Source organism: Pinus tabuliformis, chromosome 4_2 (genome assembly GCF_031772625.1).
Source record: "Pinus tabuliformis cultivar Carrire ecotype Pingquan chromosome 4_2, CPIR1, whole genome shotgun sequence".
NCBI lineage: Eukaryota > Viridiplantae > Streptophyta > Pinopsida > Pinales > Pinaceae > Pinus > Pinus tabuliformis.
Window position 1 is genome coordinate 691,921,943 of NC_142304.1, and position 72,089 is coordinate 691,994,031.

At 38.9% G+C, this 72,089-nt stretch overlaps 1 pseudogene; it reads left to right on the forward strand.

Moving 5' to 3' along the window:
- Positions 1 to 52,753: 52,753 nt before the first annotated feature.
- LOC149171367 (aldehyde oxidase GLOX pseudogene) lies at positions 52,754 to 53,467 on the forward strand (annotated as a pseudogene).
- The last annotated feature ends 18,622 nt before the right edge of the window (positions 53,468 to 72,089 follow it).

The window sequence follows — 72,089 nt, forward strand, 5'->3', positions numbered from 1 at the left end:
ATTAGATCATGTGCTAAGTTTTCACCTCGGTATTACGGGCCTTTAGAGATCCTTGAGAGGATTGGAATAGTGGCTTACAGACTTGCACTACTCCGATAATGAAAGTCCACGATGTTTTCCACGTTTCATTGCTTAAAAGATATGTGAAAGATGTTGATCATCTGATTGAATCGTCTATATTGCAGGTGGATCCAAAAGGATAATTCCAGTTGAAACCTTAGTGCATATTGCAGTGGAAACAAATTATGCTACGGAACTAAGAAATAGATCAAGTTAAAGTGCAATGGAATCACTTTGGGCTCGATGAAGCTACATGGGATATGGATGATCAGATGCAGGCTAGGTATCCTTCATTATTTTCCGGTGGAGGAAAATGATTTTTTTGATACATGTACATATTTATATATGGTTATTATTATAAATACCACAATGAGCTATGTTATAAAGCTCCAATACATGGTATGGTTGTCATGTTGTCATGGTGTCATATTTGTAATGATGGTTTTGCTTGTCAGTAAGTTGTTCATTGTAAATACTGCAACAAGTTGTGTTATAAAGCTGCATGGGAAATATGTTTTGGTTTCAACGGTCTTGTTGGTTATAAGTGTCATAGAACATTGAGTACGGTGTTCCCCTAAGGGGGAGGGGTCTAGAATAACCCCAAGTTAAAATTTCATGTAATAAAGTTAATAAAGGAAAATTAAGACCAACATCATGGGACACTTATTCCAAGATGAATGTTGGGAGAAACATCCTAGTGGGCATCACTTGTTGTTTATTATGGCTAAGGAAATTGGCAAAGGAATTACAAAGAATTTGGAAAGGAAAAGTGGCAATTATTGGAATTTATTTACGGAAATAAAGGAAAACAAGAGAAAAGGGAGATGAAAGGTCACAGGTTTTCATGAGGAGGAAATTTAAGGAAAATAGAGGAAAAATGAATAAATTAGAGGCCTCAATGATAAAAAGGCTTATGACAATCAGTTCACAGCTTTTTGTCAGCCTTTTTTAAGTTTGGCTTTGGATTTAGTTAGAGAGAGGAGAAGAGCACCAATAGGATAAAGCAAGCAAGAAAGCAAAGGAAGGAAAAGGAAAGCAAGGACAAGCAAAGGAAATAAATGATTAAGGAAGGAAAATTGGATCAAGCGGTTAAACGAGATTACATTGCAGGTATTGAGTTGCATGTATGATTTACTTGCTAGTTTTTGCATGCATGGTACATGCATGTGTGTATTTGGTTCTCTTGCTATCATTGGCATGGGTTTTACCAGGTGTGACAATGGTTTCAACCTTGTCTTGCCAATTCTTGGATATCCATGGTGTGATGGGATTCATTCTTAGTTGAGCTTTGGATTTCCAGAAGGTTTTGGATCCAGGTGAGGTGGTCTAAGGAAAATCCCAAAGGTTGGGGGTGGAGATGGTTTTATTCAGGAAGCCCTCAATAGGAGGGTGGAGATAAGAAAATTCCTCAAGGGATGGTGAAGGAATTTTGAGGCATTCAAGATTGGTTTGGTTTTATGATCTCATGACTAGTTTAGGTGAGGTCATTGTTAGAAAATTATATATTATAGAGTAATGGTACACATAAAATATTGAAAAAACACAAACACACAAAATAAGAGACACACATATATGTGGTTCACCCAATTTGGGCTAAGTACATGGAGAAATAGCCAGTCCTTACTTTTATATTATCTAACAAAATGAAGAGATACAACCTACAGGAGATTCATTGTAATTTCCTCTTCTCACACAGTCTCATCTCTCTTTCTCACTCATAATACGCATATACACAGCCACAATACAATTCCCTCATATAAATTGAGGGGTTTCCTTCTAGGGAAAAAAACCCCTAGATTAAACATAACTTATACCATGAGATCATCTACCTAATGAATGGCCCAATTGACTACGAAATTATAATATTTTACAAGGAAATTTTACATCTATTTTTAGCTTTGGGAGCATTGCCCACAAACCCCTGCTTGTGGCTTTCTAGGCCCCAGACATCCCAGACCCCGCCGCACTCCCCCACATGGAGGGGTGTACATTCTTCCTAGGGTATACATTCAGCTGAAAAAAGTACCTATGAATCAGGAAGATAATCAAGCTCCACACCCAAAAATCATGGTAGCATGAGGGCGGAGGTGGTTTAACCTCCAGATTCCCTTGGTTGTTTATGTCTTGGTTTATCCCATGAGATCCCACATTCATGCTTGGAATATCGCACAATGGTGATTGAATGTGTAGAAATTCCCACTGTAGATCACCTGGTAATGCAATATACTAAAGCAAAACACTTGATCTACTTTTACAAACAATTTAGCAGAAGCTTAATCGAACATGAGCAACATCAAGCATAAATAGATATAAATGAGAATGAGAAGTAATCAACCATAACACAAAAGATATATCACTGGGGAAAGCACCAACCTAAAACCCCAACTCTATATTATCATACAAGTGGAAATCTTGTTAAAGCTACAAAAAGAATCAACTCTCAAGCTATCTTGCTCTCTCTACAATCAAACAATACAACTCACAGACTCAATAGATATAGTATATGTCTTCCTCAAGCCCTTAAAGCCTCCTATTTCCTTGCACAGTTTTGATTGGGGTCCAATGATATGACATGTGTGAATTGGTCTCATCACACTCACTGTTCCCTTAGGTCCAACTGCGCAATCCTTAAGGAATAATATTCATTCTGCATGCAAGGAATATTCAACAAGGAGTATCCTAGCAACTGATAGTAGAATGTCCCTCCATCTGATCTCAACTGGGTCTCTGACTGAACTGACATGCATGAGTTATCCATGAGTGAATACTCAGTTATCTGAAATACAGTAGTTACATGCATGCAAGCATTAACTAACTAAACTCTCATTAATTTAACAAATTGTTCAATTAATCTAACTGGACTTGACTAAGTTAAACTAACTCAACTAATTACAACTCAATATTACAACTCATCCTTATCTCTTTAACTGATGGATAAATCCCTCAATCAATGGAGAAACTGTTGCATGTGCTCACATAGACTTCAAGTTTGATTTTCCTTAACTAATTAACTCAAGATGAATTAATTAATTAATTTCTAAACTACTGTTGATATCATATTCGAATTTTACTTCCTATGTTTAGTCCAGGGACTGACTAAAATAATAAGGGATCCCGAAATGCTATTTTTAGAAAAGTTGTTTTTAGCACTTTCACTTTTCACCCATTGTAGCTAAGATCTCCAATGGCTGAACTGCTATTTATAGTATTCTATTTTAGCATTTTCTATTTTCAACATTTCATGTTGCAAATCTCAACAGAATGAAAGAAATATTTGGTTCAACCCAATCTATGGTCGGGTGGTACGTGGAAGTCCCTGAATTGGTTGTCTTTTGTATCATTTAATGAGACCTATTTCTCTATGGAAATATATGAAGCATTTGTACTAGTTGATATGATGATTTGATGGCTTTTATGACATGGTTACTATGATGATTATTTGCTGGTTATAAACATGGCTCTTTTATATACTTTAGCTATGGCGTGTTCATGAATTTATATGTATTTGGTCGGTTGATGAATGCATGTGCTAAAAAAATTTATTGCAACTATTAAGAGAGGGAATTACACCTTGGTGAATTTCAGATAAGTTTCACACCCCTATGTTCAAATATGCATTCATGACCTGTAGATTTCATGTTCACCTTATGTTTGAAGAAATGACTATCATGGTTAGGCTTGGTTAGGTCAAGTTCTTAACTAAGTTTTGTATGAATGGATTTGTCTTGATGTTATATATCATTCTAGAAAGTCTCATTAAGTTCTGGTTAGTGGTTGGGAGCCAGGCCTTGAAAAGGTGGCACTGAGTCCAGGGTCACATGCTTAGAACTGGTAATTCTGGGTTGTAGTTGTTACCTTCCAGGCTTATGCATGCGACTAGAGGTCTACAGTTTCATGGAGGCCTGTTATGCATGCGACTGGGGCCCCATATCACTAAACATGCAAGTTAGCTTAGGGTTTGCGCACTTGGAGTGGTATTTTAGCTCCTGAGGGCCTTGTAGCTCCTAAGGGAGGTTAATAAAGTTTCAGTTTGTTGACTCCACTTCCTTAATGAAGCTAGGAGGCCAAGAAATGTCATAGTAGACCTCAACTCATGTTTACCTTGGCAGTCCAGGTAATGTGGGTAACTGTGGGAGGGGTGGTTACATAAAATATATATATTATACAAATACCATCAACATATCCAGCTATAAAACAACTGTAACATATATTTCTTTACAAAATAAGAGGGAAGAGACAATACTTAAACATAAATATGTTGGGAGTCTATTTTCTATAGATTTTGTATGGAACTCACATCATGGGGAGGGGTTGGTATTCTAAAAGTAGAACTTGGTTGACCATGAAAATGTGTTCATTTAATTGCATGATTATCAAATGGTGCAATCAATGGTAGTGTCTCCCCTTGTCTTATTGGGTTCACACCACATTTCAGGGATGATATACTAAGGATGATAAACAAGAATACTAAATCCCTAACTTCTACTTTAATTTATCAACCCAGGCATGTATAAACTTAAGAGGGAATAAGCACAATATATGCACCTACAAAAATACTTCCCATGTTAAATGGTGCAGGTCACATCAGTTGGTCACAACAATTAGTAGTGGTGAAAAAAAATAATTGAAAGAAGAAAAATGTTGTTGGGAAACAGATCATTGAAAATATGACCATTTCTACTACAAATTCTGGTGGTAATAGGATGATCCATTTTACTATTAAAATACATGAAGAGTATCATCTCACCCACCATTTTCCACTCATGGATGGCATACACAAGTAATTAGCTCAACGAGGTTCCACATTGCATGAACATACTATTATAACAAATTTGTTTCCTCCACTATCGTAGCAACTTATGGTGGATAATCCCCCACCCCTACAAGGGGAAATGTGGAAATATCTTAAAATGGGGGTTCTACCTCAAGTAAATTTGTTTATTTATGTGACAAAGACATTAATTCAAAAACTCAAGCTTGCAATTATGATGCATTGGGAAATATTCGTATTATGACTAATCCATTGAATTCACAAAGTAGAGGTTGTGGATTCACGTTTTGATTACAACCTTATATTGGGAGGAAATTGGACCTATTCCATGGCTATAGTAGTCTCATCATGCTAACAAAACCAAAATTTCTGGGCAAGTTTGTCTCTTCAATACACTACACCTTAGCTAAATTTATATTAATATGAAATATTTTGTATTTCATATATGTGTAATCTAACTAAGGGACAAAATTGTTGGTTACGGATCCTGATTATCTTCTTGATTCAGAGGTATTTGTTTCAACTGGATGTATACCCTAGGAATATTGTACACCCCTCCACATGGGGGGTGGGGGGTGCAGGGGCCAACGGGTCCCCAAAGCTAAAAAATAGATGTAAAATTTCCTTGTAAAATATTGTAATTTCATAGTCAATCGAGGCTATTCATTAGGGAGATGATCGAATGGTATAAGTTATGTTTAATTTAGGGTGTTTTTCCCTAGAAGGAAACCCTCGGTTTACATGAGGGAATTGTATTACGATTGTGTATTATTAATCTGAGCGAGAAATAGAGAGGAGACTATGTGAGAGAGAAGAGAAAATTACAAAGGATCTGTTGTAGGTTGTATCTCTTCATTTTGCTGGATAACATAAAGGAAGGAACGGTTGTTTCTCCATGGATGTAGCCCAAATTGGGTGAATCACATGTATATGTATCTTTCTCATTTTATGTGTTTGTGTTTCCACAATATTTTATGTGTGCCATTTCTTTGTAATATATAATTTTCTAAAAATTGGTATTAGAGCTGAAGGTATATTTGGCTAATAAACTCAAAGGAGAGAAGAGTTCCTAGTTCGAGTGGGAGAAATGGCAGAAGATGGTAGGTTTAGGGTTGACAAATTTAACAACCAAAACTACCAGTTGTGGAAAATGCATATGGAGTATTATTTTTATCAGAAATATCTGTATCTACCATTGAGTAGAAAAACAAAGAAGACAACGAGTATGACAGACAAATAATGGGAGATTCTCGACAGAAAGGCAATTGGAACAATATGGCTATGCCTAGCAGTGTCGGTAGCCCTTAATATTTCAAAGGAAATGAAAACATAGGGTTTAATGATGACATTGGACAAACTATATGAAAAACCTTCTGTCTCAAACAAGGTATTTTTTATGAAGTTTTTATTTAATATGAAGATGTCAGAAGGTGGATTTGTTGTTGAATATTTAAATGAATTTAATACGATTACCAGTCAGTTAAGTTCTGTAGGGGTAAATTTTGATGATAAAGTTAGGGCTCTATTATTTCTACGCTCATTTCCAGAACGTTAGAATGGCTTAGTTATGGCCATTAGTAACTCTGTCTCTGGATCTATTACTTTAAAGTTTGATGATGTAGTTGGTGCTATCCTTAGCGAGGAAGTGTGACAGAAAATCTTTGTTGAGACATCAGGTAATGCTTTGAATGCATAGACTAGGGGAAGAAAAATGGAAAGAGGAAAAAACCTAGGATATCGCAGTAGTTCAAGGAAAGGAAGATCCAAGTCCAGATCGGGGATAACGTGCTAGAAATGTGGGAATAAAGGACACTTGAAGAAAAACTATAAGTCTTGAAAGGGAAATTAATGAATCACACATCAAGAAAGAAATAATGAAGCGAATGTGACAGGTGATGTGTTGCAATATGCTTTGATTATTTCACTATAAAATATTATTGATTTATGGGTGGTTGATCTAGGTGGATATTGGTGGCCACCCACCTATTCCACTTGGACCCTCATTATTGTTTCTTTCAGGTCTTTAGTTTCCTTAATTGTAGCATAGTTTACTATTTTTGGCAGTTTTTCGGGTTCTCAATTTTCGGAGCCGTTTTGAGGCCCTAAACGATGTTCTTTTTTGGAAAAATTCCCTAAGTGATTTCTATGGAAATCACATATAAAGTTGTAGTCCTCAGAGAGATCTTTCCAACGAGGTGTCATACATGTCAAACAGAGATAATATGACCAATTTATGACCCCAGAAATTTGGTTACCCAACTAACCCCAACGAGGCCCATAAACTCTTGGTGTTACATCTCCTCGGGTTAGAGTTTTGGTTGTTTAGAGGTTTCTATTATTGCTAAATAATAAAAATTCCCTTTATCCTCATTGTAACTTAGTTCAGAGGCATGTATCCACCACATCTGTTCTTAGAGATAAGCTACCATCTCCTGAGCTATCTTATTTCCATTCTGTTTGTAAGCATAGTTCAACATTTTTCTATTAATGAAATGAAGTGTTTTTCTGCTGCATCTCTGTGTTTATGATTATATCTATAATTTGTAGCATTCATGTTTAAGTTCAAATCAATGGTATTAGAGCGATCTTCTTTTTCTCTGTTTTTCTTTGCATGTCCCCAACAAGGTCAAGGTATAAGGAGTTAGGGCTCGATCTGGTTGAACCATTGCAGGATCAATCTCACAAAACCCGACGAACTCCCATGGAAGAAGAAAATAAAGATGAGGGGGGCAAGAGATCCTTTCAAAATGTCACTATAGGAAGCCCTTGAGCGACATAGGGATGCGATGAAGGATAAATTTTCCCAGATCCTTCGACGACTACCCATAGGCGATTAATCTTCATCCAACAACCACTTTGGAGGTGCTACTCCTTTTAAGGTACAAGTTAACTTCAATATTCCCGTATTTGAAGGCCTGATAGATGCAGATGTCGTAGATAAATGGTTAAATCTATTAGAAGGATATTTTTCAGTTCATGACTTTTCCAATCGCGAAAAGATTACTTTTTCACTTCTCAAAGACGCCCCACACATCAAGGACTGGTGGGAAACCTACTGTGAAAAAAATGAAGAGAGTGAACCCTCGCTATTTTTAGCCGCACCCACTTGGAATTATTTCTGAGACACCATCAAAGAACAGTATTACCCTGTCGGGAGCTATGAAGATAAATACATAAAGTGGACCACGCTACGACAGGGAAGGGACCAAGATGTGCTAGAGCTCACAAATAATTTCCATACCCTTCGCACGAAGTTGGGTATCGAGGATATTGAGCGACATTTGGTACTGAAGTACCGCGACTGTCTACAAAAGTACATGCAGGACGAGATGGAGTTCCTAGACATCTCCTTGCTCAGCATGACTTATCAGTATGCTGTAAAGATTGAGCAAAAATTTAAATAAAAGAAGCAAGACTTTGGATCTGTGAAACCAAAGCAAGGAAAAGGTGCCCCCAAACCACATAACAAAGGACCAAGCCAAGGAGGGGCTACCCAAGACAATCTACCAAAGCCGTAAGAAAATAAAAACACCATGAAGACGAAGAAGGACACAAGAATATGGTGTGAGTTCCATAAGAGCTCCACTAACAATACAAGTGAGTGTCGGGCCAAGCAGTCACTGGTGGCTAAGTTAAAGGCTTCTAAGTCATATGCAGGTTTTGACTCTGAATCAGAACCCGATAAGGGAACTAACAAAGGGAAGAAGATCATTGATGCATAGCCTAGTGCCACTGTGGCTGTTGGCTTGTATGGGCATGACCCAGGTTCAGAGGTGATTTAGCCAAGCAAATCCTGGTACTACTGGCCCTTTCAGTAACAATCTGTGGAGCGCATACTGACGCCTCACTCGAAGTAGTAGGGGAGGGTGCTAGAACTAGGTTTCCACACCTTGGGGATGTCTAGTGAGATTCTGGAGGTCCGCGGTTTAACCTGTCGCTACGCGCACTTGCTATCCTTCGCAACCTGTGAGGCTGCTTATGTGTAACCCTACTCGGGGTGCAACTTGTATAATACCCAAGTCCCTTATTATTTAATCTTTTATTATCTGATTACTTAACTTGTCTATGTAAGACTAATGATTATTACAACATATTCAACAATCATATCAGTGTGCACAATAAATAAAACAATATAAATGTAAAGAAGGAAATGCACAACAGATACACAGAAATAAGAATCAACTTCTTTTTATTAATCTTCAATCCTGATTACAGACTCGACACCGCCCTGCGCACTCAGCTGCAGGGGTCTGCGCACTCAACTGCGGACTCTACTAGGCCTCTGCGCACTCAGCTGTAGAGCCTCTTCCTACTACTACGACCCAATACACTTAGACTCTTCTTCTATTCTTGAACCATTCCTATTCTTCTCTCCAATTCGCTCCTTTTACACTTAGAGCCTCGCTCTATTTATACAATCTTATGGTCCGCAGACCATGGGTAGGCCAACATGACTTTATATTACATTACAATATTTTATGGTAGACAACCCTATGACTCATCCTATACTTTGCACTCTGTGCCCGCAATTCCGGAGTCTTACAAAACCTTTGACCAAAACTTGGGCTTTGAGCCCCAAAACATGCTGTGGGGGGATTCCATGCCCAACAGGCCCCCAACACAATCATCGTGACTCGTCCCAAGTCACTCTGTTGGTGCAGTGATCTTGGCATGGAGCTCCTCCAACTGGTCTCGTACTAGTTGGAGGTCCACGAGGCACTGTTCTACGGTTTGTTGGACCTACTGCATGCGCTTTTCTAATGCTTCTTTGTGAGGATCAACTATCTGCCTTAGCGCATATAGTCCCTGCATCTGTGTGAACTTGCCCTCAATATCAGCCGTAATGGTGAAGACCTCATCAATCCAAGCCTGGACGCATGCTTTGAGAAGTGCCTCTTTCTGTCTTGCAGCATCCACCTACTCTTTCAGTGCCCTTGCTTGCTGCATCTTTGCCAGCCGTTGGGTGAGGATGACTATCTATGCAATTCCCCTTACACTGTCATACTGCTCCTGTAGTTTGCGCACCTCTATTTCTAGGCGTTGTATGTTGGGGTCCTCCTGCAAGGATGTGAGGACGTCAAAGGCTTTGTCCAACATACCAGTACAGTCCTCCACTACCCACCCACTTTCTTCCAGTCCTATTTGAATAGCGATCACGCGCTGCTCTCTAGCTTCTGGAGGAGTGGAAGGCTGCGCCTTTAGCCACAACTCAACAATATGGAGGTTTAGTTCCAACCGCACTCGCGTTGTTTCCTTGCGCGTGCTTCAGAATCCACTTGACAGACAGGGGATCCACATCTCTTTTGGTAGGTTTGTGGCGATGGACAACTCTGGAACTCGTCGGCATGCTTCGTCAACTGTTTGCACGATTTGCTAGTTTTGTGTCACTAGTTCATCACGCTGCAGGATGAGTTGTTTGATGTTGATCTTATGTTCACTCAATACCTAGATCGTACGACCCTCCCTCATCGTATGAGAAAAGTGAAGTTATGAACCATATGAGAACTTCTCCACGATAGCAGAGAAGACCCTTTCCCTTCTTTAGCCTTAAAAATAGCAGTGCTGCACCTCAGGGCTAACATTGGCTCCTTCTGGGGATGAAAGCCTCCCTGTGAGGTTTCAAGAACTGCAGACTACTACCTTTCCAGTAACAACCCAAATGAACTTATCTCCTAGTGTTCCATTTGGAATGGATTTTATTTGCATAAAAACAAAAACTAAAAAACCTATTACAATATTAAGGCCTTAAAGCCTCATATGAAGTAAAGTTTCATAAACCTCCCATTGACTGGGCTATCAAAAACACCTTCCCCCTCTAAATTGTGCAGAATGAAAGTGTTGTTCATCTGAACTTGAGAAACAACAAACGGTCTTGTCCATAAGGCATCAAAGTTATAATGGTTGCCCTTATTTTCCTTCAATGCATCCCATTTGAGAACCCAGTCACCAAATTGAAAACTGTCCATCTTTGCTTTACTATGAAAGGTTTCTTTGATCTTATTCTGATGGATCCTTGACTTCTCAACCAGTTATTCTTTGATCTGTTGTGATTCAACCAAGTTACTCATTCTCCTTTCCATGCCATTCTCTTTGTCCTATTCTTCTTGCAAGAATTTGGCCACAGGGAGAATCAGCTGGATAGGAAAAACATCATCACTGCCATAAACCAGCTTAAATGGATAATTTCCTATGGACTTCTTGTTGGTAACTCTGTCAGCCCACAATGCAAACTTCAACTTGGAATCCCAGCTCTTTTTGTTGTCCTCCAATAGTTTTTGGATTATCCTTACAAGACACTTGTTAGATGATTCGACCAGACCATTTCCTTGAGGATAATATGAGGTAGATGCACCAATTGAATGCCCATGGATTCACACATGTATACCAATTCTTTTGCCCTAAAAGTTGTTGCATTATCAGTGACTAGTTTAGTTGGGCAACCTAATCTAGTGAAAATATTCTCATTCAAGAACTTTATGACAACCTGATGACTAACATTCTTAGTGGGTATAGCTTCAATCCATTTGGTGAAATAATCAATGGCTACTAAGATCCATTTGTGCTGGCCACTAGAATGTGGATTTATCTCACCTATAAAGTCCAAGCCCCACTGTTCGAAGGGACCATTGGCATGTACTGGCTTCAAGGGTAGGGATTTTAACTGTTGTCTTCCTGCAAACCTCTGACATTTGTCACAAGACTTCACAAAATAAAACACATCAGAGAACAGAGTAGGCCAATAATACCCAACTCTCAGGATCTTGTGGGCTGTGGTTTTCCAATAATGATGCCCTCAACAGATGCTAGAATGGAACTGGTGCATGACTTCCATAGATTGTCCTTTGTCTAGACATCTCAAGAGGATCCCTGATGGGTCTTTCCAATAAAGCAAGTTTTTATAAATGCAGAATTTGGCTGATCTGAGCTTAATGGCCCGGGCTTGACTTGCGCTAAGCCCTGGAGGGACTTCTAGCTTCTGAAAAAAATGAACTATACTAGAATACCATTAACAGGTGGCTAGATTTTCAGCCAAATACTGATTCTTCTCTTGCTCTTCTACTGCTTCCTTTGTCTGCTCATCACCTGAATTTGAACTCATGCAATTGATGTTTAGCAAACTGCAATTTTCCTCAGCCATAAGCTTATACAAGCCCTGGCCTTTGACAAGCTTGGTGGGATTTACCTCTATGTTGAACTCTATGAATTTTGCAATCCATTTAGCTCTCTTTCCATCAATATCTGGTTGATTTAGGACATCTTTTACTGAGGCTGAAGGTACATATGAAACCACTTTGGAATGCAGGATATAGATTCTGAATGTCTTTAAATATTTTATGAGAACATAAGATTGTTTCTCAATAAGGTCATACCTTAGTTCAACATCCCTCAGAGTTTTGTTGAAAAAGGCCACAGGGTGCTCTACACCTTCATCATTTTTCTGCAATAGAACTGCTGCAAGTGTATCATAAGAGGCAAAAGAGAAGATATAAAACTCCTTGGTGTAATCTGGGCTGATTAGAGTGGGAGCTTCCATGACATGATAGCTTGTTTGATGGCTTCAAAAGAGTTGCTTGCAGCATTTGTCCATTTGATTTCTGATCCTTTCTTTAGCATGGAAGTGATGTGCTTCACTAGATTTGCAAATTTTGGAATGAACCTATTATCACTTAAGAATTCTAATGCCAAAATTTCTCACATTAGTTTGATGGTAAAGGTCGGTGCTAGTCTAAGTTTGATTTTTGTTTGTCTTAGGAGTCTTGAGTCAACTATGCATTCTCATTCATCACCGGTCTCATAGCCATGTGTCAGTTTTGTTCAAAAGTTACTATGTGCCACAAATCTCTTTAGGTGATTTCGTAGCGCATGTAATCAGTTTGAAGTGTTTTCGCAGCGAAACATGTTTTAGGTGATTTCGTAGCGCATAATTCAAAATTTACACTGATTGCGCTACGAAATCGGAGATTTTTGTAATCCGTAGCGAATCTTTTCTAACTGTCAAATATGTCTAGTTCAGTTATGGTTGCATCATTCATTGTTAGCTTATACACTCCACATATCATGTCCAACCACTTATCTCCATCATTACAGCCGCTAGGTACATTGGTACACACAGATTGCAAGTTCCAAGAAAAGCCAGGTATTCACAGTCTTAATGATGATTGTATTCGTTGCATGAGGAACAAGTCTGCAAGTTTTCAATTTGAATGCATTGTTATCAAGCGAGGCAATCATCAAGCGAGGTAGTTATCAAGTGAGGCAGCCATTCAAGAGAGGTAGAGATTGAAGTTTGAGCAGTGCTAGCATTTAAAACCTCCATTACATTGAACCTTCATGGAGGGATCGACAGAAAGAAAAGACCACAGATGAGGCAGATGTTTGAGAAATGAACCTGAAGGTGTAGACATTATCTTGAAACACAAAGAAGTTGAGCATGCATTCAAGCAGGTTGGATGTTGGAATTTTTGTGAGAAACTACAAGGAGGTCATGCACAAACCACCAAGGAATTTGCTTTGAATTTCACAGGGCTGAATTCAAAGGTTTGGATGCTCGAATTGCAAGTCTCACTAGAGGTAATATCCACAGTTACTGATATTCCAAGGGGACAAGAAACTTGGTTAAAGAATTTCAAATTTGATATGACTCCCTGCAAGGAGTTTCTGAAGCCAGAATACATTGACTCGGATTTAAACAAGTTTGTGCCTAGAAATTATGTCAAAGACTCATATGCCAATCTGCTTACCTATATACAGAGGTACCTTACCTGTGAAGGTAGATATAATAAGGTGTATTCATATCATTTCAAGCTTCTGCTACATTTCACAGGAAAGATATCCATTGATCTACCTTTTTACTTATTCCGTAGCTTAAGTAAAATGTGTGATAAGGTGCAGCTAAGAAAAGAAGCCTGTGAGACTTCATTGTTTCACCACGGTTTAATTAAGTTGATTATTCTGCATGAACTCCAGAGAGTAGGTAGGGACTGGCCCACATTCATATTCATGTCTGGTTTCAAGAACGACACCGGTCTCAGTCCTCAAGCTACAAAAGATCTTCCAACAACAACTGGTCATCAGGCAGACACCAGATCCAGGAGGTTTTCAAAGTTGAAAGCTAGGAAACAAGTAAGAGAATCCACCAAGCCACTAACTATCCAGGATACACCCCAGCAGTCCCTTAAAGAGAAAGCTCAGGTCAAAGAAGGTGCACAATAATCTATCATAGGTGAAGGAGTTCAAAGAAAAAGGATTAGAAGCCAGGTAGCCAAAGAAAAAGGCAAGTCAGTGATTATTGAAGAAAGCCTTGTTTCAAAGGGAGACTTAAATGACTTATTGCAAGCCATTGACATTGAAGAATCTCCACTAGTTCAAGCAGATTTGATAGAGTCAGGAAAAGACAAGGCTAAGAGAGTCAAAGCCTCAAAAAAACTCAAGTTTGATGATTAGGTTGATCAATTTGTCTTTAAGCCCAGGAGACCCATAACGAGGAAGTTTAAACAAATACAGGAGGTACTGCCAAGAGCATATGAAACAGGGGAGGTGACACAGCCTCATGAAAGAAAGGATAAAGGCAAAGCAGTTACCATTCAAGAAGAAGATAGTGTGGAAGAGTTGAAAAGGAGGTTGGAATTGGCAAACTTTGAAATTGCTAGACTAAAGAAAGCTGCCAGGAAATTTGCAATCAAGGAGGCTTATTTTAACCAAATGCAAGCTCAGTGGGAGGACAAAAAATTTCAAATACCCAAGGTGGTTGATTTTAATGTTCAATTCCGTAGCTGGATTGTCCCTGCAATAAAGGAAGCACAATTTATCGGAAAGGTCAATACAAACCTGAGATCTGGGATAAAAGTCATGAAGAAACAAATTGAAGACTTAAAGATACAATTAAGCCAGCAGAAAAAATTTCCTTAAGGCAGTCACACATCAAGTAAGGTTATGTTTCAAATTTTGATGGTTTTCCTTGTTATAATCCTTCTTGAAGAATCATACCTTTCCATTCAATTTTGAAAATATTTGGAGCAATTGAAAAGGATGTTTAAATATCAAGAGGCTCAAAATAGCAAAATTTTGGTTGAAACTGTGTTTTTTGGAATTACACAGCGGTTCCATAGCGCGCTAGGAAAATGCTGAAGATGATGACTAAAGCACAGCAGTTTCGTAGCGCGCTACGAAACTGCTGAAGCTACATAATCTAAACTCAGTCACCTGATTTTGAAATACAAAGGGGCATTTTTTGAAAAGGGAATATCTTCAAGGGATCATATAAAGGTATCAACTTTCAACACGGTCAAGACAAGTGGAGGAAACATATATTCGAATCCAACTCTAAACATTTTGTTATAAAGTTATCACATTTACTATAGTCCAAGATATGTCAGACAGCTTGGAGGAGCTTTTGTCTTCACACATGGAAGAGGTTGACAACACATCAAGGACGTGGCATTCTGATATATTTTGTATAATCAAAGATGAAGGGCATGGTTCATTGGATTCGAACATCTTTGAGGAAAACCAAAGGCCGATAAATAGGGGTAGTTTCCTATTTTTCAGGGGCAATGGAGAAGATGTGACATTGAGGACCAGTATGGAGCTTTGAACATCCACCATAGCCAAACTAAAAAGGACCACTTGTCAAAGAACAAGAATGATTGTAATTAAGGCTATTATTAGCATAATATGGAGTTAGACTCCTATTTGATTTAGATCTCTAAAAAGTCTAGTAGCAGTTTGTTACATTTAATAGGTAGTTAAAATTTGAATAGGTGTCATTAGAAGTAGATTTCGAGTTCCCCTCATGCTTGAGGAGGAATCTCAGTTAGGTAGAAGAGCTCTATATATAGGAGAAAGAGCAATGTAAAGAGGGTTGGAAATTTATAAGTAAAAGCTCTGATATTTGGCTTATGTAAAGACTCTGTTTTTTTTGGTAATACAGTACTAGCTTATGCTTCTCAAGAATCATAAAGAGTTCAATGTATGAGTTTCTTTGTTGTCTTTTCATGTTATCTATAGTGTTATGAGTATTTGATTACTTAGAAATCACTTACAGTGTTCTAATTTCCTTCATATACTCGTAAACTGCCTTCTATGTGTCTGGTATGCTCCACATATGTTGAAATCTGAATGCCTTGACTTCATGCAAAGCCAAACCTACTGTTAATACTGAATCATATATGACTCCATAAGCCCAATGGATACTTGTTAGTTGTGTTTCCACCATTTTCATTTTTATTTGTTTCACAAGAGTTAGTCATCTTGATCATAATCAAAAACCCTTAATCCTTTGAGAGAGCCCTCTCAGGCTAAGAAGGCTGAGCCTTAGCTAAAAGATTGGTTTGAAACATTTACTTGAAGTCTTCCTGGTCTGCAGCCTTCCAGGTCCTGATTTTGAGATAACAGAACCTCCTTACAAAGTTAATCTTACCCACGAAATATTGAATGTCCCTTTTTAACCTTGGGATGGAAAATGTCTGAATTGCTTGAACCCTTGTTGGATCGATCTTCACACCTTCAACAGAAACAATATGTCCCAGAAGTTTGCCTTCTTCTAGAGAAAACTGTGACTTCTTTGGGTTCACAAAAATTCTAAACTGTCTGCACTTTAGAAACACCTTCTTCAAATGTTGCAAATGGTCCTTATGACTACTGGAAAAGACTGTTATGTCATCAAGGTAAATAAGGACAAACTTGTCCTTCTCTCTGTTAGGATATTCCGACACATAGGATATAGTTAAGTTCAACTTGGTCTAGCATAGAGTTAGGTTAGAGTTAGGTAAAGTGTGTTTCTTTACCGTTGTACATTTTGTAACTTACAATCCGACGGTCACGATATGTAGTGATCCGACGGTTCACTCTCACCTCGGTATTACCGACACTTGATCCGTGGCTTGACACCTGATTGGTCCATGAGTTCTATTTAAAGCGCATGGAGGGTCATTGTTCGGGTAATCCGTGCATGAGAGAAGCTTATGTAAATTTTCATTCTTTGATTAATAAATTGCCTGTAGTACCCACGTTGGGACAGGCCGTGGACTGTTTCCCTCCTTGCACTCTGAGGGTTTTAACCACGTCAAAAATACTGGTGTATTGATTTGAGATCTGGTTGTGAGCGGTGTCCTTTTGGTATTCTTTCTGTGGAACTTACCCTGTAAATTCCTACATGGTATCATAGCTATTTGAGGGCCGCGTCCGTTGGTGATCCAAATCTGAAACCGGTAGAACTGCATGCGGCTGTCGTTTCCTAGATCTGTTGTTTCTGACTGCTTTCGGGCCGAGAGGACTGCTCTGTTGCGTTCGGAGCATCTGTTCCAGTGAGGAACCCCTTTCATTTCATGCGAAAAGGTTTCTGGTAGCCCTAGCTGCGTCATTTTTCAGATCGGGAGGTATACAGTGTTTTTTTTTGCAGTTTACTGTTAATTTCTCTCTGCTTATTTCGTTCTCAGTTTGAAAGAGCCTCTTCTTTACTGGCTCAAGCTCCAGTAAATCATGATCCTGACACTTTTGCAGAAGCTTCAGGCCATCCACATTGGGAAGTAGCTATGAATGAAGAATATCATTCATTGATGACAAATGATACATGGGATCTTGTTCCTCTACCAAAGGGACGTAAACTTGTTAGATGCAAATGGGTTTACAGAACCAAGTATGGACCAGATGGGAAAGTTGATAAACATAAAGCTCGTCTAGTTGCTAAGGGTTTTTCACAGGTTGAAGGCATTGACTACACTGAAACCTTCTCTCCAGTTGCCAAAATGAACTCTATCCGCCTTGTTCTTTCCCTTGCTGCCTCTTTAAAATGGGAAGTCCATCAAATGGATGTTAAATCTGCCTTCTTGCATGGGGACTTGCAGGAAGAAATCTATATGGAACAACCCATTGGCTTCATACAAACAGACTCCAGCCTCGTTTGTCGACTTAAGAAATCCCTTTATGGCCTCAAGCAAGCTCCTCGGGCTTGGTATGCCAAAATGGATAGCTTTCTTTTAGAATCTAGCTTTTCTAGGTGTCATTCTGACAATACTGTCTACACCAAGAAAGTGGGCAACTCTCCTATCATCCTTGTTCTTTATGTTGATGATCTTATTCTTACTGGTAGTGATCCCAACCTTATAAACCACGTGAAGTCCAGCCTTAAAAAGAAATTTGAAATGACAGACTTAGGACACTTACACTATTTTCTCGGTCTTCAAGTCTTGCAATCCCAAGAGGGTATTTTCCTTTCCCAGTCCAAGTATGCTTGTGATATTCTTCGTCATTTTCACATGGAAGACTGTAAGCCAACCCCTTCTCCCTTTCAGTCTGGAGTCAAACTTTCAGTCTCTTGTACTTCTCCTGAATTTGATGCTACCTTATACCGTCAACTTGTCGAAAAACTCTTGTATTTAACCCATACTCGTCCTGATCTTTCCTTTGCTGTTGGCCTTGTTGCTCGTTTTATGCAAAACCCCCGTGAAATTCATTGGAAAGTAGCTAAAAGAATACTTCGTTATGTTCGAGGTATAGTACAGTTTGGGATTCATTACAGTGCCAAAGCAGCTCCTCTGTTAGTTGGTTTCACTGATTCTGATTGAGCTGGTGACCTTGATGATCGGAAGTCTACTGCCGGTTATGTCTTCACTCTTCGTTCAGGACCTATTACATGGGCTTGTAAGAAACAGGCTGCCATTTCTCTTTCGTCAGCAGAAGCAGAGTATCGTGGTGCCGTGGAAGCTAGTAAGGAAGCCTTGTGGCTTCGTCAGATCCTATCAGAGTTTGGCCTTGAGCAGCAGCATCCAACCACACTTTGGTGTGATAATCAAAGTGCCATTCAGCTATGCAAAGATCCAGTCCAGCATCAGCGCAGCAAACACATTGAACTACACATGCACTTCATCAGAAAGCTCATTCATGACCATGTTCTTGAAGTGCAATATTGTCCAACAGATGATCAGGTTGCAGACATCTTCACAAAGGCTCTCACAGAGGCGAAGTTCACTAAACTTCGATATATGCTTGGAGTTCAGGAAGTTGTCACTAAGGGGGGATAGGCTCTAGTGCCTCCTTCCTTCTCCTATTGTGTCATATTTGTAAATCCTTCAATCCTATCCCAAGTTGTTCTTAAGTGGGGATGTTAGGATATTCCGACACATAGGATATAGTTAAGTTCAACTTGGTCTAGCATAGAGTTAGGTTAGAGTTAGGTAAAGTGTGTTTCTTTACCGTTGTACATTTTGTAACTTACAATTCGACGGTCACGATATGTAGTGATCCGACGGTTCACTCTCACCTCGGTATTACCGACACTTGGAGTTCAGGAAGTTGTCACTAAGGGGGGATAGGCTCTAGTGCCTCCTTCCTTCTCCTATTGTGTCATATTTGTAAATCCTTCAATCCTATCCCAAGTTGTTCTTAAGGGGGGATGTTAGGATATTCCGACACATAGGATATAGTTAAGTTCAACTTGGTCTAGCATAGAGTTAGGTTAGAGTTAGGTAAAGTGTGTTTCTTTACCGTTGTACATTTTGTAACTTACAATCCGACGGTCATGATATGTAGTGATCCGACGGTTCACTCTCACCTCGGTAACCGACACTTGATCATTTTGCAATGTTCCCCCTAATCTCTTAATCCAACCTCTGGAAAACAACATGCCAAACTTGGGGGGTACATCTGCTACCACAATATCCATCATCATGCTCTTCATGGGCAGCTGAGACAAGGTGATGGCTAGGTCCTTGATTAATCCCAAACATTTCACTTTTCTAGAGTCAAAAGAAAATAGGTCATGATAAGGCTTGGTAATGTCAAGACCCAACTCATCCATGACAGCCTTGGGCATTAGATTATGGCTAGCTCCTGTCTCCAGAAGGAATTTGTGTAGGATTTTGTCATGAATAGTCAGAGAGACATAGAATTATGGGGAGCTATCATCATAATTTTCAATCATTGGGTTGAGAGCAAAAACGGGTTTTTCATCTTACAGATTTACATAGTCAGTGGAGGCTTGGATGGCTTTAGGCTCAAGTGCCTCGAGGATAGATTTCTTGAAGGACTCATTCTTCACTAGTTCCATCAGAGGTATAGGTATTCTTAACTTCTGGATTTTTGATTCAAAACTGAAAGGAGAAGGAGACTTGTTAGGGCCTCTTACCTCATGAGCTGGAGCTTTGAGGATGATGGGATCAACTGCCGGTCGTTTCTACTTATTAAATTGTTGTATTGCAGGGCAAACAACTTTCTGAGTAGGAGTTTCCTTAGCATTATTCATCTTCGACCTTAGATCATATTTGTGTCGATCACCAGCTTGCAGAACAACCCCACCATCCCACTCTTGGCTGATCTGGTCATTGAATAATGACTTTTCATAGGCAACTAAGGTCAAAAAGGAGGCACTACCTTTGTCTTCCAGAAAATGGATCTCCTCATCTTCTTAAAACTGCTCTTCTTCCATGATTACATTCTGGAAAGGGGTCTTCACCCTTTGGTCTTCATTGACATCTTTCCTTCTTTGTAGAATCTGCAACTGCTCATTAGCTCTTTTATATGGATTTGGATTTCTAGGAGAAAAGGTAATAGGAACTCTTCCTTTCCCAGGGTGCTGCTCAACCTTTAATTTGGAGATTTCAGAGGCTAATGACTCTATCATATTGGTCATTTTAACTATCTTGGGATCTGAAGATGATGAAGATTCGCCCCTCTGTCTCCTTCTATCAATATTCCCCTTGAGCTTATCTGCAGCCATGCTATTTGATTCTACTTCCAAGGCTACATCCTGCATATCAGCCAAGGTAGCACATCGTCTCTCCCTCAACAGTATATAGAAGTCAGAATCAAAGGCACTAACATATGTGAGTTTAGCAGAGGTAGTGGTGGGTTTTACTTCAGCTGGTATCTTGCTATACATGCAGTTAAACCTCTTATTAAAATTAGACAACAACTCGCCATTTTCCCTCTTTAAGTTCCCAAATTCAGTGTGATAGTAGAGTAGATCCTTCTTATCCCCCCAATGATTTAGGAATGCATCATCTAAAGCCTCAATATCTGCTATAGACCTTGGAATCAATTCTCTGAACCATTTTCTAGCCTCTCCATCTAGACTTTAGACAACGACTCTCATCCATACATCATCTTCACTAATTTCCAGGTTATCAACATAGCTATAGAATGATTCAAGATGTTCTTCAGCTGTAACACCTTCAGTCCCAGTGAACTTAGGCATATACTTCTGATATTGTCCAGTAGGAATGGCATTCAAAGGAGTGGGTAGTACTAGGGGTCCATCCCTAGCAGCTATGATTCTTTCCATTTTGGTAGGTGCTGCCACAGTTATGGTGGCTATAAGGGTACTGGAAGTCTGAATGACAAAGGGTTGAGGAGTGAATAGTAGGACTAAAGGAGTATGATGGATAGGAGGAGGCGTTTCATTTGGGCTTACAATGAAAGACTAACCTAAAGAATAAGGAGTTCTATGAATCTCTGAGATTTTTTCTTCACTACTAGTATTAGATGCTATACTCTCAACATGTATTTGTTCTATTACATGATTTTTTTAAAGAGATATTGAATATTGTTTAGAACTACTTGAACTTGATGCTCCTTTTTACAATGCGTTTCTTTCTTTGATGATTTTTTCGGGGTCAAGTACTGGGTCAGCTCGTGGCTTTTGAGGATTTCTCTGAGTATGCCTCCCAAACTGAGCTAGAACTCCCCAGTGGAGTCGCCAAGAGGTTCATCCTCTAGTAGAGTCACCAGATAGATGATTACAACCCAAATAGTGTCCATACTTTATCTATCATCAAATCTATATCTATGTTGTCCCCCAGGGAAGCTGAGATTCACTCTCCTCTCCCCGACAACGATGCCAATTATGTTATCACTCCAGGAAACTCTCCTAGGTTGTAGCTCGAAGATGCCTAGCAACATATAAATCTTCAATATCGTTCTCGGAACTATTGGAATGGATGATGGTTTGCATCAAGTCAGATGATTGTTTCAACTCTGTTTTCACTTAAGACATGCATGAACACCCTTAGCTTTACAAGGCTTTAGACCACTAATGCTCAATAGTCTATAGATTCAATGGATAGATGGAGAATACTGACTGTACCAGTAGATGCATACATAAAAAAATATGAATGGCTAGCTACAGAAAGTAAATGAAGCTTGAAAATCTAATTTATCAACACAAAGATAAGATGATAGTTATATGGCATTAGACACAGAAGAAAACATGAATAACCTATTCAAGTGCAAGCTTAGAATAGAGGAGAAGATGGCAATTGAACATGTAATAGCAAAAGAAGCTTGTATTACTGGAATGAATATGAGACGCTGGAAGGAACAGAGTATCCACAGTCTCCAAAAGTTGATCCCCTGATTCTTCTAACTTTCAGCTATTTATAGGCTTTTACAATGGTCTCGAACCCTCTAAGGCTCAAGGTGTCTTAATCTATCCCCTTTGTCTTCTAACTACTTGATGCCATAACTAGGAAAACATGAGATTAGAGGTCTCTTTTCCTAACAGACACAGTAACCAAATTCTGGTAATTTTGCCATGCTTTCAGGTGGCTCACTTGTGCTAGTGATGCTCCATGATCAATTTTGCTGGTTCGGGTGCATTGTGTTGTTGCTTTTTCCCGTTTCGGCCCTGTTTTCCGTTATTTTAGTTCAACTGTCTGACTGTCCCAAACACTGACAGAGCCAATAACTTTCCTCATAGGGTGACTGGTGGGAAGCAGGGTATAGAGGCATATGGGCTGTTGGATGGGACAGATCAATGGTCAGGACGTTGGTCGGGCGGCAGAGGACAAACTGTGGTGATCGTGAACGAGGGTCATTGGATCGAGAGGAACAGATGAAGGAGATCGATCGTCAGAGGCTTGGAGTCGTGGTAGGAGCAGAATAAGTCTGAGCTGTCAGATCTTAGATGGGTAGATCAAACGGTTACCAAGCGGAGGAGGTGCTCGAAGGATAACACTTGGGAGTGGTTTTATTCGAGTGGGAATGGTTTCTATTGAGCGGTCATCGAGCAGTAAGCGGTAAAGGTCAAAGCTCGCCTGATTCCATTCATCGGGCACCACGTAGTAGTAGAGGAGAGAGAGGAAACTGCCTTTATCGGGTGGGTATCCCTCTCACTTATTACCCGAGCGATGTGTGTGATAGCCGTTAGATCCGGCAGAAGTGTCTAATGGTGATGATTGATCGAGCATGTAGAGTCGGTTGGGTGAAGCGCAGATCATCCGATCAGTGGGAAGATTGACGTTGTGGGGACATGGAGGTACGGGAAGTCCTCGGGAAATGTGAAAAAGGCGCATATGAACTGAAAGGTAAGGTTTTCGGGGGTTTTTTGCGCATTAGTGCATGGAGGAAAAAGTGGATTAATTCACATAGGGCCAAGGCGAAAGCGGGTTTGGTTCCGATGTGAGGGTTGGGTTAGGATAAGAGTGAACGAAAATGGGAGTGGATGAGTGAGAAAAGTGAAGTGATGGACCATATGAGAACTTCTCAATGACAGCAGAGCAGACCCTTTCCCTTATTTAGCCTTCAAAATAGTAGCGCTGCACCTCAGGGCTAACAGGGCCCATAAACTCTTGGCGTTACATCTCCTCGGGTTAGGGTTTTGGTTTTTAGGGTTTTCTCTTATTGTTAAATAATAAAAAAGTTCCTTGAGCCTCCTTGTAAGGCAGTTCAGAGGCATGTAGCTACCACATCTCTTCTCAGAGATAAGCTACCATCGCCCTAGCCGGTTTATTTCCATTTTTGTTTGTAAGCATATTTCAGTATTTTACATTAGTGAAATAATGTATTATTTTCGCTGCATCTTTGTGTTTATAGTTATCTCTGTAATTTGTTGCATTCCAGTTTGAATCCATATAAGTTGTATTAGAGCGCTCTGTTTTTTTTTTCTCTGTTTTTCTTTGCATGTCCCCAACGAGGTTGAGATATAAGAAGTTAGGGCTTGAATTGGTTGAACCTTTGCAAGACTAGCCTCACAAATCCTAACGGCCTCCCATGGTGGATGAAAAGAAAGACGAGGGGGCAGGAGATCCTATCAAAATCTTGCTCGAAGAATCCCTTGAGCGACAAAGGAACGCAATGATGGACAACTTTGCCCAGATCCTTCAGTAGCTACCCAGGGGTGACGCATCGGCTTCCAACAGCTACTCTGGAAATGCCACACCATTTAAGGTACAAGTTAATTTTGAAATCACCATATTCAAGGGTTAGATAGATGCAGATGCCATCGATAAATGGTTAAATATGCTAGAGGGTTATTTTTCTACTCATAATTTTTCTAGTTCTGAAAAGATTATTTTCGCTTTTCTCAAAGAAGCCCCCCACGTCAAGGACTGGTGGGAAGCCTACTGCGAGCAGAAGGATGAAAGTACAGGCTCATTATTTTCAGTTTCACCCACTTGGAATTCATTTAGGGATGCCATTAAGGAGCAATACCACCCTGTTGGAAGCTATGAGGATAAATAAATAAAGTGGACCACGCTGTGGCAGGGAAGGGACCAAGATGTGCCAGAGTTTACCAATATTTTCCATACCCTTCGCACAAAGTTGGGTATCAAGGATTTGGAGTAGCATTTGGTACTCAAATACCACAACTGCCTACACAAGTAAATCCAAGAAGAAATAGAATTCCTGAACATCTCCTCGCTCGGTACGACATACCGATATGCTGTCAAGGTCAAGCAAAAGTTTAAACAGAAGAAGCAAGACTTTGGATCTGCGAATCCGAAGCAAGGGAAAGGTGTCCCCAAATCGCAGAACAAAGGACAAAGCCAAGGTGGGGTGGCCTAAGATAACCTGCCAAAGCAACAAGCAAAGAACAATGTCGTGAAGCTGAAAAAGGACACGAGAAAGTGGTGTGAGTTCCATAAGAACTCCACTCACAACACAAGTGAGTGTTGGGCCAAGCAGTCACTGGTGGCTGAGGTAAAGGTTTCAGAATCTGATGCATATTCTGATTCTGAGTCAGAACCCAACAAGGGGAATGACAAAGGGAAGTAGATTATTGATGCAGAGCCCAATGCCACCATCACCACCACGAAGATCCAGAAGGAGGAACCCAAAGATCCAGAGGAGGAGGAGCGTCTCTTCCACTCCCAGATGTGGGTAAAGGGCTCTCCATTATAGTTCATTGTCGACAACAAGAGCCAAACGAACCTCATTTCAGCAGAGGTTGTGAAGCGGCTAAGCTTACCGAACACAACACATCCACAACCGTACACCATTGGGTGGCTTCACCAGGGATGGGAGCTTTGCGTGAGCCAGCAGTGTCACCTTCCATACAACATCAAGCCCTTCACAGATGAGGTATTGTGTGACATTGCTCCCCTTGAAGTTTGTGATGTATTATTAGGAAAACCATACTTTTGGAAGCGACATGCTATGTATGAATCAAGGCCTCGTGTTGTTATTGTTACTTTGGGAAATAAGTTGTACACGATACCAGAGGCAACACTGCCTACAACCATCTCTTTCGTTACTGCAAAACAATGTAGTAAGCTCATTTCCAAAACTGAGAAATTTATTTTCCTGATGATACGCCCTCAAGGAAAGAAGAAGATGGTGGCCATGACCTCCAGACAGAGCCCCTCCACCTGACAACTACAGATGGACAAGGTCGTGGAGGAGTACGAGGACATCTTCACCTCCCTCGCAGGGGTTCCTTTGCACTGTCAAGTAAAGCACTCCATCGATCTGACCCTAGGTGCGCCACTGCCCAATGGACCAATCTATCGGCACTCCATTTTGGAGAACAATGAAATTAAGAGGTAGATTTAGGAGCTGCTGCAGAAAGGTCACATTCGTCCGAGTTCATCACCCTGTGGGAGCCCGATCATGTTGGTACAAAAAAAGGATGGGTATTGGAGACTCTGTATTGACTATCGAGCACTGAACAAGATCACTGTCCGTAATAGGTACCCGATCCCATAGTATGATGAATTCCTGGACCAACTAAAGGGGGCAATGTAGAAATTCCCACTGTAGATCACTTGATAATGCAATATACTAAAGCAAAATACTTGATCTACTTCTACAACCAATTATGCGGAAGCGTAATCGAATTGAGCAAGATCAATTGAACACATAAAACTGATACGAAGGATTCAATCACACATAACACAGAAGAAACAACCTGGGGAAAGCCTCAACCTAAAACCCCAACTCTGTATTATCGTACAAGTGGAAATATAGTCTGGATTACAAAAAGAATCAGCTCACAAGCTATCCTACTCTCTCTGCAATCCCTCTGCTGCTCATAGATAGTCAAAGGCCTCTCTCAAGCCTTCTCTTTTTCCCTCCAAGCCTCTTATTTCTTTGCGCAATTTTCCTTGGGGTCCAGTGTTGTCACTTGTGTGAATTGGCCTCTTCACACACTCACTAACCTCTGATCCAACTGCGGAATCTTGAAGGAGATAAATCCTTCTCCATGGATTAGATTCATTTATAGGAAAAATACATCCAACTGATAGTACATTGTCCCTCCTCTGATCTCAACTGGGTCTCTGTCTGAACTGACATGAATGAGTTATTCATGAGAGAATATTTAGTTATCTGAAGAACAACAGTTACATGCATGCAAGCATTAACTAACTGAACTCACATTAATTTAAACAAACTGTTTAAATCAATCTAATTTGGAATTGACTTAGTTAACTGAGCCAACTAATTACAACTCAAATTAGAACTCATCCTTATCTCTTTAAATGATGGATAAATTCCTCAATTAATAGATAAATTGTTGCATGTCCTCACATAGACTTCATGTTTGATTTTCCACAACTAATTAACTCATGGTGAATTAATTAATTTATTTTCAAACATCTGTTAAGTTCAAATTCGAATTTCACTTCCTATTTTAGTCCAGGGATTGACTAAAAATAGGAATCCATCCCGAACTACTAAAAATAGAATGCTATTTTTAGCACTTCCATTTTTCATTCCTTATTGCTCAATCCAGCACTGGTACCCAAACTACTATTTATAGTAGTGCTATTTTTAGCATTTCTAATTTTATCATTTCTTGTTGCCATTTTCAACACTCCCTCTGAACATGAAAGGCATTCAACTTGAACCTGATCCTGTACCTTTGGAATGTTCTGCATGCAACACTTCTACCAAGTGTGGTTGCTCCAGCAACTCTAGAAACAAAAAAAACTCCCCACTGACCTTTCTGTTGGGCTAGAAACATACTCTGTGTTGAAGCTCTACCTTCTACTGAAAAGTGCTCCCTTTCTAACCTCTGAGCTGCCGCAACACTCCATGCATCTCGCACCATTTCACACCTCTCTGTGCCATCCTACACTGGTGCAACACTCCTGTGCCTTTCGCATTGTTGCAGCCTGCTAGCTCTACATAGTCTTGGGACTCCTCCACTGTAGCTCTCTCTGCCACTCCATCCACATCTGTCTCTACCAAATCAGCTAGTCCTGCTACTCCTCATTGGGGCTCCTGTAGCAAAGTTGAATCAAAGAGGTTGGGTACCTCAAGGATCCTACCCCTATTTCAATTTTCGTGGGATGATCACTCCACATTGCCCCACCTCCCACCTAGAGGTATGGCTGCATGTGATCCCTCTGCCCACCTGGCTCTAAATTTCCCCCTACTGGAGGTCTCTGCATGAGTAGATATCTCTACTCGATCTCCTCTCAGCTTTGCCATTTGTGGCTGCTCCACAACCTCCTGAAGCTGCTTCACCAATTGTGGCTCCTCCACAATCGTTTGAGACTTCTCGTGTGGTTGCATGTTAAGAGGTAATGTACTCTCACTCTCAACCACCAAGTCTCCATCAGTTGCCTTGCTCCTCAAGGATTTTCATGCATCTTTAACCTCAAGAGCATATAGGTTCTTGACCCGTGAACCAATCTGTTTCACCTGTCTAGTGATGATGTGTCTAAGGAAAACCTTTCCCTTACTAAAGACTACATCATAGCCTCTGTCTTCTAGCATCGAGATCAACACTAAATTTCTCTTCAGTCCTGGTACATACTTGACATCGGTCAAGGTAATGCGAGCTCCATGCTCCCTTTGAAAAAAAATTGTGCCTAAACCTGAGACACTATAGTTTTCATCATTACCCATCGCTCTGAGTATCTGGAGATCTTTCTCCTCCAAAGTACTGAACAAAATCTTATCGCCGATCATGTGGAAAGAAGCTCCACTATCAAGAAACCGACCACTTCCCACCATGGATGAAACCATGCATGCGAACAGTGTGAAATACAACTCGAGCTGTGAGGCCAGTGCCTCACCTTATGATCCTTCTACGGATCCCTTCTTGGATTTCCTCCGTGGAAAATTTGTAGCAAAATTTCCCACCTCATGACAACGAAAGAATCGCACTTTCAATTTGTCAAACTTCTTCCCACCTTGGGAAGAACTGGATTGGGAAAGATAATCCTTCTCCTTCCCCTTCTTCACCTTACTCGATAAGGTGCAGTTTTCTTCATCCTCCATGGATGAAGAACCATCTCTGGTGCTTCTTTTTATGTCCTCCTACATCAGATCCGACCAAAGTCGTTCCCAATCTGATAGTTTCTCTCTTCCATTAACCGAGTTCTGGTAGCTATGCCAGCTCTTAGGAAGACCAAGGAGTGCAAGATTCACCATGTCATCATCAGCTGCTGTAATCCCTACACTTCCAAGCTCATCCCTGCATGTGGTGATCTTGTTCAGATATGTAGAGATCGTGTTGCCCTTTTCACACTTGATCTTCCGAAGCTTGTCATTCAACGCCAGCTTCCTTTGATCACTGCTATTCTAATATAGATCTTTCAATGTTTTCCACATTGAAAATGGTGTCTCCTTCCCATGGAGACTCGAGACTATGTGATCTCGAACTCCCTCCAGAAGGATTCTCCTTGCTCTACCCACAAATTTTTTCCATTCCGCTAGTTGAGTAGCATCAGTTGGCTTGGAGACTTCTTGATCAATGAAGTCCTTTAGAACGTTATCCTCTAACACTGCTTCCATGCGATCCTTCCAGGCTATATAATTTGAGCTGCCGTCAAGGTCATACTCGAGTCTTAAACCATAGGTGAAATAGAGATGTGATAAGAACTCGATTTCTATATTCAGGAACCAAACTTCGAACTTCTCTTTCTTGTATACTATTCTTCCTTGATCACCTTTTCTCTGATACCATATAGAAATTTCCACTGTAGATCACCTGATAATGCAATATACTAAAGCAAAATACTTGATCTACTTCTACAACCAATTATGCACTTTTGGCATGACCCAGGTTTAGTATCTAGGATACATTATTGATGAACAGGGGGTGCATGTGGATCTAGCTAAGATCCAAGTCATTCAGGATTGGCCATCTCCAACCACTCTAATAGAGCTTTGAAACTTTCTAGGTCTTGCCAACTTCTACCGCAGGTTTGTGTTGGGATTTTCTCATATCACTTGGCCCTTGAGTCAAGTCACCAAGGGAGGAGTGAAAGAAAAATTCTTTTGGTCTGAATCTCAATAGAAGGAATTCACAGAGTTGAAAGATCACCTCTGCTTGGCACCAGTGCTCGCATTACCAAACTTGCAACAATCATTTGAGGTCGAGACAGATGCCTCTAACTATGCTATTGGGGCAGTCCTTACTCAACATGGGCATCCAGTGGCATATCACAGTGAGACACTTTTAGACATAGTCGAGAAGTATCCCACTTATGACAAAGAGATGTATTCCATTGTGCAGGCCTGCCGATAATGGAAGCATTGCATTTTGGGGAAGGAAATGGTCATCCACACAGACCACCAACCCCTGGAGTTCATACAGACCCAAAGGAAATTACAGAATGATCGCCATCAGATGTGGTCCACATACCTGCAATAGTCCCATTTGAATATCAAGTATAAGAAGGGAAACACCAATAATGTTTCAAATTGCCTTAATCGACCACCGATCATGGCATTAACCACCGTGCTCAACTCTTGTGCGCACGAGACTTCTGATTGGCCACTTCTCTACAAAAGAAATCTAAATTTCGGCCACACATACTAGACACTCTTGGAGGGCCATCATGTTCCAGATTTTCACCTCTAGGATGCCCTGTTATGCCACTTGGGTCACCTTTGTGTTCCTTCAAGAGAGTGTGCCAAGATGATTTGGGAAGCACACTACAGTCAGGTTGCTGGACATTTTGGGGTCGAGAAAATGGTGGCAGTACTGCATAAGTATTTCTATTGGTTGAATATTTGACAGGATGTCAGGAAGTACATTAGTTTATGCACTGCCTGCACCATTTCCAAACTGACCATCAAGAAGCAAGGCCTCTATACCTTGCTGCCTACCCCTAGTCGACCTTGGGAATCCATCTCCATGGATTACATGTCAGGCCTTCCTTCCACTAAGCATGGAAACGACTTGTTTTTTTGGTCATCGACAGGTTCTCGAAGATGGCCATTATGGTGGCCTACAAGAAGAATATCACACCAGAAGCTTCATTGAGCACATCCAACATATTCGCCAGCAATTCCATGACATTCTAGAGAAATCAAATTCCAAGTACAAGCAACCACATGATCAACATCAGGTGCCACACAAGTTTTAGGTGGGTGAAGGGGTCTGGTTGCATTTGCAAAAGGAATGACTTATCGGAGCCTATCGAAAACTTAGACCACTCTGATATGGTCCTTACACCATTACCAAGGATATGGGAGATAATGCATTTGAGTTCAACATTCCCCCATTCCTTGGCCTGCTCCCAATGTTCAACGTGGACCACCTTCGACCATACTTTCCACCATTACTAGACACATCTAACATTGCACAACAACTCACACCCACAGAGTTAAATCCAGATTGCATGGAACAAGCTGCAACTGATTAGATCATGGACACACATATCAAGCACAATCTCTAGTATAATATCCAATTGTATTGAGTTGTCAAAGTAGGCCAACTCCTTCACCAGGGTAAGTGGCTCACCAGGGACCAAGTTCAGTAGAAGTTTCCTCATCTCATGGAGGAACTCAACACAATGGGAACCATTTCTTCCTAAGGGGGGAGGAATGATCTAGGTGGATATTGGTGGCCACCCACCAATTCCACTTGGACCCCCACCATTTCTTCTTTCAGTTTTTCAATTTCCTTAATTGTAGCACCGTTTACTATTTTTAGCAGTTTATCGGGTCCTAAACTTCCGGAGCCATTTTGAGGCCCTAAACAACATTTTTTTCGAGCGATTTTTTGCAAACATTCATCTTTTCCGTTGTAGCCCTCATAGAGATCTTTCCAACAGGTTATCATGCGTGTCAAACAGAGATAATATGACCAAGTCGCGACCCTGGGAAGTTGGTTGTCCAACTCACCCCAATGGGGCCCATAAACTCTTGGTGTTACATCTCCTCGGGTTAGGGTTTTGGTCTTTTAGGGTTTGTCTTATTGTTCAATAATAAAAAAGGCCCTTGAGTCTCATTGTAAGGCAATTTAGATGCATGTAGCCGCCACATCTCTTCTCAGAGATAAGCTACCATCGCCCTAGCTGGTTTATTTCCATTTATGTTTGTAAGCATATTTTAGTATTTTACATTAATGAAATGAAGTATTATTTCTGCTGCATCTCTGTGTTTATGGTTATCTATGTAATTTGTTGCGTTCCTATTTAAATCGAGATCAATATATTGTATGTAATGGATAGATAGAAGGGAAGTGATAGCGAAGAGAAGTGGGTTAGATAGGAGAAGAAAGGCTCTACAGCTGATTACGCAGAGGCCTAGGTAGAGTCCGTAGCTAAGTGTGTGGACCCCTACAGCTGAGTGTGCAGGGTAGTTTTGAGTCTGTAATCCTGAATTGAAGATCATTAAAGATGATTTTCAAAGAATTATTGTGTATTTCTGTTTATTGCTATTAATATTATATGATATCGATGAATGATGTGTTTTATGAAATATTGGTTGAATGTTATGTGATTCTACTGAATAAGTGTTAATGATGTATGTAATACATGTTTATGTGTTTTTGCGAAGACTCTGATGCATTCTCTGATATTTACGAATAACTTAAGTAAATCTACGCGAACCCTAATTTAGGACTGATTTCTAATACGCATAAGTAGATAGATTTACTTTCAAAGGTCCACAAAGACTAATCGTAGACCTTCGCGAAGGTATAAGGGCCATTTTGACAGAGTTGCAGCAGTGAGCCTTAGAAGTATATTGATCTACGTGAAGGAAGATCTGAGGTGCTAAAAGACATCACACTAGTCTCTAGATGCAAAAACTTGGTTCTTGCATCCCCCCATACTGCTTCGAGTGAGACTACAGCCTGCGCTATGCGGGTTGTTTTTGAAATGGCAGTAGTGTAGGGATTTGTTGGTTGGCGCAATTAACTCTGAACCTAGGTCAGGACCCCCTAGGCTAACAAATGGTTCTCTTGCCAGGACCGAGATCTGCTTGAAAGAGATGTGTGATGTTGCATCATTGGAATCTGACCAAGAAATAAATTGAAAAGTGGTTGGATCGGAAAGTTCACAAGTTCACAGAAGAAAAAAGAATCTGCGCCTGTCAAAGGAATAGTGGTTGAACAAGTATTTGTATACATAGATACACAAGATCTTCTTCTGCACCTGCCCCATTGAGCTATATGAGTGGTTGGCTAAATAGACAGACAGTCTAGGAAGGTGGATTCTCGATAATATTATAGTGTGGATTCCTAAATTAGTGCAACAGTTAGAAGATTCTGAAAACAAGATCGTGCGGGTTGTTGATCATTGGCTCGATCGAATTATAGGAGGATTTGTTACGGAATTTGCAGTTGATACCTTAGTCAGCTACAACGAAGCGAAGCAAATATTTTTCAAAGGACTATGAGGTAAGTATTTAAGATCTTTGAATACTTGGATTAAAATGTTGTTATGTGAAAAATGGGTGATGCAATTACCTTGATGTTCGAAACTACACGAAGTGGATGACTCTTTAGAAGTTTTGAAGGATCATGACTGGACTTTAGTCCATTGATTAGACCTCCTTTAAGTGACAACGAAGGGGCGGAATGAACTTTGCCGCGAAGCACTGTTCATCTAATCACTCAGGGGTTTCCTTGAATAAATCATCCATCCACTCTGCCTCCACCTCCACCCTCACCGCATACACCTTCGCCCACACCTCCACCTCCACCCTCACTGCATACACCTTCGCCCACACCTCCACCTCCACCCTCACCGCATACACCATCGCCCACACCTCCACCTCCACCCTCACCGCATACACCTTCGCCTCCACCGTCACCGCATACACCTTCGCCCACACCTCCGCCTCCACCCTCACCGCATACACCTTCGCCCACACCTCCACCTCCACCTCCACCATTCAACATGGCAAACACCATGAAGCTGTCGATTTTCAAAGGCATAGGGAGTGAAGATACAAAGTAGTTCTAGTTTTTTGTTAATGTTGTGTGGACATCGAAATAGATTACTGATGACAATATCAAGAAGGCATAAATAGTTACCACTCTATAGGATCACGCGTTGACTTGGTATATTAAGTTTTGTTTTGATAATCCTCTTGCATCACTAGCAGAGACTAAGGTAGATTTAAACAAGGAGTTTAGTAAGCCTAAGTCTGACTCACAGTCAGTAGTTGGATTTAAAGAAATCATGATGAGGGTCGATGAGACACCATGGGAATTAGATCAGAGGTTGAAGTGTCAAATTCGAGAAGCTAACATGCAGCTCTCAGATAGTCAGCATCGCGAATGGTTTATAGCTTCGCTCCTGCCCCACCTGAGAATTGCTTTGTCACAACAGAAGATAGGAACACAGGCAGAAGCCTTGGAAATCATGATGAGGTTGCATGCAACACTTATTTAGGATGCAACCTTGGGGGTTTAGCAGATCCACTCTCAGTTATAGAGCCTCTTCTTAGAATTACAGAGCTTGAAGAAAGAAAAGGAGACTAAACCAGAGGTGTGCATGGAAGTCTGGTGTCTGAAGTGCAAGAGCTAGAGGCACGATAAAGACCACTATCCCGTATTCATGAATTATATTACAGGAGGGGGACCAATTCCCCTGAATTCGGAAGCCCTAGGAGGACCAAGCATGGGGGCTACGCTATGGTGTGTTATTTGTTAGGTGGCTAGATAACACACGACAGATAATTGCCATCTCCTTCAAAAATTCATCCAAACACCTCAGTAGTTGTTTTGTAACTTCTGCAAATTTGTGGGGCAAGATGAGCACCATTGTCGATGCTATGAATTGATGATGGAAACAATACCTAAATACCAGATGCAAGTAGAAACTCGACCTCTAGATCAAGGCACCGGAGTGGTGCGTAGAGGTTATTAGGGAAGAGGATGAGGCTGAGGAGGAGGAGGACCTAGTAGAGGCTGTGGTCAGCTCATCTGCTACAATTGTGGAATGCTAGGGCACTATGCGCGAGACTTCTAAAATCAGGCATACCCATCATGTCAATATTGCAGCCATTTTAACCATACTATAGAAGAATTCCCTATGTTGATAGCTAAAATGCAAGAGAAGATAGCGCAACCTCAACAGCCTACGCAAAAATTACAAATGATGAGAGCTTAGCCCCATGAGGAGGATCAAAGCAGGAATATAGTGCTCAGGAGTGGAAAAACAACTGGCAATGATAATGGTAAACAACTTGAAGAGGACAGATGGGTCCGCAAGGCCCTAGAGAAGGAAGTTGGTTTTGATCTAGAGCATGCAAGGAAACTTTTATGGAAGCCAAGAAAAGCTTCACTAAGGCCTCCACCTCAGGAACCAGAACAAGGTGCAAGAAACCAATGCGCCTGTAGAGGTTGATCCCTCTATGCTTACTACTTTTTTGGAGACCTGCATAAAATTGTTACACGATAGAAAAGTTGTGGAAGGCCTACAGGAGTTAATAAAAAAATGCGCAAGCAAAGAGAAGGTCCTTGATGGGCACCATGTAGTCAAAAATATTGGCAAACATAAGGCATGAACAGGGCACGAGATGAGGCTCACCGCGCGGATAAGTGACTATGAGATGGATCAGGTCATCTTGGATTTGGGATCTGATGTGAAAGTTTTGCTAAAGCAAACATGGGAAAGGAATGGAGGACCTGCACTGCTATGGTCTCTGATTCAGCTCAAAATGGTGAACCGGAAGAAGATCATCCCTCTGGGAAGATTATATGAAGTAACAACTGATATAGAGGGTGTTAGTATGATGGTCGACTTTGAAGTTATAAATATCGTTGATGACAGTAATCCAACCCTGCACTCCTGGGAATTGATTGGGCCATTAATATGAATGGGGTCATCAATTGGAAGAAGAGGACAATGTCGTTTGAAAGGAAATCGCTTTGGGTTGTAGTGCTATTGGACCCTGCAGAAGGGGCGCACTATACTGAACCTGTCCGCGATTATGAAGAAAGTGAGGATGAATTAGATCAAATCTACAAATTAACAATGCGAGACCAGGACTGGGTCAACCTAGCAGTAGATGGATGGATTGCATGGGATTGGGAGAGTTCATGCACCTCTGATTTAGACGAAGAGTTGGAACATTGGTAGAATCAGCTGCATGAAGTATCCACACTGTGATGTAATATGATGACGAATTTGCTCAACTGTGTGTTGTCGAAGGTAAGGAAACTACCCTATTATGATGGTTTAAATGATGTAGATAAGTTTTTGGATGAATTTGAGCATGAATTCCTTGAGGATCACCGCTTCCAAACATTAGATTTGGCACTGTGTGCTACGCCTGCATGATGGTGGGGTACGCATAAAGATAACTTTGATGGATGGCGAGATTATAGAAGGATTATGAGGTTATGGTTTGGGTGCCCTAACACCCGATTGACTGAGAAATATAACTAGAAGAATGATCCACACAATCACTTAGAAAAATAGACTAAAGCATGGGGAATAGAGCCACAGTCGGAGTGGGTACACATATTTTTCCATACTTTGGATACAATTTCCATGAACTGGTAGCTAGAAATGGAGCTTCGCCATGGCATCGTGGAGTGGGATATATTGAGGGAAGGGTTCTTATTGACCTTCATATTTAAATATGGCTTCGCAAGCATCGATGAAGCTCTACAAGAAATTAAGGCAGTTATCTTCAAAATGCCGCAAGAACCTATGAAATGGGTCCAAACAGACTGGGGTACCAACTGTGCCATGCACTGGAATGCTATAATGTGACCACTAAAGAGGAGGATGAATATCTAAGGAACATTAAAATTCTAGAGGTAGAAGGGCATTGCGAAGTCGAGGGCCCACAAATAGACAACTCGAACATCACCGCGCCATTGAAGATAAAGCAAGTAAATATTGGCACCGAAGAAGAACTGAAGTTTGCAAATATTAGAGACTATTGGGATGATGCTAATATGGATAAAGCTGCTAAGTTACTCCACGAATACCGGGATCTATTCCCTACCAAGTTCTCGGATTTGAAGGGCATAGTTGGACATTTGGGTGTTATGAAGATCACTCTAAAGATAGACGCGAATTTGAATAAATGCATCTTTTGTGTTCCCTTTGGAATCTTATTGGGTCACGTGGTGTGCAAGCAAGGGTTGATGCTGGACCCTACAAAGATTACAGTGATTGTGAATTTGGATGCCCCAAGGAACGTTAAGCATCTATGCACGACATCGGGACATACTGGATATTATAAAAAATTTATCAAAGCATATGATCATATTACTATGCCCATGGAGAAACTACTGAAGAAGGATGCAACATTCTGTTAGGATGAAGAATGTCAGTGCAACTTGGATGTATTGAAAGAGAAGATCTCACCGTGCCAATCTTGGTATTCCCTGATTAGAAAAAGGAGCTTCAGTACATGTGGATGCCTCTTACATTGTGTTGGGTGCAGTACTAACACAGGCCAATGAAGGAGAGATGGACCATCCTATAGCCTTGGCGAGTAGGAAGTTATTGAAGGCTGAAAATAATTACTCAACGACTAAGCACGAAGGATTTTCCATGGTGTACAAGCTGCAGAAGTTCCAACATTACTGTTAGGAGGGAATTTCAAAATGTACACAGATCATTTTGCCTTGAAATACCTGCTCAATAAGCCTATTTTGAGGGGGAAGATCTGTAGATGGTTGCTACTATTCTAGGAGTATGAATTTGAAGTAATTGTGAAGCTAGGGAGGTTAAATGCGGGACCTGATCATTTGTCGTAGATCGAAACAGGAGAGGAGCCCAATAATCTGGAAGAAGGGTTTCCATATGCATAGCTATTTATGGTGTGCATATAGGATAATCATTTTACAAATATTATTCACTTCTTGACTACGGGGATGGCACCGGAAGGGTATACGAGTCAGAAAAAGAAGGAATTAGTAGTGCGTGGGGAAACTTTTTCAGTTATTGTGGGAAATCTGTATAAGATGGGTGCAGATGAAATATTGCGAAGATATGTACCAAACTTTGAGAGGGATAGCATTCTCGCTGAAGCTCATGGAGGGGCTACGGGAGGTCATTATGCAGGAAAGGAAACTACGCAGAAGATTTTGCGCGCATGTCTATGGTGGCCAATGCTCCACAAGGATTCCAAGGCGTATTGTAAGATCACATAGCTACAACTAAAGTTGCAGCCCAAAACTTCGCCTGAGGTTCGGGAGCAGCGCGGAGCTGCGATAAAGGAAGGAATAGCCACCCTGGATGCCATAGTCATTGACTATACGACATTGTTTGAACAAGAAATGGAGTTAGTGACCAATTTGTAGGAGGATCCAAACCTGTGGACGCTGAATACTGAAGTAAGGGAGTTGCAACGATAGTACAATGAAGTCAGGGCCACTGCGTGCTCCATTGCACCAGTGCAGCGCCTTGCTAAACTGTAGGAAGGAAAGAAACTCCTCACGTAGGTGGAGGAAGCACAAAAAAGGAGGCCTTGTTAAAGGCCTGGCTCCGTCCATGGTTGGAAGAAGCTTATCAAGTCACAACCACTATCTAGGATAAGCTAAAAGGGTTGCAACAGGCACAATAGATGATGAGGCTAGCAGTTGAAGGACCAGCTACATAAAAGCTTGTTGAGGAAGTCAAGTAGGTATCCACTCAGAGCGTTGTCGAAGTCGCAGTGATTCAGGTGGAGCTAGGGGATCTTCGCAGTAAGATCGCAGCACCAACTGAGTGACTCGAGGGTGAGTCACGATCTTGGTGTTTGGGGCTTGTTGGGATGGGGTCCCTTGGGTTAGTTTTGGGGTTAAAATAACTCAAGTTTTGATACATTTTTGTAATTAATGTAAAGTCTCTGCGATTTGCGGATGCGGATCATGTATATGATTAGAAGTCAAAGGGGTTTTAGCCCCTTGTTTATGTAAACATTGAGTCGGTTTTGAGATCCACCCATGGTTCGCGGACCATGGGATTATATGAAGAAGGCTATAAATAGGTGTGTCTTAGAGAGCCTAAGGCATGTTTTTGATGATAAGGGATGTAATCGACAGATAGAAGGGAAGTGATAATGAAGAGAAGTGGGTCAGATAAGGGAATAAAGGCTCTGTATCTGAGTGCGCAAAGGCCTAGGTAGATTCTGTAACTGAGTGCGTGGACCCCTGTAGCTCAATGTGCAGGGTAGTTTTGAGTCTGTAATCCTGAATTGAAGATCAATAAAGACGGTTTCTGAAGAATTATTATGTATTTCTATTTATTGTTGTTAATATTATATGATGTCAATGAATGATTTGTTTTATGAAATATTGGTTGAATGTTGCACAATTCTACTGAATAAGTGTTAATGATGTACACAATGCATGGTTATGTGTTTTCGCAAAGACTCTGATGCATTCTCCGATGTTTATGAATAACTTAATTAAATATGTGGGAACCCTAATTTAAGGCTGCTTTTTGATGCACATAAGTAGATAGACTGACTATTAAAGGTCCACAAAGACTAATCGTAGATATTCGCAAAGGTCTAAAGACCATTTTGACAGAGTTGCAGTAGTGAGCCTTAAAAGTGTATCGATCTATGCAAAGGTAGATTTTAGTCGCTAAAAGACATCACACTATTCTCTGGATGTAGAAACTTGGTTCTTTCATCCCCCCATACTGCTTCGGGTGAGACTACAACAGGTGCTACGTGGGTTGTTTCTGAAACGGCCGGTAGTGTAGGGATTTGTTGGTTGGCACAACTAACTTTGAACATGGGTCAGGACCCTCTAAGCCAACATGGCTCTATAACCCACTATTGATTTGAAAAATCTCCCTCTCCTAAGTGTAATGTGTCAAGGGTTCCATCAGTGATGGAACTTGGCTTACATTTTTCCCCCTCGATGCCTTGAGGTTCGATGAACGAGGGGGGCCTACTAAGCTCACACAGTGGGTTGGGTCACCAAGTCACTGATAAAAAAAATGTATAAGCTATTTGAGAAATGAAGCCTTTTATAATTCAAATGGGTTTTAAGTGCCGAACTTCATGGCTAAATCTCTAACCCAAATCGGGCAAAGGCGACCACTTCACAATATTGCGTCATGTGTGTATTTATACCCATGCTCTCTGTTGGTTTCAAAGTTAATGTTTGGGAAAATATAAGTTAACATATCTTCACACACTACTTAATTTAACAATTTAAGAATGGATGGAATATATATATATATATATCGGTCGTGTAAGGTGGGAGAAGTCTGTGAATTCAGTCTCATATTACCTCATATTTTTTATCCGAATTATTTTATTGGCCTCAAATTTATGGTAACTTGGACTGCTCAACTTGCAAGCCACCAAGGTCAGACTATATATATATATATATATATATATATATATATATATATATAAAGTTTAATTTCGATTGACATAATTTCCAATCCAATGTTCAAATATAAGAAGGACTTATGTTAGTTCTAATAACCAAAGTGTATCAGTTTCCATGCCGGAGATGTAGGATTATACTCTCCAACAATGATTCTAGAATGTTTGTATAGAGAACAGTTATTATTACATTGTACCATTGTTTTGTAATCGACTATTTAACACTTACTATTAATCAAAAGTTTTTCTAGAGGAAATGATTCGGCATATCCTCTAAGAAACACAAAATCCATCCTAAATAAGTAGACTTAGAGAGGTTTAGTTAGCTATCACTATGAATTCACATGGTAGTGAATATTTTTCACAATTTGAAGGTCCAATATATTCAAGAATTAAAAGCTTACATCCATCCATTGAAGTTTAATTATCTACATAGAAATTCACAATTATAATGTAAAATTCTAACATCCCAAGCACATAAAATGCATGTCACAATTTCTAGTCTTGTTCAATATATGAAATAAACTATCAATCACATAATTCTTAATAGGATTTCCACAAAACCATATAAATTAACACTCATAATGAATTTGTCATGCTCATATAGCTAAATAATATTCAATTGTAACTCACACAATGGAAAGAATAAAAATTGGTCACTATAATTGTGCATAATTGAAAGTTCATAAGATAAAAGAAGTAGACGATGCTTATACTTATCTAGTGAAGTTGGGTTCAATTAGTGACTAGAGAAAGGCTTCATGCTATCCTTGCAACCATAGGTTAGTCACATTGTACTATCTCATAACTAACCACTCGTATGCCAGGTTTACAGTTTGAGGAAATAAATTCAGAGGGACACACAATAATAGAGTTGGGGGATTAATATCATATGCAGGTGGTTTATCAATAATCTAACAATCATTGGCAGTTTCATGATTGTAGCAAGCACCAATGGTTTCACTACCAACTGCAAGCACCAAAGATTCATAGTATGGGTGGTTTCACAGTTGCGGCAAGCACCAATGATTTCTTAGTCTCAACAAATACCCAATATCTCTTAATTTAGTTTCACTCTAGGTCCAAACTAGAAATCTACTAAAGCATATGACTGAGTAGTTGTCTTGGACCAGTCGAATGCTCTCTGTGGGTGTCACTGGTATTACATTCCATTAAGCTTTCTAAAGTCTAGTTGAAATCTAGTCTGTAATGGCCAACCAACTTTTATGGCCATCATGCTAAATCTCAGGTATGGCCAAGAGGGTACCCACACCTAATGCCTTTTCCCTCACATTAAATCTTTAGGGTGGAAGAGGAACTCGGGATGTGCACTACCCAACTGAATTTCCCTTTCACGAACCCAATGGTCGACAATCTTCTCATTCAACATAGATTTTCCTAGTTGCATTTAATGATATGGGTTTGGTATTTAACTTCCTTGGGCATAATTAAACCTACAATGTTAGAAATTAAATAACAGAGCAATGGAACACAAAATATTGTGGAAACAAAAAATTCATAAACACATAAAACAAGAGAGACACAAATGTGCATGGTTCACCCAATTTGGGCTATGCCCATGGAGAAACAACCAATCCTTCGTTTTATATTATCCAACAAACAAAAGGGATACAACCTACAACAAATCTAATGTAACTTCCTCTTTTCTCTCACACATTCTCCTTTGTTTTTCTCACATAGAATAATACACAACCTTAATACAATTCTCTCACATAAACTGAGGGTTTCCTTCAAGGGAAAAAATCCATAAATTAACATAACTTCTACCATCAGATCTTTTTCCTAATGAATGACTCTGATTGACTACGAAATTACAATATTTTACAAGGAAAATTTTCTCTAATTTCTTTCTTTGGGGGTGTTGTCCCTGAACCCCCGCCAAGGGGGGGTTCCAAAGAACCATTATCGTCCCCCTGATCCCCCATAATGGCACTCTTATTGGGGGGGAAGGCCCCCCACACCCCCCTGTCAGGCACTGGGATCCAAACATGACTGAAAACAAGACCTCTGAATCAATAATATAATCAGGCTCCACACCCAACAGACAATTCTCTCTCTCAAACTTTGTTTGTCATCCCTTCTCCAGTGGGTTTAAATATCAATTAAAATAACTTTTATAATTGATGTTTTTCGTCATTAAATAACAAAATATTAAAACATAACCTTAAGACATGAAACATATTAGATATATGTGTAATGTGAAGATTATATATATATATATATATATATATATATATATATATATATATATATATATATATATATATATAAAAGGCTTGACCAATACCCTTATTATTAATTAAAACATCAATATACCTCAACAACACAATCAAGGCACAATTAATTGTGGCATAAATAATTTTCATTATATTTTAAACAGATTTTTCCAGCAATAGATCTTTTTGTTTTCGTCGCAATTCATGGAGCCTGAAGATTGGTGGCTACTATGTCCATGGAATAATTGTAACAGGCATATCCACCCAAAGGGATCACTTCCTGTCTTCTCAACCACATATCCTAACCTCGAGGGTGTCGAGAGAATTGAACCCGTGACCCCTCAATAACAAAGGTGCTTTAAAGATGAGGACTTGAGTAATTGAGCTAACCCTCAAAGATTTTTCCGATAATAGATATCATGTTCTGTTGCACAATTATATAAATTTCTTACAAATATAATAGCTGATGTGGGGGATGTTACACATCTAACATCTAATTTAAAGAACTAAACTACAAAAATTGATAAGTAATTTATGGTCACCAACCTAAAAGTCATATAACTCAATATTGGAAGCTTATTAATTTGCAACAACCTCACCAATATTTAGGGACTTTTCCTCCTCTCTAAGCCTTGCAATTCCAAATGAAACAATGAATTGAATTTGGAGGGAGAACACCCTTTTATAGAAAAATCCATATTTTCTTTTAGCCATTACAGACTCATATAGACTTTGATTGACACATTATAAACACCATGAAAATCATCATTTTAAGCCCTTCAAAAGGGCATTATCGGATTAATAATTTTTGATAATTCACCAAGAAGCCATTTTTCCAAGAAGCATCAAAGTTCATTCTCATTTGCGATGAATTTATATTTATTTGTACCTCTTACTTGGGCTCACTTGCTCCTTGTGCCTACCAAATTATGGGTGGTATGTCACCATTAATAACCACTTTTATTCATGTATATTGGATCCCATTAGGCCTCTTTCCCTTAACATTTAGTATAAAGCATCTTATTTCATACATTTGACTTCCATATTTCAAAATTTTCCTATATGGAACCCCACACTTTGGTAAATGGATCAATTTCTCCATATTTGCATTTTGTATCTATCAAGTGTTATACCCTTCCTTACATGGATGCCCTAGAATAGTGACCCTTGTTGCATGTTCATGCCCATGCAACTGTGTCCACTTTGGATTGGGAGTTTGGTTTGTCTCATACTAGAGTTAGATCCATATGCATTTCATCTCATAATGTTGACAAATGATTTAACCCTTGGACTCTCCCATTTTTATGCTTTGTTTCTACTAGGGGAGCCGTGTACTTCTTAAGTACTTGATTCAATTTGTGGTGATGTCATATATTTTCCTTTTTTTCAAAGCATCTGCATTGAGTCACTTTGATGTAATATGGAATCTATTCAATTCCATATTGAAGTCCTATTCGATTTGTCACCACCTTTGTGAGTTGTATGTATTTTGTGTTGCAGATATTTGATCTCTAGTTGTCCCATCAGTTTATTAATATTCCTTTGAGAAGCCTCTACCTAATAATTGACCATTCCATATGGAATGTTTTCATTAGCTTCCAAGTCAACCTTGCCTTCATTCTAAACAAGGGAGCATGATTTGTGTTGTGGTCAATAGGGACAATAAATTGTATTGCAAAGGATTAAAGACATAACTTTAAAAAAAAAATATCCTCACATTTGGCTTCATAAGTTAGACCCTTTCAATGAATACATTTGGATAGAAATTCTAGACATCAATGCTAAGAATATTTAAACAACAATTTATTATTTTATGTCTATTAATTCTAGTTTTTATAAGAAAAACAATCCAGATAAAAATTGCCCCTTCAACGCCGCTTAACAAGATAATCACAATCTAAGGAATAAAGGTAATATATTCATATTAAGAAACTTTAATACTAGAACTACAACTAACCAAACTATTCTTTTAAGTAATGAGTCCAACCCTCATAGTTTTAAGTAATGAGTTTTCTAACTCTTGATCTTCCCACTTGTATTATATTTTTTGTTTTCCCTTTTGTTTTTTGTTTTATTTTTTAAACCATTATAGTTTATTCCCAAATGCTCTACCTATGTTTATGTATATACAAAATGTATTTCTTTCTATATATGAATGGAAGTAATAATCTCTTTTCTCAAGGAAAAATATATTATATAATAAGAATTTGATTTTAAATGGAATAGAACATTTCTAAAACTTACCGTTCCTTTAGTTCTATTTAAATATCGGGAAATATGTTTTTCATTTTATAAATATATTATATAAATTTATTTTAAGATTTACTAAATTTTAAATATAATATTGTTGAGTAAATTTGAACTTTTTTATTAATTTAAAAATGAGCATTTTATCTTAATAAATTTGATTTTTACATATATTTAATCAAATAAATTTGATTTTTATAGATATTTAATGAATTTAATGTCAAAAGAATAGCAAGATGATATTGCACAATTACTCAAAATGTTTTTGACCTGGTAAAATTATATGTAGTTAAGGTATTTCATACATAGTTATAAATTTGAATGCTTCACCAATATACTTAAAAAAAAATCATTTATGTGTTTCAAAATCTATCAAATTTATTTATAATTTGAATAAATATGTCCCTTAATTTGACTTTCCCTGCCTCACTCTAAACTGTTTGGAATATAAGCAGCAATTCAATAATGTTTTTTAACAATTTAGGTAAAGATAAAACTCATTAAATCAGTTAAAACAACTTTGAAATATACCACCCATATTATCCTTATTCACTATAAAATTTTGAAATGCCAATTTTTTTATTATCAATTTGTCCGAATTTGGTAACTATGATTTCGTAACATCATTTTGAATTTTTTTTATCAATTCGCCCAAATTTAGTAACTATAATTTCATAAAATCATTTTAAAGATAATTTTTTAAGACATAACAGTACAACTTTATAAGTAGAATATACTAGATTGACCTTCATTTCTTGTCATCTTACTATTCCAGAAATACAAAATTAATTCTTTATTTTCTATTTTATATTTATTCATGAAACAAACTCAAAAACAATTACTCATAATTACTATGGTTAAAAATAAGAATATAAATTTCATTTATTTTATTTCAATTAAAAAATAACTATTTATATATTTATATTTTTGTTTTTCGACTTTTAAATATCATACGTAGTAGAAATAATTACCCTGTTTGAAAAACTTTTTTTTTCTCTTTTTTTTTATATCAAAATTAAATCATATTCTCTTTATTTTTTAAATTTCTACACATTATTATTTTAGAAAAAATTAGAAAAAGTTTCTCGTTAAAACTATTATTAAACCAAAATTAAATTTAAATAATTATTTAATGCTTAAGTTGTAAACTCTTTACAATCCAAGAGCCTAAAAGGTTAAAGTGTGAAAGCTCCGATTTACTATTATCATTTTGTATGAATGTCTACCTTTCAGGTCCATAAGTGAATCCATCAAAACAAAAAACTCCCTCGAGAGAACATTAATATTATTATAAAAAATAAATGGTAAAAATGAATGAAATGAAGAAATGTGAAGTTTGAAGAATGTTGAATGCATATATTATCAAAAACGCATTTTAAATAACAATTTAGGCAAAGAGAAAGCTCATTAAATCAATTAAAACCTAAGTCACCTGACACGGGGATTCTGGACACGTAGGATTCGGGATTCGTGGTGTCAGATTCGGGACACGCTGACCCCGGAACAGGAGACGTTAGGACACGTTATATATTATTTTATTAATATATATATATATATATATATATATATAGATATTAACAATTAGATATTATCATATTTCTTACACAAATTTTAATTAATGATACAAATTTATTGATTTCAAACATAGATCTTCATCTATAGCTATTAGCATGCATAGTACATACAAAATTCAAATAAATGTTGGTACTGGTCACATAAATGATAAATCTATTAAAAATTTAAATCATGATTCATAATTCATAACTGAAAGACAACTTACAACTACAAGATAGTAAGATAAACACACTGACAACTGTAGTTTTCTCATTAAGTCACCAAATCAAAATGTGTTACATAGGTAGTGTTGGTGCAATGCCAATGGCAAATAGAAATAGAAAATATAAAACAACTACAGGTATACAAGCCTCAAGGCATCAATCAGCATCAGAATCAGCATCACTGTCCCCATCATCATGGTCCCTACTGCTCTCCTCTACATCCTCCTCCTCCCCTGTATCCATAGTCGCCTTTGCATCTGCTAGTATGGAGGCTGACCCCTTTAAGTCATCAAATCTAATAGGCTCTAGCACTGGATCATTGAGATCCATGTTGGCCAATGCCAACTCAACAATGGTGTCCAGACCCATATCATGAGGAACAATGTTACTTGGGAGCGGGAGCGAAAGCGGGGAGCGGGAGCGAAAACAGGAGCGGGAGCGACATATTCAGAAGCTCTTGGTTTGGTGCTCTTGATTAAATACGAGTTCCATACCCTAATACATGACAAAATTCAATGGAAACATTGCAATCCCCCAATCCTAAAATCCTGAAAAACTGATAACTCTGCAGGATTTTGAATGAAATCTAAAATTCTACTTTCTCCATATGAAATCCAATGAGGCCGGAACCACTCTCAAACATCCTGAGTCATTTCATGGTAATGTTAAAAATTTAAGTAAAAGGATGAAAATGAAGATTAAGGAGAATGTCACTTTTACTTTAAGAATTTAACATTACCATGAATAGCATATCAATACTAGGGCCTAGACTTGATTATGAAGCTGCCAAAATGCTCTACTCCTTGTTGCAACAGCACAAATCACTTACCAAATGAAAATATTAATGAGCAAACATGCCCTTTTCATACCCGCGTTGAGCTTAGCGAGTCTTGGAAATCGGACACGTGTCCTAAAATCGCGACACGCCCTCGGACACGACGTGTCCTGTGATTTGGACACGAATCCGGACCGAATCGAGTCGGATTCGCCGGACTTGGGATTCGCAAGGGGTTTAGGACGAATCCGGTTTCCTAGATTAAAACAACTTTCAAATATAGCGCCCATATTATCCTTATTTACTGTAAAATTTTGAATTTTGAATTTTGAATTTTTTTTTTTTTTTTTTTTTTTTTATCAATTTGTCTGAATTTGGTAACTATGATTTCATAAGATCATTTTAAAGTTAATTTCATAAGACATAACAATACAACTTTATACCTCGCCGATCGGGAGGTCACATGGTCCATTCTGCTGAAGCCCTTAGGGTTAGGCCTTGCTAGTAGGCCGTCGGGCTAGATTCCCTTCGGGTCGATCAACCCAGATTTTTCCGTGAAAGTAGTGAACACCCCTTGACCAAAGTGTCCCTGAACCAAAAAAAAAAAAAAACAACTTTATAAGTAAAATATAGTATATTATATTGACCCTTCTTGTCAACTTACTATTCCAAAACTACAAAATTAATTCTTTTATTTTACATTTTCTATTTATTAAAAAAACAAACTCAAAAACATTTGCTCATATAACTATGGTTAAAAATAAAAATAAAAATAAAAAATTTAACTTAACATAAATTATTTTTACTTTAATTAAAAAATTATATTTAATTAAATCTTCCTTCAATTAAATAAAAATTATATTTAATTATATTTTTGGTTTTTGACCCTTAAATATTGTACACAGTGGAAATAAGTATTGTGTTTGAAAAACAATTTTTTTCCCCTTTTTTCTATGAAACTAAATCATATTTCTTTATTTTTTAATTTCTACACATTATTTTTTTGAAAATGTTAGATAAAATTTCTCATTAAAATTATCATTAAACAAAATTAAATTTAAATAATTATTCAAAAACATTTTTTTCATGGTGGAAAAAACTTACTTTTATTTTGTTAATAAGACTGATTATCAATGTCCATTAAAATCAATATGGTTTATCTAATTTTATAGAAGTAAGAGGTTAATTGAAACTCTTTCTATTATAAATTTTGAAGGTTTTTTATATTTTGTTATCTAATTTGCTTAAAATTTGGCATGTATCTCTTGTACTCACCAATTTAATGTTGAAGTCATAAATTTTTATAGTCTGGAAGCTCAAATTTTCCATAGTCATTTTGTAAGAATGAATTCATCATCGAAACAAAAATAACATTAATATTAATATAATAAATGAAAGACAAAATTGAATGAAATGAAGAAATGTGGGCTACGAAAAATAAAAACCCTAATTTAAAAAAATAATAAAATATTTTCAAAATGTTGAGTACATATATGTTATAAAAAACCTATTTTAAATAAAAAAACAATGAAATAAAAATCCAAAATATATAATGATTAGAAAAAGCAATAAAATTGAGAAATTTTTGAAAATTTAAGAGACAAGAGTGACTTCCTTTTCACCTTGTTCAAAAAAATATTCTATTATTGAGTTCAATTTAATCAGAAAGATTCTGTTCATTTCATCCCTGACTTTAATGTAAACATTATCCATACAAAAATTTGTATTATGCCTTCTACTAACTATGATACCTATGGTTTGGATTTTAGTAAGCCAATTATCCAACTGCTAACATATATACCACTGCCAAACATTTATGGCCCATTGACAGACTGGTTATTTGCACCGGAAAATCTCTTTTAAATTGTACTGGTCTCGTGCACAGTATCTCAAACCAATCCTATACCGTCATTCTATCTATACAGTATTCCATAATAGACGCACAATTTCTGTAAATCATTCGGTTGGATCTATCCATCCATAGCGTGGAACAGATACTGAAATGCCGTAGCCCCATCACGCATCCTCGTTTCAGCGCAATGCTCGGCTCAGCTATGCAAGATAAAGCCCACAATCCCCGGCTCATGGCACCTGCGTGCCCGCGTACTGAATCGCTACGCTAAGCTCTGCCTCGCCTTATAAACTCCTTGAACTATCTCTCCTTCTTCACGAATTTCTCGCTCAATATGGCCGCCCGAATTCGTTTATATTGTTTCCTTCTGCCACTTTTAGTTCACGCAGGCAAAATCCTGTGCCTCAGTGGAAAATGGGAGCTCCTCGTAGAGGACGCGGGCATCGCTTCTATGCACAGTGCCGTGACCCGATACGGCACAGTTATTCTGCTCGACAGACAAATTACAGTAAATCCCAGTGGTGCCGAAACTACTTCTTGTGTCCATAGAGTGCCCGACTCCGGCCATTGCATCTTTCCATATTCCGCCGAATACGACCCCGTGTCCAACACAGTGCGCCCGCTGGATGGAATCCTGACGGACCCCTGGTGCTCCTCCGGCCAGTTCGATCCCAACGGCACTCTTGTCCAAACGGGAGGCTACAGCCAAGGGTCGCACAGGGTCCGGAGCCTCCAGGCCTGCCTGCCCGGCACACAATGTCGATGGGTCGAATCCGGCAACGCCCAACTGGAGGATCCGAGATGGTACGCGACGAATCAGATACTGCCCGACGGTAGGCAGATCGTCGTCGGCGGGCGAGACGCTCCGAATTTCGAATTCGTGCCGCCGAGACGACACGGGGAGGAGCCGACCTACCTGTCTATGCTCATGGGTCAGAGCAAAAATACGAGAGACCAGGCGTACTATCCCTTCCTTCACCTGCTGCCCGACGGCACCGTGTTCGTTCTGGCCGGCACGGATTCGGTTGCGCTTGACCTCAAGACGAATCGCCCCACCAGGTCGTGTTCGAATGCAATGTTGTTTTTTATTTCTTTCAATATTTGTTTGTCGGATTTGCAATGATTTTTTTTTTTGATTGAGTTTTCCTTGTCTTGGTATATCGTCGTGATTTTATTATAACAGTTAACGATGTTTCGTCCCCGCGCTGTCGATAGGAATCTGAATCCTCACCGAGGGGATTCATATAAAACTTTAATAAATTTTAGGGTTTTTTTTTTTATTCGCATGTGTAGGTTTACTATTTAATTAAAATAAATTGTCTCAATCTCATGAAAAGTTATAATTAAATTTATTAAATTATCTATATATTTTAGAAATGTGGATTTACAAAAGGATTTTAGAAAATAATTAATTACATGTTTAATAGTTGTAATTAAATTGCTGTTTTTAAGAAATGTGTTTATATTATTTATTTATTTATTTATTTTTAAGAAATGTGTTTATATTATTTATTTCTTAAAATTGATCAGATTTATAATTAAATTTATTAAATTATTTTATCTTTTAGAAATATTTATTTATAATTATTTTTATTTTATTTATTTATTAATTTTTAGGAAAATTTAAGATTATATCTTATTTAGTTAGCTAAACTAATTTGAGAACTGACCAGTGACATTCTAATAGATTTGAATAGCAAGATGCTTTAACAATGAATATTTGACCAATTGAATTAACACTCCAAGCTTGAAACCAATTCTAAAATTTGATTTTTTATCAATTTTGTTGCTACTTCATCTCTATATACATTGATCAAAAGATTTTAAATTATATATATATATATATATATATATAATATTTTATTAAAAAAAATTACTCAATTTAATGAAAAGTTATAATTAAATTTGTTAAATTATATATAAAAATATATTAAATTATCTATATTTTAGATTTTTAAATTATTTATATTTTAGAAATGTGGATTTAGAAAATGATTTTAGATTTTTTTTTACCATGTGTAGGTTTATTTGGTCTTAATAGTTGTAATTAAATTTATTAAATTATTTTTAAAAATATGTTAATACTAGTTGTTTATTTATTTATTTATTTTTAAAGAAAATGTAGTAGATTCACCTAAATTGTTGTAATTGAATTTATTAAATTACTTATTTTTAGAAATGTTTGTTTATAATTATTTTGTTTTATTTATTTACTTTTCCAAGGAAGATTCAAGCAAATCTATTCGAAGGGATCACATCCTACCTGCAACCCAAACTAATTAGAGTCTAAACTAGAGGGAGGGTAATTGACCCGGTGACATCCCAATGGAAAAGAGCTTTAGTAATGGATACTCATCAATTGAATTAACACTCTGGACTTGAAATGTTTGTTTATGATTATTTGTATTATTAAAATATTTTTAAATTATGTACATGACTTCCAATTCTAAAATTTGATTTTTTTTAGACTACAAAGAAAATAATATATATATATATATATATATATAAAATACAATCTCAAGCAATATTCTGATTTTTTGTAATTTAAGATACATTTTTGAATCCATAAATGCATTTAATTTTCTTCTGAACATTAGTCAAAACAAAGAGATAATTTTGATTTTCTAAATTAGAATTGATCACCTCTTTTTAATATGGTAGTTCTTTTTTTCCCAACTCTATAATTTCTCACAATTTCTTCTTAAATTTAAAAATAATAATAATTTTAATATTATCTAATAATACAAGATTATATCCTCCTTTATTCTTTAATAATCTAATTAATAATAAATATTTCTATATATTTTTATATACATAAATTAATTATAATAATTAATTATTTTTAAATATTAAATCCCAAACTGTCTTTCTAAATATTTCTCCACTCTACTAAAAAAAATAATTATTGACCTTGATAAAAAGATCAACCTCGCTTACAAATTTATTCTATAACACGTATAATACTACTTTGATTTATTAAAAAAGGGTACAAACTTGTTTGTGAGATATTAGAAGTGAAGAGTTCAAGGAAATGTCCAATAATGCAAGACATCATTTTAGTGTAACAAAGAATATGAACTTAAATTTTATTTCTGTTGTTGATGGATGGAAGAAGATTGGCATATTTGAACATTTCTGTTAATATTTTAAGATATTTCATATTATTAAAATTAAAATAATAATAATTATAATAATCAAAATTAATAAAAATTAAATATACTTATATTTAAAAATATATATAAAATAAAATTTTAAATCTAATATTAAAAATTAATTAACTATAAAAACACTTTATAAATAAACACACTTATTAATTTAAAAATTTATATTTATATTTATTAATATAATTAATAAATATTATGATTAGAATCACTCCATAACTCATATTTTTTTTCCCACCTCTAACCAACTTCCTTCCATATGCATATTAAATTAGATGTATCGAAATATATCTCATTCAAATTTGAAATCTAAAATGCAATAGGTTGTATATTTTGGTTAAGAATACATATATATAATTATTAGGTTATTAATAGGTGGGGCAATATATGCCACAGTAAGATTTCATTAGATACATTATGGGATGGGTGACATATATTATCTGTAACATATAGTATCTAGTTAAATACATTATAAAATGAGTAGCATAGTAGCATATATTATACTATTCGTAACATATATTATCCGATTATAAGGCATTAATGACTCAATAGCTACATAAATATATTTTGGTATTAGATATTATTTTTTGGGATTTAGTTGCTTTAAGTAAGTCATTCATGTATGACCATTTCCATGTGAGGTAATGTGAGGTAGTCGTAACTGACTAATTTCTCATGATTTTTGAATAGTCTACATAGTCTTAATCATTACTTCCGAGACTTGCACCCCGTAACCAGAACTTCGAGAGGTCACTCTAGCTCAAACTCACTTAACTATAGAATTTTCCCCACAATCAAACCTACGTGTTACCCCATTTACCAAACCTTAACCAGTATTTTAGTATTATATATATATATAATTAATTTGAGAGATATGTAACTTCAAGTTGGGTAGACTTGCATTTCAAATTTGTTCTGCTTGATTCATTCTTGTAGAACTCTATATATGTGTATTTTGATGCTCAGGGGATGTTTAAACAGGTCCTTCCCACCCATCGACATCCCACGAACTTACCCTGCCGGGGGTTCGTCCGTCATGTTACCTCTCCTGGCCTCTAATGGCTTCTCCACCGTCACCATTCTCGTCTGTGGCGCGTCTGAACCGGGCGCGTATTGGAACAAGCGCGGCTACAACCACCCCGCGTCTGCGAGCTGCGGGTGGATTAGGGTCATGGACAGCCACCCGGCCTGGAAAATGGAGCAAATGCCAGTAGAGAGAACGATGGGCGACATGGTGATTCTCCCCGACGGGAGCGTTTTGATCGTCAACGGCGCGATGAGGGGCTCCCAGGGTTACAACAAGGCCTCCGACCCGGCTTTCACCCCAGTCGTCTACAAGCCCCTCGAGCAACGATTCGAATTGCAGAACCCGACCACCGTGGCCCGCATGTACCATTCCACTGCGAATCTGCTCCCGGACGGCCGGGTTTTTGTGGCGGGGAGCAACCCGCACCTCTCATATTTCTTCAGCGGTTCGTTTCCCACCGAGTTTCGCCTGGAGGCCTTCTCCCCCGAATATCTAAATCCCGTCCACGACCACCTCAGGTTGAAGATTCAGAGACTCGATCAGCGTGCGCGTTACGGATCGGAATTTTCTGTTGAGATTTCTGGCGAGGCCGCGTTATCGGCTTACAGGAATAATTCATTGGAGGTGAATTTGATTAATGCACCCTTCTCCACGCACTCGTTCTCGCAGGGACAGAGATTTCTGGGACTTATGGTCACCTCTGTGAGCCGTCAATATTATAACAATGCTCCGATAACGGTCGCCCAGTGTGAAGCTCCTCCCAAGGCAGAGGTGGCGCCTCCCGGTTATTACATGGTTTTTGTGGTTAGCAATGGCATTCCCAGTTCTTCAGCTCAGTGGATCCAAATCGTCCCCTAGCGATAAAAGATATTTTTGCTTCTGCCTACGAAGCCATTATTTCGGACAATTCTGATTGTAATCCCCAAGCAAAACAAAATTCATATGAACAGTTGTGTTTGTAAAATTTAAAACAGCCCACGATCGTTTAAAATTTAAATCAATTTAATGGAGTTAGTTTCGTGATTTTAGTTTGGCCGGCACTAACTTTTTAATATTTCCAAATTTGTGTTAATGTGATTTCAAATTTAAGATAAGAAGGGTTTTAACAATGCACCTTATTATTATCTTATTTATGTTTCAATGATTATATATATAGTCTTTCTTATAAGATGATGACAAATTAGATTCAAATCTTGTCTATGCTTCTTTCCATCTGTATGTTATAACATTGTGCCATAATGTAGGAGACCATTTAATTTAGGTTAGAGTACAAGTGAATGTTCATAAGATGATGGCTTGGGACACTACAACTGTTACGGCAGATTGTTGCATCACTAATTCTCCTCATGCTAGAGATGCTTGGCTCTCATCTTGTCACAAGCAAAGCATGTTAATAATTAACATTAACTTCAATGGACGTTTGTATGTTGTTTCACTTGCATTTGGCACTCCTTCCATTTTGACTCACTGTTTGTTTCCCATTTCGGGTTAATTCTCAGGTTCGTGTTTGTAATGGCTCCACAAGCTCGTTGAAGGGGAAGGCCCCATTGCACTCCACTTGAGCCACGCTTGCAACTCCGAATGTGGTTAGAGCCTTCCATCACTCCTACCCACTTAAGATGCTAGAAACGCCATCCTTCACCCTCTGAAATGAGGTTCAACATTTCCGGTACGGAAACTCGTATGATCTGGCCTGGAAACGACTTGGAAACGAATCCATCCTGTTTCATATTTTTGGAAACAACGCCTTTTCTATCGAATACATACTCGTGAAGTTTTCGAGTTTTTTTATCTATTTCCGAAATTACAAATCCTTATCATGATTTCTGGATTCATATCACAAAAACGTGATACGGATCCGAAAATCATGATAAGGATCGCATAAATTCAAAATGGATCTGGGTAATTTAAGTCCAATTTCCGAGAACACATCTCTCAATGTCAAGAAAAAATCTCTTTGCCCTCAAACACCGGGAACGGGCGAATTAAAAAAGGTCATATTGATTTCAACATTTGTCATTTGTCATTAAACATCATTGAGCTGCTCATTTTTTCTTACCCGCCTTTCAAGTTTCATCGAGTCATTGTGAAAGTTGAAACCCGCCTCTCATCGATGACGAGAACAGGTAGAGCTGTCGGCATTGTTGAAATTTGATTGGAACTTGGAATCTGTTGATAGTGCTGGACCTGCCAACATGTCAAGGGGTCTCCCCAATAAGAAGTCCCAATTAGACCTCAGACCGTTTGGTGTAGGAGTCCCAGCAGTGGGTCGTAAGGTAATGCCTTGACTACAATGTCACACAGAGGAAACTAAGATAAATTTGTCAGTAGCAAGGGTGTGACTGATGCAGTGAGTCAAGGAAGGTGTATGAGAGGTTCTATCACTTCAAAGGGAGAAGAAGATGAAGCTGAGTTCTAGGTTGAAAGGGATCAGTGCCAACTCAGCTAAGAACACATAACGTAGAAGGACACACATAGCTTCTAGTGGAGCAATCCACTTGGATGTGCCAGTCACATCATACAAGGTAAGATGACATGTACAACACTCATGGATCAGTCCGAGAGGAGTGCTACGGTTGTTACAACAAGGTTCATGTGAAAGGTTTGTCTAGTGTCTGGCAGAGCAGTCGACACATACGGTGACAACATACACAACACATTAACAACAAGATTCATATAATTGCATGTGAATCAGTTCATACATAAGTATGTAAGTTAAAAAACATATATCATTAAGGCAACCAGAGCAGTCCAACTACAATAACGACATATGCATAAAAATGTGTTGGCTCCTATTATATAAAGAAGTGTAAGTCACAATCATACAATACACCATATAAACCTGCTAGCCCTAACAGTGGAACATTACAACCACATCCACCTACTCCTCGAAAGAGATGAACTAGCTCTGTGCAGTGGAGAAGCCAAGGCGCATTACAATATTGTCCAAGCTTTTATCCAAGATAGTCTTATCAGAAGCTTAGCTGACCAAAAGCCTCTGCAATGTGTTATGAGGGACTATTTATAGCAAAGGGTGGGGTGACCCTTGACATTCCCTTTTGTGACCATTCAACTACCCTCATGAGTCTTCACCTACTTTATGACTGTTACATCCAACCATTGACACTTGACTTACACTTGACATGACTCAACGTTACAATGCACATGCACACATGTGAGACAACACGACTTAAGGAAGCCTTGCAAGACATCAATGAAACTCAGTCCGCTGTGATGAGACCAACTCTTTGACATGCTTGTGATGGTCAAGGTGGCGAGCTAATGCCAAGCTTGATTGTCTATGATAGTGTGCATGCACCTCATGGTGACATCTTGCTGAAGTGAACTGTTGCCTCCATTGCAACCGATGCATTGGTTCGACCCCGTTGATCTTCAAGTGTGCGCTGGTGATCATGTGCATCAACTTGCCGAAGTACATGTTCAACTCCAGTTGGACTTGCTTCTTGTCTTTGCCTTGATGAGTGTGTTGAATGGGTTGGATTGCATGCGAGCGCACAATGGCATGCATGCTGCTGAATCCCTTGCCTGTGATTAACAACACTGCTCACCATGTCTGCTTCGTGTCAACTACTGGGATGGATTTTTAACTTGTACAGGCACAGTTTCATCCGTGAGTGTGTGTTGCACCCACTGATGTTCTTGTTCCTACTACAACTCATTCATCTGTCTGTGCAACTTCATGTTCTTCCTTGAGTTGGTGCTTCAGCACATGCAACTCCTTCTTTGCTCCATTCCCTGTGTTCGCGTGATCTTCATGTTGCGTCGTCACATCATAGCCTGAGTCTCCAAAGTTTCTTTCATCATTAGTGGGTCTGCTTGAGCTTGCAACTTTGTTTCGCCTCTGCGTTGTCAACAACCTTCCTCTTGCCTCCATCACATCCGCTGCATTTGCTACATTCGCTGCATTCGGTAAGCTGCCTTCAGATGCTCTTCATGACGCTGCTTGTTATAATGCTACTGATTCCATATCTTGATGTCCTTGTATACAAATAACTTGATATCTTCATGAGAAGGCAAGCTCATAGACGTTTGATCGATTGCATCTCCAGGTGTGCTTTGGACGGTGTCTTTGACTCTGCTCTCTTGGAAACTATTGTACCTGCACTACTGAGAGGCATATGAACATCTGCAATACCTACAAACATGGCAACACCCATGGAAAGTGTTATCACAAAATCATGCCCCTGATACGCTGCTGATCAGGAAGACCTTATGTAACTCTTTCAAACCAACTTTTAGCTAAGGCTTAGCCTCCTCAACCTGAGAGGGCTCTCTCAAAGGTTAATGATTTTGATAAAGATTAGATGGCTAACTCTATGAAACAAGTGAAAAATATGAATGGTTGAACATGATCAGTAAACATCCATTGGGCTTATGGAGTCAACAACACCTCAATATAACAATGAACTCAACCTTACATGGAAGTCAGGGCATTCAGCATTTAAACATTCAGAACATAAACTCATATGGGACCACACAGTTCATAAATGTATACAGGAAGTCAGAGCACATTCAGTGAATTCTGAGTGATTATACATCCATACCACTGTAAGAATTAAGAAAAGGACAGCATCACATATTCTGAACATAAAAAATCCTTCATGAATCCTGAGAAGTAAATTCAAGCATGTATTACTGAAAATGAGTCTTACATAGGCCAAATACAAGCTTTTGCATAAAATTTCCAACCCTTTGTACATCAGCTCTTCTGCTATATATAGAGCTCTTTACACAACTTAGATTCCTCTTCTAGGATGAGGAAAATTCGAATTCTACCTGACCTGACACCTAATGACACTCAAAACTAACTATTAAATGCAAATGACACCTAACTAGCAGTCCTAAAGACCTAATACAACTAGGAGTGTATCTCCTTATCATGATTACAACAACCTTATCTAAGCATTAAACACTCCTTTTGACAAAAAAAAATCCATGAAGTCGAATTTGATGAAGCCTCCCACGTGGTCACCCAACTGCTGATGACAAACCCTAGAAATTAGGGAACATGTTTCCCTGTTTTTAGGTTTAGATACTTGAAAATTGGCACGTGGGATAGAGCTTTTATCTCCTCATCAATGACACATTTTACGAAACTGAAGGAGGTTTTTGTAGCCCATGTTGTCTAGAACAAAAACCTCTCCTGGTTTTTTAAAACATTCCTCCAGCTGTTCAGAATCTGTCCTTGAAAAACACGTGTCAAACAGGAAACTGTCCTTTGCTCTGTTCTGGCTGAAAAATAGGTCTTGGGACAGAGGTCATAACTTCTCGTACAAAATGTATTTGGAAAACCTGAAGGAGGTTTTTGTGGACCAATCCGTGCTTAACAAAATCTCTCTTGGTTTTTTGAAACACTTTTTCTACCGCCGAGAATGCGTCTTTGAAAAACAGGTGTAAAACAGAGAAATAAGCTTGTAGAAAACTGCACCTACAGCAATTTCGTAGCGCAAGTTTGGTCCTTCATTTCTCCCAGATCAGAATGGATTTGAAGAAAATGAAAGAGATTTTTGTATTTTGGCATGTTAGGAATAAAAGCCTCTTTCATTTTTCAAAATTAAGTTTTCAGCTGCTCAGAACCCCTTCTGGAAATTTACTAGTAAACGCAGAAAGCAGAGTTTTTTCTGCTGAAACAGGCTGCTACAGGGGTTTCGTAGCATGCTACGAAAACTCCTAGTTCAGTGATTTCGTAGCTACTTTCAAAATTTCTCCAAAAAGATGTGAGATATGACTTATAAACACCTGGTAAGACTTCTAAAACATGGAATGAGGCTATCAAACATTATTTGGAAAAGAGATATGATCTTAAAAGACTTCTAACCTTATGACCTAACCCTTAAAGCATGAAATGACCTAGAGACCCTTTAACACCATGACTTGACCATGACTGATACAAGAATTGAGAAACCATGTAAGTTGTCCAAATTTTTTTAAGGAAGTTTTACAGTGATAATAGTGGCTCCACTAGGGATAGTGTGCCCTTGTGGTACATTAAGAACCTGTAGCTCCAGTGCCGCTATCCATCCTCTAGAAGAAAAATTTGAACTTCTGCCCAATCTGCTCCTCAAGCCTTGAATAATTTTTTGTAAGAAGAATTCAAACTGCACCTACTAAAATAGATGCTCAGTCAACCTACCCTGAGCTTATTTGCATTTTCCTACCTACCTACTAGCTCCAATTTCCACTTTAGGTCAAGCAACATGATATTTCCAATAAAGCCAATCAATTGTTCTTTCTGATATTGGAGGCTCTTGACTGCATTCAACCTCAAAATAACCATGATAGTGAGATGACCAAATCAACTTATAATGTACCTGATCTTCATAATGCAAATGAAAATGAAATACTGGTGTGCAAAGCTTTGCCATGTATTCACTTATAGGGTCAAAGAAGACATGATTATTTTGATGACCATCATAACACTCTAAATCCTCAGACAACTGATTCTCAACCACACAAGACCCCTTTGATGTGCTATCCAACTGCCTTTCTGCATGATGCCCACAAACAATGTAATTTTCTTCATTATAAAGATCATTCTTTGATGCAAGCTGCTGCACGGAATTACAAAAATGAACAACCTTTTCCTCTGCTTGAGGGTTATAAAAGCTATCTTCCGGTACTTCTTCTTGGTGTTTGCAATCAATTTCATACTCATTGTGATCAAAATCTTGGCAAGTTTGTTGCATCTTCTCATTTATATCAAAGGATGTAACATGGTTTTCATAAGTAAACCCCTGCTGATCTTCACGCTGCGTTTCATGAGATGTTATACTTTCTTCTTGGTGTTGAAATGCATTGTTATGAAGAGCCTCTAAAATTTCTTCATCCATAAATTCATCATCATCATAACAATCCTCCAAGTACTGAATAAGACTTAAAGAATGCCTACAGCAATCTTTAAGCAGCAATAAGGAAGGATAACATTCTTTATACATCTCATAGAATTCATCATGAAAACTAGCAAGTGAATATATTGAACCATTTCCCAAACTTTTATACCAAGACCATGCTTTTCCTTCTAAAGTGGTCATAAACATCTTCATGAGACAATCTTCAGGGAAATGAACCTTAAGACTGTGCACATGCATATGAAACCTAACCAAATGAAGAGCAGCATCCTCTTTCTTTTCATCTTTGAATATTGGAAGATCCTCTAACCAATCAACCTTTGGCATAGGATTTGGAAAACCAGGGATATGAGACCGATTCATAGGAGCATACCTGGCATTCATTCTTGCAGTGGAATTCATCTTGTAACTTCATCAATCTATTGATCTTCTAGCAGTGGAGTCACCTTCCAATTTATTATTTGATGTGTGGAGTCGCCAAGGTAGTTTTGCAGCCTCAAAAAGATGTCTGAGCTCCTGCTACCTTCAGAAGTTCAGCCTCTAAATTTCGGGAATGAATAGACTTCAGGCTCCCGGCAGACGCACCAAAATGTTATCACAAAATCATGCCCCTGATAGGCTGCTGATCAGGAAGACCTTATGTTAATCTTTCAAACCAACTTTTGGCTGAGGCTTAGCCTCCTCAACCTGAGAGGGCTCTCTCAAAGGTTAATGATTTTGATAAAGATTAGATGGCTAACTCTATGAAACAAGTGAAAAATATGAATGGTTGAACATGATCAGTAAACATCCATTGGGCTTATGGAGTCAACAACACCTCAATATAACAATGAACTCAACCTTACATGGAAGTCAGGGCATTCAGCATTTAAACATTCAGAACATAAACTCATATGGGACCACACAGTTCATAAATGTATACAGGAAGTCAGAGCACATTCAGTGAATTCTGAGTGATTATACATCCATACCACTGTAAGAATTAAGAAAAGGACAACATCACATATTCTGAACATAAAAAATCCTTCATGAATCCTGAGAAGTAAAGTCAAGCATGTATTACTGAAAATGAGTCTTACATAGGCCAAATACAAGCTTTTGCATAAAATTTCCAACCCTTTGTACATCAGCTCTTCTGCTATATATAGAGCTCTTTACACAACTTAGATTCCTCTTCTAGGATGAGGAAAATTCGAATTCTACCTGACCTGACACCTAATAACACTCAAAACTAACTATTAAATGCAAATGACACCTAACTAGCAGTCCCAGAGACCTAATACAACTAGGAGTGTATCTCCTTATCATGATTACAACAACCTTATCTAAGCATTAAACACTCCTTTTGACAAACAAAAATCCATGAAGTCGAATTTGATGAAGCCTCCCACGTGGTCACCCAACTGCTGATGACAAACCCTAGAAATTAGGGAACATGTTTCCCTGTTTTTAGGTTTAGATACTTGAAAATTGGCACGTGGGACAGAGCTTTTATCTCCTCATCAATGACTCATTTTACGAAACTGAAGGAGGTTTTTGTAGCCCATGTTGTCTAGAACAAAAACCTCTCCTAGTTTTTTAAAACATTCCTCCAGTTGTTCAGAATCTGTCCTTGAAAAACACGTGTCAAACAGGAAACTGTCCCTTGCTCTGTTCTAGCTGAAAAATAGGTCTTGGGACAGAGGTCATAACTTCTCGTACAAAATGTATTTGGAGAAACTGAAAGAGGTTTTTGTGGACCAATCCATTCTTAACAAAACCCTCTCTTGTTTTTTTAAAACACTTTTCTTACCGCCGAGAATGCATCTTTGAAAAACAGGTGTAAAACAGAGAAATAAGCTTGTAGAAAACTGCACCTACAACAGTTTCGTAGCGCAAGTTTTATCCTTCATTTCTCCCATATCAGAATGGATTTGAAGAAAATGAAAGAGGTTTTTGTATTTCGGTATGTTAGGAATAAAATCCTCTTTCAGTTTTCAAAATTAAGTTTTCAGCTGCTCAGAACCCCTTCTGGAAATTTACTAGTAAACGCAGAAAGCAGAGTTTTTTCTGCTGAAACAGGCTGCTACAGGGGTTTCGTAGCGCGCTACGAAAACTCCTAGTTCAGTGATTTCGTAGCTACTTTCAAAATTTCTCCAAAAAGATGTGAGATATGACTTATAAACACCTGGTAAGACTTCTAAAACATGGAATGAGGCTGTCAAACATTATTTGGAAAAGAGATATGATCTTAAAAGACTTCTAACCTTATGACCTAACCCTTAAAGCATGAAATGACCTAGAGACCCTTTAACACCATGACTGATACAAGAATTGAGAAACCATGTAAGTTGTCCAAATTTTTTTAAGGAAGTTTTACAGTGATAACAGAAAGCAATCTGTCAATAAAAAACCAACATGAACTTGAGAACTGACTTGCAACATACCTAGGTGGCTAATCATGAAGTTTGCGCAGTTTCGGTCGGGAGTTCGGGAGACCGACTGCCAAGACTACACAAGGCATAGTCTGGGTTGCTCGGAGACTGACTGACTGCTGGAACTGCGCCATGCATAGTCTAGTGACGCAGCTGGCTGTAGGGATTACGCAATGCACAATTCCAGCTAGGAAGGACTGTTGGCCCAAGGATAGATTTGCGCAATTTCTTGGGCCAAGCAGCAACTATCCTCCAAAAATGTGCAAAACAGTCCTGGAGGCCAGTGCTGGGAAAGAATACGTAATCTAGAGAGGAAAGTGAGCCTTCCTTTCTCAGATTGCACAATGCATCCTTGGTGAAGGCAGACCCCGGGCCAAGGTTGGCCGACTCACTAATGGGAAACTGAAACCAAGTAAGACAGTGAATACCTGGCGACACTAAGTGATAGCAGAAGTGATTAACCATGCATGCAAAACATGAATGAAAGATTCAACAAATAGATCAACATGCATGTGGGTGAGGAGGTTTGCTAGTTGGGTTAATGTCCGCGCGAAACAATTTCATGCACGCGACAACAGTAAGATAGCAACGAAAACTAAAAAAAAACTAAAACAAGCTAGTATACATGTAAATGACAGCAAGCATTCAAAGAAATCAAGCAAACAATACTCATACAAGTTGTCTAGTCAATTTAACGTCTTCAATTTCTCTACATAAATTATCAATCCGGGTATCGTAAACTGATGAAGTGTGGTGCACCATATGTGCTTAGTTAACCTTTTTCTTACTTCGTTGTTTTATAGTTTATGTTGTTTTGGGGATTTTGTTCTTGTTGGTTTCCTAAAGTGTCTAATGCAAATGAAAATCCTATTCTAAGGTCCTAAGAATACTTTTAAAGGACAAGTATGGATAGAGATTTCAAGACAAGGCCTATGTCCCTAATGGTAACTTCCAAAACTTAGCACTTCGAAAGATCTCAAAACATGTTATTGATGGAATTAGTACTTAAAAAAAGTGTAAATATGCAGCTACTTTAATCAAAATAGAATGCAACAACCAATCAATGAGCTAGTGACTATGAAACCCAGTATCCTTGCCGCTGTATAAAAAGAAAATAAAAACTGAACTTAAAGCAACTCAAATACTGAAAGCAAAGCAACTAAATCACACTACTTCAACCCCTGTTTTGATCCTTTACCCTTCAACTCAATCTGTCTATAGGAAGTAATCATAAACAAGCTGAGTAATATGATATCTAAATTGCAGGAAATTAAATTGCATAAAAGGAAACTAAGATTTAACTACTCAATCATATTTCAACTCTTGAAAATGACATAAGTAATTCAATCTCTAACTTGCAGGAAAGCAAACTAAATCATATTACATCAACCCATATTCTGACCCCTCACCTTTCGACTCAATCTGTCTATAGGAGGGTAATCATAAACAAATGGAGTAATATGATATCTAAATTTGCATGAAAGTAAATGAGCAAAACAAAGCTGAAAGAAATAACAATGCTGGAATTAGAACTCAAAAAATAAATTAGTAGAAGGACGAGATGATTTCGTCATGTCATTAGTCATTAAAAAGCTATGTGCATTACTAATCTACAATCAACCGGTTGAACACACTTGCATGAATAAAAATTGCATGAATGAAAAATCTAATCTACCAACTTGAAAGCAATCAAATGACATAATGAAATCAAAGCAAAATTTACAAAATGAAATCTACTCTACCTTACATTCTAATATGCTCCATGACATCTACTTCACATCTCCTTCCATGTTGAGAACATCAAAGCTTTATTCAAATTCTTCAAAATTACAAAGTACAACAAAGCTCTCCAAAGCTTTCAAAAGCCATCAAGGAAGAACTACAAACTCACAAGCTAAAAAGACTTAAGAACTCCAAACTCTAAGCTCTAAGCTCTAAGCTAACAAATGAAGGAGAGAGATCTCCTATTTATACAAAAAGATGAGAAGCCATCTCATTAATGAGAGTCCATGAATCTCTCCCTCTACCTCTAGAGTCTTAATCAAAATAGGAACTGATAAGACACATGTCTTTTTAGAGTTATAATACAATTAGGAGATGTGACACATATCCTCATGATCCCATGATTCTTTCCACTCAAATTCGAATTTGGCCTTAGAGTGCCACATAAGGGTCTTCTACAAGCCTCCTTTCAACCTACACATGTCAACAATCTCAACCCATTTGTTAGGTATAAGCATATGCACATTATTTTCTAATTTTTAACCACAAATTCACTTAGAAGGCTTAGAATTAATAAATATTGGAAAAACATAAATGTGGCCCAATGATAATGAAAGTGGGATGAATGTGGTGACATAGTAGTGAAATGGAGGTGAAATGGAGATGATATAATGGACATAATAGTGAAAGTGTAATGGAAATGAATGACATTTTCAAGACTCAACACAAGTATAAGCCCAAAAAGCGATAGAAATGCAACACAAGGCATGGGAAATAGGATTACCCCAAAACATTTGAGTTGAATGTGCCAACTGATCCTAGATGTGATGTGGGATTTCAGAGTTGTAAGATTGATGTGAGGAATGACCTCTGCAACGTCCAGTTGATGGGTTTTGATAACATCGAGGTTGTGACACACATGCCACAAATCTATGGAAAGTGACACATGGTGCGAGGTTTCTAAAATGATCCTTGCATGTAACCTCCAACTGCTAAACATAGATCCCTGAAACAAGGAATGCCTTTGCATGTTGCCTTGGGAGAAGCAACTCATGCATGCAAGTCTATTTTGCTCAGTCCCGGAGGGAACCGGTCAACTCAGTTGCGCAAACAAGCGACTCCTCGACTACTAGGATAAAATGCACATTTCTGGCTGGGATCTGGGCTGGATGCCCTGAAGATTTGTACAATTTCTGGGCAGAGCACCTGACTGCTGCCCAGATATGCGCAAATCCTGGGCCAGACAACCCTGCTGGGGAAATTTGTGCAAATCCTGCTGGGAGTTTTGGTAGGTAGGATTACGCAATCTTGGAGCCCAACAGGCTGCAACAAAGGATTGCACAATTTCTGGAGGGAAGACTAGTTTCCCTCCAGAAATGCGCAATTTTCAAGGGCAAGCTGCTCAGCCTATAGCTGGATCAAGTCCAAATGAACACCCTGTGAGGGGAAAGGATCAACTATGATCGAAAGGCTTCCTTTGTATGAGGAAAACGTTGAAGCTTGAGTACTTGACGAAGCAAGACAAAGTGCTATGTAAGGTTGGTAGGGAGGCTCCAAAATATGCTAAGGAAAAATTTTTGGAGGGTGGTTGTAGCCACTACAACACTTGGCGACACACTGGTACAACTCCAGCTCTCTGAATGGACCTTGTTCGTGAAAATAAAGTCTAACACCTCCGGAAGTATTGTTCGGTTCTCAACTCCTCTTGGTTTCACACTAACTTGATTGAAAGATGTAGCATCTGCCAAACCCTTGGTCGATTGACGCACATTCCAAGCCAAGGCAACACATTTGTTTCGATTGGGGTTGACAGGTATATAGGTGCACAAGCAATATAGTCGTCAGACTCTTAGTTTCATCTCAAGTGTTGCTCCACTGCAAGTAGGCCTAGACAATACCTCGGTGGAGTCACATAGGAACACAAGCATGGCTCCACTGCCAGCGAGCCTGGTCAGTCCCCGGTAGAGTTACCTGTATCACCTCCCTGCGCAGGAAGCCTTTCTCTTCTTTCGCCTTATTCATTTTTCATTTTGAATTTTTTGACTTTTCATTTTTCACTGTGCATAGTAGTTATTCATTTCAGAGGCAAAAGAGAGATCCCGACTTATTGAGAACATAAGAGGTTGTTCCAATAGAGAAGTATTTTATTGTATCTCTAACGTGCCTGTTAAGGTTTTCTCCCTCACCTTAATCTACTTAACTGAGCTGACAAGGGTTAACCCAAAAACAACCGACTAAAGAAGGTGACACTAGTAAACATGCAAGCATTGTGTTTTCACTAAGGTTCACTTCGAACAATACATATTTTCCTTTGACGTATCATGGAATAAAAGTAACAAGCTCATCATACAGAGGCAAGATGACATATAACCAAGTAGTAATAGTTGTACAAGCCCTCTTGTACTTTACCCAACTCGTATCAAGAGTAATACATGGTTTCATGCAAAACTAATGTATGAACGAAACAAGCGAACTAACAAACAACAAAGCAAAGCAAGAGTGGAAGAAAAGTGAAAACACAGCAAATAGGCAAACAAGCAAGCAAAAAAACAAGCAAACAAGCATGCAAGTGAGCAATTGAAAGCAAAAACTACTCCTACTCCTACATTAATGGTGCATGGGCCTGATCACGTGAAGTGATACTTCCAATGCAGCCACCAATGCATTGGTAAACCCATGTTGATGAAGGCTTGGTCTATGAGCAACCCAGTTGTGCGAAGCAGCAAACAAGAAAGATATAACAATGAATATAGCCACACTTCGTGTTTCAAAGCGCCCACAAGACATAAGTGAGTGCAAGTGCATGACGGACGGTTTGTGGACTTGTCATGGTGTTGTGTGACACTACGTGCAACTTTGAAGCATAAGCACATTCTCGACTATGATAGGCAAGAAAATGAAAGAAACAAAGATAACTTGCATCACGCACAAAGTGCTTGCAGCGTAAGACTCCTCCAATGCATGAGAAATGGGATCGTGCAGTTTGAGTGGAGGAAGTGTGATCTGTGTGTGAGATGGTTCTTCAATGCATACAGATGAGTGATGAGGAGCCTCGGGTGATTGAACATTTTCATGATCAAAAGTGAGACTAACCCCAAGAGAGCAGGGACCTGACATAACCATCAGCTCAGGCTAAAGTGCCTCGACAGTCTTGGGTGTCTCATCTTCATCATCATGTAGACCATCATACATCAGTGGCTTCGAAAAGATCAACTACGATAGATTCATGAGCGTGATCGAAAATGGAAGTACATGGATCACGACTGCCATGATCAGAAAAATCAATGAATTCTTTGGCATCCTCATGATAAGATGAATCAAACAGAGGAGTAGATGAAAAGCGAACAAACTCATCCGTTGTGTTTCCAGAAAAGACAGATGAAGGATCAAGTGGATTTTCAACGAATAACTTATCCTCTCCGTTGTTGAATGATAGACCAACATCAGTGCATCTTGCGAGTGTTAAAAAATGGGTGCATCCATGGATGAATACACACATGCAAAATCATGGATGGCAGGCTCACCAAAGAGGTTAGGAAAGAACGGAGGGGACTCGGATAGAAGGGAGTCATCCTTCGCCGAGTGTTGATGTTCGAGCTCCCAATCATACTCTTCATGAATGACAGCTCATTTTGGTTGTGCAACACCAACTCCGTCAATGGGTTGCTCCTCATTGAAAACAAATGAAGAATCGGGAATGGATGAACACAACAAAGCATCATCTAGAGGAACACCTGAGTGCGAAGACAGAGGTCGAAGAAAAGAATGCACATGAGAACTCGAAGGAATCACAGCCAAATCTACGTGAAAATTGAGTGAAGTGATGTTGGGAGAATGTGAAAGATGAACAAGTGTGTGAGCATGATCCTCAACATCACTGGGCAATGGTGGAGTTGTTGGATGCGAGGAAGGCGGACAGTCAGTTGAGACAGTGCCCACTTCCACATGATATTGTGCAACTCCATCAATGAAGAATGTTGAGTAAGGCTTGATCTCAAACTTCCTCTTGGGATAGGTAGATTTCTTAAGGCAGTATTTGAACCGGTCCCAGAGATAAGAAAACTTTATCTGGTTCCTCGGAGCTAGAAATTGCAAGTCATAGAAGCGTTGCCAATAATCAATAATTGATACATGCAGAGCCCTCTGTTGCTGTAACAGTTTCTAGTCAAGATGGTTTGGGTCAAAATGATAGAATGTGTGTTCAATAAGATCACATAGGTGCTCAAAAGAGTGCACGGCATCAGCTGCTAGGCTGAGCACCCAACGGAATGGAGATTCGTGAAGTGTGTATGCAAGCAGCAAACCGACCTGTTCATCAGAAAACTCATCTTCCTCATGAATCATGGAAAGAAAGTTATGTAAGTGCTTAGGCTAGGCCACTTCACCTTCACCATCATACGTGTGAGTGGACAAGAGATTGAAAATCTTTCCCGAGATGGAGACATATTAACAATTCAAAAAAAAATACGGGGGAAGAAGAGTGCAAGACTCCATGAAAGATATGCAAAGGTTCAAAATTGGAAGAGAGGGCACAACTTGTCATCAAGCCCTCCTTCTAGTGCCATAAATTTTGACAGTGTTGGACCCGCCAACATGTCAAGGGGATCTCCCCTGTAAGAAGTCCCAATTAGACCTTAGACTGTTTGGTGTAGGATTCCCAACAATGGGTCGTAAGGTAATGCCTTGACCGCGATGTCGCACAGAGGGAAGTAAGACAACTCTTTCAATAGCAAGGGTGTGATTGATGCAGTGAGTCAAGAAAGGTGAATGAGAGGTTCTAACACTTCGAAAGGAGAAGAAGGTGAAGGTGAGTTCTAGGTTGAAAGGGATCAATCCCAAATCAGTTAGGAACACACAACACAAAAGGACATGCACAGCTTCCGGCGAACCAGTCCACTCGGATGCGGTATTCACATCATATAAGGTAAGATAACACGTACAACACTCATGGATTAGTCCGAGACGAGTGCTATGGTTGTTATAGCAAGGTTCATGTGAAAGGTATGTCTAGTGTCCGGCAGAGCAGTCAACACAGACATTAACAGCAATAACAACATATACAACATATTAACAAGATTCATATAATTGCATGTGAATCAGTTCATACACAAGTAAGTAAGTTAAGCAACATATATCATTAAGGAAACCGGAGCAATCCAACTGCAATAACAACATATGCATGAAAATGTGCTACCTCTTATTATATAAAGAAGTGTAAGTCACAATCATACAATACACCATGTAAACTTGCTAGCCCCAACAGTGGAACGTTACAACCACATCCACCTACTCCTCCAAAGAGATGAACTAGCTTCGTGCAATGGAGAAGCCAAGGCGCATTACAATATTGTATAAGATTTTATCCAAGATAGTCTTATCAGAAGCTTGGCTGACCAAAAGCCTCCAAAATGAGTTATGAGGGAATATTTATAGCAAAGGGTGGGGAGATCCTTGACATTCCCCTTTGTGACCATTCAACTACCCTCATGTCTCTTCACCTACTCTATGACTGTGACATCCAACCATTGACACTTGACTTACACTTGACATGACTCAACATTACAATGCACATGCACTCATGTGAGACAACACGACTTAAGAAAGCCTTGCAAGACATCACTGACACTCGGTCTGCTGTGATTAGACCAACTCTTTAACATGCTTGTGATGGTGAAGGTGGCAAGCTGATGCCAAGCTTGGTCGTTTGTGATGGTGTGCATGCACCTCATGGTGACATCTTGCTGAAGTGAACTCTTGCCTACATTGCAACCAGTGCATTGGTTCGGCCCCTTCATCCAACTCGTTTGCTAACATGTGCATGGTCTTCTTGGGTACGGTTGAACTGGAAACACATTGATGCATAGTGTCTGTGTTGATCTTCAAGTGTGTACTGGTGATCATGCGCATCAACTTGTCGATGTACATGTTCAGCTCCAGTTGGAATTGCTTTTTGGCTTTGCCTTGGTGAGTGTGTTGAATGGGTTGGATTGCATGCAAGCGCACAATGACATGCATGCTACTAAATCCCTTACCTGTGATCAACAACAATGCTCACCATGTCTACTCCTTGTCCGCTGTTGGGATGGATCTTTAACTTGTACGGGCGCAGTTTCATTCGTGAGTGTATGTTGCGCCCATTGTTGTTCTTTTTCCTGGTGCAACTCATTTGTCTATCTGTGGAGCTTCATGTTCTTCCTTGAGTTTCTGCTTCAGCACATGCAACTCCTTTTCTCCATTCCCTATCTTCGCGTGATCTTCGTGTCGAGTCGTCACATCATAGCCTGAGTCTCCAATGTTGCTTTCATCATTAGTCGGTCTGCTTGATATTGCAACTTTGTTCCACCTCTGCGTTGTCAACAACCTTCCTCTTGCCTCCATCACATCCGTTGCATTTGTTGTGTTCAATGCATTCGGTATGCTGCCTTCAATTCTTGTTCATGATGTTGCTTGCTGTGATGTTGCTATTGCCATATCTTGATTTCCTTGTTTACAAATAACTTGATATCTTCGTGAGAAGGCAAGCTCATAAATGTTTTATCGATTACATCTCCAGGTGTGCTTTGGATGATGTCTTCGACTATGCTCTCTTAGAAACCATTGTACCTACATTGCTGAGAGGCAGATGAACATTTGCAATACATGGAGACATGGAAACACTCATACCAAGAAATCTGTCAATCGAAAACCAACATGAACTTGAGAACTGACTTGCAACATACCTGGGTGGATGATCATGAAGGTTGCACAATTTCGGCCGGGAGTTCGGGAGACCGACTACCAAGACTGCACAATGCACAATCCAATCAAGCACCTGGCTTTTGGGATTGCACAATGCACAATTCGAGTTGGGAAGGACTGTTTGTCCAAGGATAGATTTGCACAATTTCTTGGGCCAAGCAACCATTTTCCTCCAAAAATGTGCAAAACAGTCCTGGAGGCCAGTGCTGGGAAGGAATGTGTAAATCTGGAGAGGAAGGTGAGCCTTCCTTTCCCAAATTGCGCAATGCAGCCTTGGTGAAGGCAGAGCCCGGGCCAAGGTTGGCCTGACTCGCCGATGGGAAATTGAAAGCAAGTAAGACAATAAATGCATGGTGACACTAAGTGATAGTAGAAGTGATTAATAGTGCATGCAAAACATGAATGAAAGATTCAACAAACAGATCAACATGCATGTGGGTGAGGCAGTTCGCCAGTTGGGCGAACGTCTGTGCAAAACAATTTCATGCATTCGACAATAGTGAGATAGCAATGAAAACTGAAACATAGCTAAAATAAGCTATTATACATGTAAACAATAGAAAGCATTCAAAGAAATCAAGCAAACAATACCCATACAAGCGGAAACCCAAAAAGCGACAAAAATGCAACACAAGGCATGGGAAACGGGCTTACCCCAAAACAACTAAGCAAAATTTGCCAACTAATCCTAGATGTGACGTGGGATGTTAGAGTTGTAATATTGATGTGAATAATGAGCTTTGCAACATCCGATTGATGGGTTTTGATAACATCAAGGTTGTGATGTGCATGCCACAAATCTAGGGAAAGCGACACTTGGTGGGAGGTTTCTGAAATGATCCTTGCATGTAACCTCCAACTACTAAACATAGATCCCTAAAACAAGGGATGTATTTGCATGTTTCCTTGGGAGAAGAAACTCATGCACACAAGTCTATTTTTCTCGGTCCTGGTGGGAAGCGGTCAACTCAGCTGCACATGCAAGCAACAGCTTGACTACTGGGAGAAAATGCACATTTATGGTTGGGAGCCGAGCTAGATGCCGAAGAGATTTTCAAAATTTTTGGGTAGAGCAACTGACTGCTGCCTAGATTTGTTCAAATCCTGGGCCGGACAACCTTACTGGGGAAATTTGCGCAAAGCCTGCTGGGAGTGTTGGTAGGCACAATTGCGCAATCTTGGAGCCTAGTAGGCTGTCAGAGAGGATTGCGCAATTTCTGGAGGGAAGGTTGGTTTCCCTCCAGAAATGCACAATTTTCAAAGGGAAGTTGCTCAGCCTATAACTGGATTAAGTCTGGATGAACAACTTGTGAGGGAAAAAGATCAACTATGATTGACAGGTTGTCTTTGTGCAAGGAAAACGTTGAAGCTTGAGTACTCGATGAAGCAAAACAAAGTGCTATGTAAGGTTGGTAGGGAGGCTCCAAAATAGGCTAGCGCAAAATGTTTGGAGGGTGGTTGTAGCCACTACAACACTTGGCGACACACTGGTACAACTCCAACTCTCTGAATGGACCTTGTTCATGAAAAGCAAGTCTAACACCTCTCGAAGTATTGTTCAGTTCTCAGCTCATATTGGTTTCACACTAACTTAATTGAACAATGTAGCATCTGCTAAACCCTTGGTCGATTGACACACATTCCAAGCTAAGGAAACACATTTGTTTCGATTGGGGTTGAGGGGTATATAGGTGCACAAGAAGTATTGTTGTCAGAGTCTTAGCTTCATCTCAGGTG